At 49.8% G+C, this 70,482-nt stretch overlaps 1 protein-coding gene and 1 non-coding gene across 2 annotated transcripts; both read left to right on the top strand.

The window, feature by feature from the left end:
• Positions 1-1,958: 1,958 nt before the first annotated feature.
• Positions 1,959-55,435, top strand: RPH3A (rabphilin 3A). Its single transcript, XM_056859109.1, has 18 exons — positions 1,959-2,039; positions 12,417-12,560; positions 22,558-22,687; positions 24,919-25,005; positions 27,595-27,751; positions 28,385-28,429; positions 32,993-33,154; positions 37,650-37,742; positions 38,839-39,078; positions 41,045-41,124; positions 42,281-42,355; positions 44,388-44,497; positions 45,146-45,272; positions 46,485-46,541; positions 49,871-50,022; positions 50,230-50,311; positions 50,945-51,041; positions 55,248-55,435. The coding sequence occupies exons 1-18, from the start codon at positions 1,963-1,965 to the stop codon at positions 55,376-55,378; spliced, it is 2,046 nt and encodes a 681-aa protein (XP_056715087.1). The 5' UTR covers positions 1,959-1,962; the 3' UTR covers positions 55,379-55,435.
• TRNAV-CAC (transfer RNA valine (anticodon CAC)) lies at positions 45,462-45,530 on the top strand. Its single transcript has one exon. It is a non-coding gene; the product is annotated as a tRNA-Val (tRNA).
• Positions 55,436-70,482: the final 15,047 nt, after the last annotated feature.

Genomic DNA, 70,482 nt, shown 5'->3' on the forward strand with positions numbered 1-70,482 from the left:
CCTGCATCTGGGTGAAAGGCTCCGAGCGGGTTTCCCCTTTGCCCACCTTTTATAGAATCATAGAGTTGGAAGGGGCCGCCAGGGTCATTTAGTCCTGCAGGCTAAACATGCCTTTAGATTGGTTCTTGTAGGTTATCCGGGCTGTGTAACCGTGGTCTTGGAATTTTCTTTCCTGACGTTTCGCCAGCAACTGTGGCAGGCATCTTCAGAGGAGTAACACTGAAGGACAGTGTCTCTCAGTGTCAAGGGTGTAGGAAGAGTAATATATAGTCAGAAAGGGATTGGGTTTGAGCTGAGTATTGTCCTGCAAAAGTATTGTCCTGTAAGTATCAAGATAATGTGCTAATGAGGGTATGGTATGTTAATATGGAACCATTGTATCCTGAAGTGATCTGTTAATGTGTGTAATCCAAAGCTAATCTGTATGGCTATTGTTGAATGTTGTCTTTGTCTGGAGGTTTTTCAGGGCAGGAAGCCAAGCCTTATTCATTCTTAAACTCTCCTCTTTTCTGTTAAAGTTGTGCTGATGTTTATGAATTTCAATGGCTTCTCTGTGCAATCTGACAAAATAGTTGGTAGAATTGTCCAGTCTTTCAGTGTCTTGGAATAAGACCCTGTGTCCTGTTTGTGTCAGTCCATGTTCAGCCACTGCTGATTTCTCAGGTTGGCCAAGTCTGCAGTATCTTTCATGTTCTTTTATCCTTGTTTGTATGGATACAATGGTTCCATATTAACATACCATACCCTCATTAGCACATTATCTTGATACTTACAGGACAATACTTTTGCAGGACAATACTCAGCTCAAACCCAATCCCTTTCTGACTATATATTACTCTTCCTACACCCTTGACACTGAGAGACACTGTCCTTCAGTGTTACTACTCTGAAGATGCCTGCCACAGTTGCTGGCGAAACGTCAGGAAAGAAAATTCCAAGACCACGGTTACACAGCCCGGATAACCTACAAGAACCAATGAACTCTGACCGTGAAAGCCTTCGACAATATGCCTTTAGATTCTCCGTTGGGGCCAATTGCAACGAAGGCCACCCTTATGGATGCTGCTGCTGAACTCTTCCACCCTCAGACTGGACAGGTTGGGTGCCCTTGGACTTGCCCCCCTGACGCAGGGACACGGAGAGGGAGGGTGCTCAGGAATCCCTCTGCTCTCTGGCGTCGTGTGATTTCACTTCTCCCTTGTGCAAATGGAACCTGTGATTTTGTGCTCTGTTCTTTGCACGCAAATTTCCCCATCAAAGGCGCCAGTTGTTGAATGTGATTTGTCCACTGATAAACCAGCATTTATTACAGGTACCAAAGGTGTGTAAAATTCTACAACCAAGAATGCAAACAAATCTACTATAGCGGAAGACCACAACTCCAGGCCAAACAACAAACAGCTACCAAAGAAATAGAACGGGGGCAGCACTTTGCTCTCTCGTGATGGGCTACTACTGCCCAAGGGAGCTGGTTGCACAAAAATGGAAGCCGGGGCTTCATCCTGCACCATTTTGGTGCTTGGAGCTCCCCCTGCCCTGCGCTAGAGTGGAGAAGCCCGCAGAGGGGAGTCGCTCTTTGCAAAGTCACTTTCTGCAGTAGAAGGATAAGCTGTGAATTTGAACCCTCTTTGCCATGTATGTGTCAGGCTGCACAAATCAAGCCGGGTAAAGAGCAAGAGCCTACGGGGAATTAAGCGAGGTGGGGTGAGGGGTCACTGGAGCAAAAGATAGTGAGATAGAGTTGCCAATCTCCAGGTGGGGCCTGGATATCTCCCAGAATTATAAATGATCTCCGAATGATAGAGATCAGTTCTGGAGAACATGGCTACTTTGGAGTGTGAACCCCATGGCCTTATACTCTGCTGAACTCTCTCCCCTCCCCCAAACCCTACGTTCTCCTTATTTACCTGGTCACTAATGCTTTTGTCTGTTTTTCTCTCTAGGTAGCCACAGCGCTCAGACATGACTGACACGGTGGTTGGCAACAGCACTGGCCAGTGGAGGTATCAGAATGAGAGGCAGATGGCCCATCGAACTGGGTAAGCAGGACCCCGGGCTTTGGCTTATCTGCTGGGCTGGTTTGTATAATTGTACTGTATATGATTATATGAGTTGGTTCATATAATTGTCATGATACTGGGGTACAGAATACCCCAAGAATGTGGTGTTCATTGGGTATGGAATTCAGTTTTTGGAGAATCCCAGTTTCTGTTTGTAAAGAAATGACGTTTCTAGTCCTCAAGTTGTAAAGATGTGCCAGGAAACGCCTGGCTGCTGAAACCCTGGAAACCACAGCAGTGTGTGGGCTGGCGTTCTAGTGGTGGAGCGTCTCTATTTTGATTAGGCTTTGCCCCTTCCCAGGATGAGCTGAAGCAGACTAAAGCATGCAAAACCACACACAACTTTCTTAATTTGCATAATTTATGCAGGCCACAGAACTGAGCTTGTCTTGCAGCAATTTTCTTTTTAATGCAGGGCGTACTGCACCATTTATTCCAGCGGTAGGCTATATTTTGACCTAGGAAAATGGAGAAAAAAGCAGGAACCCATCGATTGGGAGGAGCTGGAGCCGAGGGAGAGAGAGCGCATAGAAGCTCCTAAGGCTGTTTGGCAGTGGGTGGGGTTGCCAACTTTGGCCTGGGAAATTCCTGGAGATTTGGGGGCGGTGTCTGTGGAAGGAGGACCATGGGCGGGAATTTCACCTACCATCTATGGAGGTATACCGCATAGCTTGCCCTCCAAAGATGCCACTTTCTCCGCTGCAACTGATCTCTGCACTCTGGAGATCATTTGTCATTCCAGGAGATCTCCAGCTGCCACCTTGAGGCTGGCAACCCTATCCCTTACCTTACCCCGTTCTCATAAATGTGAAAATGTGTTCTTTGGATGGCAAAAAAAATGTTGGTCATTGTGAAGGTGCTTTTGGAAGCAATACCTTACATTAGGTTGAAAGTACAAGTCTGCCCCATAGTAGCTGGTATCCAACCATCCATGCGCGGAAGTCAGAGTTTTCCCGCGTTTCTCCCTTCTGACCCTCCGAAAGGCAATTCCCAGGGTAGCGGGACCCACATGAAGAACAGCCATATGCATGTGTGTGAGAGAGAGAGTGAAGTGGTAAGGGGGGGAATCACTCCTCCCCTTAAGAACATAACGTAAGAACATAAGAAAAGCCCTGCTGGATCAGACCAGGCCCATCAAGTCTAGCAGTCTGTTCCCACAGTGGCCAGCCAGGTGCCTCCAGGAAGCCCACAAACAAGGCGACTGCAGCAGCACCGTCCTGCCTGTGTTCCACAGCACCCAAGATAATATGCTCCTCTGATCCTGGAGAGAACAGGGATGCATCATGACTAGTATCCATTTTGACTGTTAGCCATGGATAGCCCTCTCCTCCAGGAACATGTCCACTCCCCTCTTAAAGCATTCCAAGTTGGCAGCCACCACCACATCCTGGGGCAGGGAGTTCCACAATTTAACTATGCGTCGTGTGAAGAAATACTTCTTTTCATCTGTTTGGGATCTCTCACCCTCCAGCTTCAGCAGATGACCCCACGTTCTAGTATTATGAGAGAGGAAGAAAAGCTTCTCCCTGTCCACTCTCTTCAAACCCTTCCCCCTCAGTTCTGTTGCAGATTCATCCCCTTGTCTCTCCCTGTTCCAGCCCCCTAAGCTGCCTGGCTGTTTCTCTGCATGGGCCTCATGAGTCAGCGCAGAATGGACCCATGTGAGGGTCCAGAATCGTCCTGGGCACGGGAGGATGTGTGGCACTAGAGGGCCAAGCTGGTGCCTGATGTAAGAACTCCCCGGAGGGTGGCACCCCCTCAGTCTGAGCCACTCATCGGAGAGGCCTCGAGCAACCTGTCTGCCGGTGACTCTGCCAGGCTGTGCCTCTGGAGAGCTGCCTAGCAATTAGCCCTGAGTGCGTGGTGGTGGTGGGGGGGCTGTGGTTTCCAGGAGGTGGGAGATTTGCTGTGGAGCCGTGGCCTCCTCAGCTCCTCTGCACATTCCCTTCCCCAGCAGATAGTGACTGGCAGGTGTGACTAGTATTTCCGCGTGCCCAGCCTTCCTCGGCCCCAACTGAGTGGCTCCTGCTAATTCTCATCCTTAAGGCTGCGTCGGTTGCGAGTCAATTCTCAGTTGGGTGGCGGAATGAAATTCAAATAGTTTAAATAACGTGCATGTTTATTTCCCTACCGGGAAGTGCTTTTGCTTCTTATCAGACCAATGCCCAGATGCCCGGATCCGCTAATGGGCTATACAGAGCCCATTAGATACTTAATAGTTTGTAGGCTGCCATCGGAGGGCATGGAATGGGAGAGTTTTCATTCCTTAGGCGATCGCTGTGGGTTTGTGGATGTCGCTAAGGGACCGCAGGCGGCGTCGGATTGACGCTGATTTAATAGGGGAAGTGCTGTGGCCAGGATCCACGAAAGGCAGCCGGTGGCAGGAGTGGACATTTGCTTGTGGCTTCCCCCTTCTGCACCTCTCTGTGCACGTTGACTGTGGTTCCCTCTCCCTGGAGAGATTTCCATCAAAACAGCTTGCTTATTGAGAAAAGTTCTATTTTGGGAAAAGGTACCGAACGGTGGCTGGCAGGCTCTGTCTTAGAAGGGACTCTTTCATGCATGAATGACATTTTTGGTGGAATTTTTTTGCCTGTTTCGACATGGGCATGCATGACTATGCTGTGCAGGCAGGGCTTCCGATGCTGCCTTGCCCACTGGCTACGAACAGCATTGGAGGGCTTCCTAGAGGCCCCTGGTTGGCCACTGTGTGAGCAGACTGCTGGACTTGATGGGCCTGGGTCTGATCCAGCAGGGCCTTTCTTATGTTCTTATGAGGAGCAACTCTGTGGCCATTTTTGCAGGGTCTGATTCAGTATAAGGCAGCTTCCTGTGTTCATGTGACATCAAACCAACTCAAGAGGCTCAGCACAGCCAATCAGATACCAAGCAGTTTTATGACTGACATTTTACGGGGAGTGATGCGTATAACTGAGAGTGACCCTTTAGCTCACCTGGAAAGTCCAAGGAGTGCCCCTGGCCTGGAGGGCTACTGGTGGCTAGGACCAAACTGCCCTGAACCCCAGTTGGGCTGCAGGGGCTGCTTGGTGCTGGCCCCTCTGATTGGCTTGGTATGCTCCTGGGCGTTTTACTGTCTCAGCTTGCCCCTGAAGAAAAGAGACGTTCCCTCCGGGGCACAAGAGAGGAGCTAAGAGGATACCTGTCAGCCCTGTGTGAGCTGCAGGTGGCCGCTGTGTGGAAAGAGCCCCCCCTTCCTCTATGCCACCCCGTGAGATTCCCTTCATTCTTCCACTGTGACTGCGTCCTTTGCCATATGCCCATTAACGAATCCATTAAGATCCTTAAATTAACCACCTCCTCTGGAGGCAGCCCTGGGGCAGGCAGAATCGAAAGGGAGTGAGTTGCAAAAAACCCACCGTCATCTAGCAATCCAATTGGTGTGTTGGTCCCACTAATGAGTCTAATAGTTGGTCCCACTTATTTTCTAACAGAGTGGTTCCTCAGTGGGACAGGCTTCCTTGGGAGGTGGTGAGCTCTTTTTCCCTGGAGGTTTTTTAAGCAGAGGCTAGACGGCCATCTGTCAGCAATGTTGATTCTATGACCGTAGGCAGTTCATGAGAGGGAGGGCGTCTTGGGCATCTTTTGGGCATGGAGTAGGGGTCACTGGGGGTGTGGGGGGGAGGTAGTTGTGAATTTCCTGCATTGTGCAGGGGGTTGGACTAGATGACCCTGGTGGTCCCTTCCAAATCTATGATTCTAGTGCGCAGGGCTCAAAATATCACGGAAGCTTTTAGGTACCTTTCCTTCCTGCTGAAACGTGAAAGCTTGCCTATTTCTATGCTGACCTAACCTGGCTCTATAAAATATGAAATTTCTAAATGGTTTGTGTTTAGCCTGAATATACACTGGTGTGTGTGTGTGTGGGGGGGGCACGATAACGTGTGTACCAATGGCAGGAGACAGGCAGCTTCTAACATCCCTTCATCTGATTTCCTCCTCCCCTTTGTTTTGCATGCCGCTCTGCAGTGGAAAAGAACAGTAAGTACCTTTTCATCCTGCTGTGAATTGCATTTGTGAGTAAAGCCTTTAAAAACGACTCGTGGGAGATGAAACGTTCTTTTAAAAGTGGACTCTGCAGCGTTTGGCTGCTTGTGGATTGGTTGCTGCGGCCGGATTTGGGAAGGGGGTGGAATCTTAGCTGGGCTCCTGTTAGGGTGCAAATTGGGGTATTAAAACAGCACAAGAATACACGCGAGCTGCTGTTTAGGGTTGCAGGTCTCCAGGCGGGGTTGCCAATCTTCTGGTGGGGCCTGGAGTTCTCCAGGCCCCACCTGGAAGAATTACAACCGATGTCCAGACAACAGAGATCAGTTCCTTGGGAGGAAACGGCAGCTTTAGAGGGCAAACTCGGTGGCATTATAAACCACTGAGGTTCCTCCCCTCCCCAGACTCCCCCCTCTACAACTTTCACCCCCAAGTCCCCAGGAATTTCCCAACCCAGAGTTGGCAGCCCTAGATGTGGGCAGCCCTACCGGGTAGCTTGGCTCAAACCCAGCTGATGGCAGTCAGCAACTATGGGCAAAGCTAACCATCCGTGGCACAGGCTGGTTTGGAGCCAGCGTGGTGTCGTGGTTAAGAGCGGTGGTTTGGAGCGGTGGACTCTGATCTGGAGAACTGGGTTTTATTCCCCTCTCCTCCACATGAGTGGCGGAGGCTAATCTGGTGAACCGGGTTGGTTTCCCCACTCCACACATGAAGCCAGCTGGGTGACCTTGGGCTAGTTACACTCTCTCAGCCCCACCTACCTCACAGGGTGTCTGTTGTGGGGAGGGGAAGGGAAGGGGATTGTAGGCTGGTTTGATTCTTCTTTAAGTGGTTGAGAAAGTTGGCATATAAAAACCAACTCTTCTCCTCCTCCCCCCCATGTCCAGGTGCTTCAGGTTTGGGGCTTTGTGGAGGCATAACCCTTCCCCCCCCCCCCATGATTCAAACAGAAAGTTCAGCCAATACTGCAAGGGCTTCAACTCCCCTCCACAATCTCTTTGTACAGGGAGGGCAAATTCACCTCAGCCGAGACTACCTTTCAGGGTTATTGTGAGGCTAAAATAGAGCCGTGGAGAGCATACTTGCTGCCCTGATTTTTTTTTTTGGGTGGGGGGAGAGCTTAAAATGAATAGTTTTTTCTTTGTTGGTAATGCCAGGGGTTGCCATAGGTTAGATGTGACTTGATGGCAAAAACAAAACAAAACACCCCTTGGCCTTGGCTCCTCAACACCACCCCGGCCATTGGTGCTTGGCTCTGGCGCTGCAGCTGCCGTGCTTTTCTTTTGTGGAGCAGCCCACCTGCCTGGGCGGTGTGTGCCTGGCAAACCCCTACTGCGAGGCGGCCCCTGTCAGGATTGTTCAGCAGAGGCTGGGATTGGTGGGTGACGAACGAGGAGAGGAGATCTCTGAGAAGCCCACCCCGACTCGGCGATCTGAGCAGCGGGGAGAACAATCGGCGCTATTTTTACGTGCCCTAGTTAGCTCCCCCCACCGCGCCGGCGGCTTTGTTCCTTCCTCCAGCTGCAGATTTCTGCTTGTTCCCAACAGAATAGAGATGCCCGTGGCAATTTTCCTTTCTGCAAGGAGCCTGCTGCCCCCATAAGATGTGCTCAGTGAGATGGGCATCGATCTGAGCGGCCCTGACTGGGGTGGGCCAGGCTAGCCAGATCTTATCAGATCTCGGAAGCTAAGCAGGGTCAGCCCCGGTCAGTATTAAGCTGGGAGACCACCAAGGAAGTCCAGGGTTGCTACGCAGAGGCAGGCAATGGCAAACCACCTCTGTTGGTCTCTGCCCTGACCTGGATGGCCCAGGTTAGCCTGATTTCAGGGTTGGATCTGGTTAGTCCTGGGACAGGAGACCACCCAGGAATCCCAGGGTTGCTATGCAGAGGCAGGCAATAGCTCACCACCTCTGCTCATCTCTACCCTGACCTGGATGGCCCAGGCTAGCCCGATCGCATCAGATCTCAGAAGTTAAGCAGGATGAACGGCATGTGCAGCCCAGAAACCGGAGAACCGCCTTCTTTCCTGAGTGGGGATAATTGCAGGGTGGTCTTTGACAGCCAGTGAGCTGGATGATGCCGTTGGATGCTGGTGTGTCAAGTCATGTGGGCCAATACAGGCTTGGCTACTTGAGGATGTTACAGAAGGAAATAGAAGGCAATTGATACTGGTGGGGAAATCTTTTTGCAGGAACTGTGGGAGATCGTTGCACGAGGGAAGGAGTTTTTGGGCACTGGTGAAAAGGTTCACCAAACAGTATAAGATGTCTAGGTTCAGCCCTGGGGAAGATGAGCCTTGCTAGGCCTGAGCTGCAAGACTGCTGAGATTTACTTCGCAGGTAGACTCTGGGTATTGAGCTAGCAGGCTAGTGAGTACAGGGGTCCCCAATATTTTTGAGCCTGTGGGTACCGTTGGGATTCTGACATTGTGTGGTGGTCACAGCCACGAAATGGCTGCCGCAGGAGTTGGAGCCAGCCACAGAACGGCTGCCAAAGCCATTCACGCAGTGGAGATGCCTTTGCTGTGGTGGCAGCTGCCGCCAAAGCAACATACTTAAAAATCTGCACACCCAATCAGATCTCCAGTGGGCAATCAGAAGCCTTGCTGGGCAAAAGCCTCATCTGTCCCTGCTAGGGTTGCCAGGTCCCTCTTCGCCACTGGCGGGAGGTTTTGGGGACGGAGCCGGAAGAGGGCGAGGTTTGGGGAGGGGAGGGACTTCAGTGCCATAGAGTCCAACTACCAAGGTGACCATTTTCTCCAGGTGATTTGATCTCTGTCGGCTGGAGATCAGTTGTAATAGCAGGAGATCTCCAGCTGGTACCTGGAGGTTGGTCAAATGAGACAGTAATAGGCAAAAATGAACAAGCAATAGACAAGGATAGCAGTTAATATAGATAGCAAGGCTATCACTGTATTATAATGATTGCAACAAAATTGAACAAACAAGGCTAAGCAACCCAGGTTACAAAGCGAAAATAGCAAAAACAATGTGGCAGAAGCTGATAATAAATATACAAAAGTTCATGTAAAGCATGAAGTTGTATTCTAGTCAATTTCAAATTCTTCAGGCAACGGAGATATAGGTGGTAACGCGGCTCCGGAAGTACTCCAGCGTTTTCGCTACAAAAAGTAGCTTCATCAGCCACAAGGGCTTAATTGTACAATTCCTATGATAAGTTTGGAGCTCCCAAAACGGGCTGCTATCAGAAAAGTTCATACGTACCTGGAGGTTGGCAACCCTAAGCCCTGCCTACTTTCTAAAAACACTTGGTGGGTGCCAGGAAATGAATGGGTGGATGCCATGGTGCCCACGGACACCATGTTGGGGACCCCTGAGTTAGGAGTTTCTTCCGCTTTATAAAGACCTGGATCTGACAGGTGATGACAGGAATTGCCTCCCTGCAGGCCAGAAATTCACGGTTCTGCTGCTGGCCCACCTTCCTTATTCTGACACACTTCAATGGCAACAAAACCCCTTTCTTTGCCTGTATTTCCTAGACGTAGGAGAGGCTGCACCACTGAGTTAATTCACGTTATATTTAGCAAAACATAGGTTGCCATCAGAAGGAAAACAAGTTGGTGCCTTTGTCTTTCCAGTGCTGGCAGAAAAAGTGTTGCTAATTTTCCAAGAGGTTGAATGGATTATTAAAAGGAGCCAGGCGCGTGGCAATAATAGTAATTTTGCATTTTACTGTTAGGAGAGAACTCCCCCCCCCTTGTCTGGCCACACATCAAGAACAGAGCGAAGGCGGAAAAGGCTAATACAAGCGGGAAGGAAGGGCTCAACCCTGGGGATCTCCGCACGCCTTGCATGTGCTGTGCCGTTCCGTCCTCCAGAAAGCACATTAATTTTGCTAGGGGTGTGTGTGTGTGTGTGTGGGGGGAAACTCTTTGAACCTTAATAACAACTAGAAATGGCTTAGCTAAATGTGATATGAGAACCATCTTCAAGTACTTGAAGGGCTGTCATATAGAGGAGGGTGCTGAGATGTTTTCTGTTGCCCCAGAAGGTCGGACCAGAACCAACGGGTTGAAATTAAATCAAAAGAGTTTCCGTCTAGACATTAGGAAGAACTTTTTAACAGTTAGAGCGGTTCCTCAGTGGAACAGGCTTCCTCGGGAGGTGGTGAGCTCCCCTTTCTTGAGACGTCTCTTTATGCAAGCTTGTCTAAATTTTCTCCCCACGGCCTGGACCACGGGCAGATATGCCAGAGTCCCCTATGAGAAAAGGCTGCGTTCTTGTGCCTCTGGACAGGTTGAAACCGTGGCCCATGTACTACTACATTGCAAGCATGGCTCACTTTTAAGGGAACAGGTCATCGAACCCCTACTGACAGGTTGCCCTGGAGGCACTGATAAGGAGCTAGTTCGATTTCTTTTAAGTGATATTTATCCCCAGGTTACTGCAGGGGTTGCTAGCTTCCTGGGATTTATATTAAAGTTTTAACTTTTAATGTTGTAAGGAAGATCTTCGTCAAAAGTTTATAAATCTCCTTTAACCTTATTATGTACCTTTTAAAATGCCAAATAAAGGTGTGATTTGAAAGGTGGTGAGCTCTCCTTCCCTGGAGGTTTTGAACAGAGGCCAGATGGCCATCTGTCAGCAATGTTGATTCTGTGACCTTAGGCAGATGATGAGAGGGAGGGCATCTTGGCCATCTTTTGGACATGGAGTAGGGGTCACTGGGGCTGGGGAAGTAGTTGTGAATTTCCTGCATAGTGCAGGGGGTTGGACTAGATGACCCATGTGGTCCCTTCCAACTCTATGATTCTAACTGGAGCTCCAGAGACAAGGAGAGGGTCCCGGCTGCTGTGGGCCCCCTGAGCTGGGCAGGAGCCCGGGACCTCACCACCCTCCTCTTTCCCCCTTTGCCTCCCAAAAGGGTCCATCGTTGCCCTCCCCAACCGCCTTCTTCCCTTCAATTGGCCGTCGTTGTCCGTATTTGCTCAGCTCCTGCAGCCGCTGTCCATCTCCACGCGGCCCTGGTGACGGAGGGAGGGAGGGAGACGGCTGCTGCCACAAACGACTTAATACAGAAAGAGACAGGAGCGATGCTGCTTGGCAGGGGAGGCAGGACGAAAGTGGCAGAATCTTGGAACCGGCCCCAGTGCTCCTGGCTCGTGGAGCCCACAGCGGGACAAGTTCAGAAGGCGGCTTCGCACATTACGAAGCAGCAGGCCCCGGTTTGCCTCTGTGCGTGCCAAGGCCAGTTATCTGCATGCAGCCTGTGCAGCAAACGTGGATTTATCTCAACCAGGTGCTCTGCATTTAGGCTAGCGTTGCCAGGTCCCTCTTCGCCACCTGCGGGAGGTTTGGGGGTGGAGCCTGAGGAGGGCGGGGTTTGGGGAGGGGAGGGACTTCAATGCCATAGAGCCCAATTGCCAAAGCAGCCATTTTCTCCAGGTGAACTGATCTCTATCGGCTGGAGATCAGTTGTAATAGCAGGAGATCTCCAGCTAGTACCTGGAGGTTGGCAACCCTATTAATAGTTAGTCATATTTTATGACTGTTGCCACCCTATATCAGCATGAGCGCTAGCAGAGAGAATAGGGTTGCCAGCTCTGGGTTAGGAAATACCTGGAGATTTTGGGGGCAGATGAGGGGAGGGACTTTATTGCCCTAGAGTCCAATTGCCAAAGGGGCCATTTTCTCCAGGTGAACTGGTCTCTATCGGCTGGAGATCAGTTGTAATAGCGGGATATCACCAGCTAGTACCTGGAGGTTGGCAACCCTAATTTAGGCCTATGTTCCCCAAATCTGAATTTTCTATAAAAATACACCGGGTTTGTTTCAGCCAGCTTTTTCGCCAGATCAGGCCCGTCTCTCCTCGCTGCTGCAACGATGTTTGCCCACTTCCAGGTGGGCTGGAGATCTCTCGGGATTACAACTGATCTCCAGGTGACAGAGATAATTTCCCATGGGGAAAGTGGCTGCTTTGGCAGGGGGGCTCTATGGCATTATGCCCTGCTGGTCCCTCCCCAAACCCCTCCCCTCCCCAGGCTCCTCCCCGAAGATCTCTGGGAATTTCCCAACCTGGAGCTCGCAATCCTAGCTACAAACTGTGTCTCATGTGGCTTTAGGGTTGCCAACCTCCAGGTACTAGCTGGAGATCTTCTGCTATAACAACTGTTCTCCAGCCAGTAGAGATCAGTTCACCTGGAGAAAAGGGCCGCTTGGGCAATTGGACTCCCTCCCCTCCCCAAACCCTGCCTCCTCAGGCTCTGCCCCAAAGACCTCCTGCTGGTGGTGAAGAGGGACTTGGCAACCCTTGTACAGACCCACAGGATCTAACCCCATGTCCGCCTTGTGGCTTCCATGCTCCCAACCAGTCTTTGTGTGCCTTGCAGGGCCTCTGGCAACTGGTCGGTCCACGGGAACCAGCCAGAGCGAGGGTGGAAGAACGACGAGCTGACTGACGAGGAGAAGGAGATCATCAACAATGTCATCGCTCGAGCTGAGAAGATGGAGGAATTGGAGCAGGAGCGCATAGGGTAAGAGGCTCCTTGAGACGTGGGAGATATGGGAGTGAGTGAGGACTCGGATGGGGGGTGTCTGCGAATCCCTCTTAAGGCCTTTCCCCCCACCCTGTCAAATCCCAGCCATGTCTAAGCGTTGAATAGACCGTGGGAAGATCCTTTATGGGCTCCTTCCAGGGTTTTTTAGGAGACTTATAGCTGTCATGTGGGAGCTCGACCACTGAGCCCCGGACCCTCCCATGGACTCTCTCCTGGAGAGTCTTTGCTGGTCAGAGTAGACCCTGATAGACCAATGGGGTGACTCAGAAGAAGGCAGCTTCACTTGGGCTCTCACCTTTGACCATCTGTGCATTCTGATGCCATCCTTCTAGGGAGGACTGTTCAGAGACTCTGGTTGCCCTGGAGGCCCAAGGAGGCTTTGCCATACCTGTGGGTTGGGTCTAAGGAGTGTGTGATGGACCCCAGAGAGAACATCTGTTGGGGCTCTAGGGGTTCAGCGTCCTCTCTTCTTCTGTTCGGCAGCAGCCCTTCCGCCTCTACTGGCACCTGTGAAGCAAGGCATGCTAGACCATAATACTGGCCTTAGAAAACATTTAATCACACACTATGGGTTGACTTTTGGGACAGATGCAGGCATTCTTCTGTGGATGTTGGTGGGGGCATAGAAGGGGATCCATGCCGTGGTAGTTTGTATTGACACGTGCACACAAGAGTTTCAGAGAAGAGCCCCCACATCTGGATAAAGCGGGGGTCATAAAGATTCCAGGGACAGGCACCGGAAAATAGGGGCTGTCCCACGGCAATGGAGCGCAGACCAACTTGGGCACTTGTTGTGGTCACCTCTTGTGTAGCAAAAGCTGGCAGAATGGATTGGTTGGCTGATCACTGGAAGCTGTTATTCTTGAGGCCACACATGAGTTGGTGAGGCTAAGGGGAAAGGGCCTGCTTGCCAAGATCTTTTTTTGGGCTCTTTTGGTTCCAGTGTGTCCCTCCTAGGCCTTCCTGCCTGGTCTGTTGTGAGTACCTCTGGTGTCCTTCAGTGCCTGCGGCTCAGCTTTTGGTACTATGCACTTCTGAGTTTAAATTCCATCCATTCATCTGGTAAAAGCCAGATTGATTATTTTATGGATGTTATTGGTTGGGCTTAGCTACTTGAAAAGCACTTCAAACAGGGTTTGATGCTCTTAAAAAGTGTGAAATCAACATCGTGGGATAGAGACGCTGTTCCAAGAAGAGCCGGCAGCCACAACCCTGTCAGCAGCCGAGGAGGGAAATTGATCCATAAAACGATGCAGTCAGCAGCTATGAAACACAGAAACCGGACAGTCAACCCCTTCCGAACAGAAACGTCTTCCCACTTAAAAATGTGGTAGAAAAGAGCAAGAGTCCAGTAGCACCTTAAAGACTAACAGGGCCTGAGCTTCAGATACAACTCGAATGTGATTCCATCTGATGGGCTCTCATTCCAGCTGTATTCTAGAGAGAGCCAGAGTGGTGTAGTGGTGAAGAGCGGTGGTTTGGAGCGGTGGGGGTCTGATCTGGAGAACCGGGTCTGATTCCCCACTCCTCCACATGAAGCCAGCTGAGTGACCTTGGGTTAGTCACACTCAGCCTCACCTACCTCCCAGGGTGTCTGTTGTGGGGAGGGGATCGTAAGCCGGTTTGATTCTGCCTTAAGTAGTAGAGAAAGTCGGCATATAAAAACCAACTCTTTGTCGTCGTCTTGTTCCCTTCCCCCCACAACATGCACCTTGTGAGATAGGTGAGGCTGAGAGAGTCCTGAGAGAACTGTGACTAGCCCAAGGTCACCCAGCAGGCTGCATGTGGAGGAGTGGGGAAACCAACCTGGTTCTCCAGATTAGAGTCTGCTGCTCTTAACCACTACACCATGCTGGGCCAAAGAGGACCTTATTGGACCATTGTGTCACCTGATCTGTGCTGAGCTGGAAACTGCCATGCCACCCTCTGCCCACCCACGGTGGCATCAGTGAAGAGCAGGCTAAGTCGCAAGGGCCATGTGGAGAATGAGCAGCCTTGGTTCTTCTACTCGAGTTTTAGGCCCCCTGGTACCTTGCAGGCTAGGGCAGAGAGAGTGTGTCATGGCAGCCTCTGGGACTGGTGTAGGGTTGTCTCCTGCTATTACAACTGATTTCCAGCCGATAGAGGTCAGTTCACCTGGAGAAAAGGGCAGCTTGGGCAATTGGACTCTATGGCATTGAAGTCCCTCCCCTCTCCAAGCCCCACCCTCCTCAGGCTCCACCCCAAAAACCTCCTGCCGGTGGCGAAGAGGGACCTGGCAACCCTAGACCTGTAGTATCCTGGTTCTCTCTCTATAAGTACCTGAAGGCTCAATGGGCAGGTGCCCAGAACACGTGGGACCCTCGGGGCTGGGGATTGTGGCTGTCTAGCTGTCTGTCCCTATCAAGGGAGTTAGCGAGAATGCAGCCTGCATGGCCTTCTGAAGCCTTCGGTCCAACGGAGGGAGGGTGTTCCCTGCTGCCGTTTCCTTGTCCAAAGCCGGCTGTGGTGTGCGTGCCTGCAGTGTGTGTTGCAGGTGCTGAGGTTGTGCTTGCGTGCGTGCCTTTTTCCAAAGGCCCCTCGAGATGTGTTCCCTCCTCCTCCTCACTCCCCTGCTCAGTTCGGAGGGAGGAGAGAGCCGCTTCGCTTGACTTATTTCCCAGCCATCGGCTGCTGCACTGCACCATTTCGTACCAGGAGAAGCCAGTGAGAAGCGGCTTCTTGTGAGGAGACTGGGGTTAGTTGCTTTGCAGTCGCGCTCCCGCATTTTGCACCCGTCTTTTGATGTGGAACCTGCAGCGTTTGTCTCTGGGGCGCATTTGATTTTCAGCTGCCTCTTTCCATCCTGAGTGAACGGCATTTGTGTCTTCCGTGTTCCAGGCTAAAACGTGTTCTTTGCACACAAGAGAATTTCCTGCATGGGAAGGAAACGCCAGGGAGGTAGCCGTATTAGTCTCTGGCTGCAAAACAAGCAAGAGTCATGTGGCACCTTCCCAGAAAGGCTGTGCCCACATTCCCAGGTGGTGCGCAAAAGGCGCTGTTCTCCACTGTTGGTACTCGTCTGGAGGCTTTCAGTGGGCCTGCGTGGTGTCGGTCCAATATGCCGTCTCCCGTGCGCTTTCAGCCTTAGGGCTCTTGCTCTTGAAGACTGGTGGCTTAGGGTTGCCAACCTCCAGGTGGGGCCTGGAGATCTCCATGAATTACATTTGAGCTCCAGAATATAGGGGTCAGTTCCCCTGGAGAAATGGCTACTTTGAAGGGGAAACTATGCCCTCCTCAGGCTCCACTCCCAAATCTCCAGGAATTTCCCAACCTAGAGTTGGCAACCCAAGACTGTTTTCTCTTTTTCTGCTCAGAAGAGGCAGCTGGCTGGTCCCCTCTGGCTGGGGTGGCCTCTCTTCAGACACCCCTTCCTCTGAATGAATCTCCTATTCTGGAGCTATGGGATGGAGACTGATTAATTCCTAAAATGACTAGTGCTGCGGCTTGGCTTGGAACCGTGAAGAGCTCAGATCCAGGGCTGGCAGGTCCAGCAGATGGCCAGGAGCATCGTCTCTTGCAGTTCGTAGAATGCCACCTGTGTGCCCAGCGGGCACAAAATTCAGTGCACGAGTTGGAAAGTTGGGGGGGAGGGGGGGACGTGGCCTTGCTTTTCTAGCAGTGGATTCAAAAGCCGCGCCAAAAACCCAGGCTTGGAAAGAAGGTGGTTAAGGGGAGACATGATAGAGGTCTATAAAATTATGCATGGTATGGAGAGAGTGGGCAGGGAGAAGCTTTTCTCCCTCTCTCATAATGCCAGAACACATCGTCATCTGCTGAAGCTGAAGGGGGAGAGATTCAAAACAGATACAAGGAAGTATTTCTTCACATAACACATAGTTAAATGGTGGAACTCCCTGCCCCAGGATGTGGTGATGGCTGCCAACTTGGAAGGCTTTAAGAGGGGAGTGGACATGTTCATGGAGGAGAGGGATATTCATGGCTTCTAGTCATAATGGCTACTAGTCATGAGGCATCCCTATTCTCTCCAGGATCAGAGGAGCATTCCTATTCTATTAGGTGCTGTGGAACACAGGCAGGATGGTGCTGCTGCAGTCGTCTTGTTTGTGGGCTTCCTGGAGGCACCTGGTTGGCCACTGTGTGAACAGACTGCTGGACTTGATGGGCCTGGGTCTGATCCAGCATGGCCTTTCTTATGTTCACAAGTTCACAAGGTTGGAAGAGACCACAAGGGCCAACCAGTCCAACCCCCTGCCATGCAGGATCCCACAATCAAAGCACTCCCGACAGATGGCCATCCAGCCTCTGCTTAAAGACCTCCAAAGACGGGACTCCACCACTCTCTGAGGCAGTGCAATCCACCGTCAAATGCACTGCCTCGGGGGGTGTTGTTGCTCAGTGTTCCTTTGCCATCTTTTTTCTGGCTGGTTGGCAAGCCCAGGAGGTGGTCAGGCTGGCGACCACTCTTGACGACTCCCACTTGGGATCCTTTGTAGCAGGCAGTGGCCTAGGATTGGCGCTCTGGGGTCACCTGATGGTCAGGAGGGTTCTGGGCTCTGCTGCTAGTGCCCCGCGTCTTCCGACTTCCTGGTGGTCAAGAGCCGAGTGACCCTTCCAACTGCTCGGGACGATTCCCGATGGGCCCCCCTGCCTGAGAGCTGCTGATGGCCAGGAGAAAGCTGGACTGAATATTCCCCTTGAGAAATCCATCAGTGTTCTTTGGTGCTGGGCCAAAATTTGTCCCATGAAAATGGATCTGCAAATTCTTCTCAGAAGGCACAATACATTTAGTGCTTTTAGGTTATGCTGCCGTTATTTCATTTTCTTCACCCCCCCCCCCATTTTTCTTTGCCTTTCTTCCTACCAGGCACTCGAAGCAGCAATAATTTAATTGTTTCATTAAGTATGATGAGAAGAAGGGACAGCAGTTCTGTCCCTGCCTTGGGCAGATCGGATTCTGCCTAAATCCGCCTCCTCCCCACCCAGCTCCTGAGACTACATCAGGTGCTTTTGAGCAACAATTTCTGGCTTTTTTTAATGCTGGCTGATATTATTCTGGGCCAGAGGAGATCATTTCTGATTCTATTGACTACCAAGCCAAAAGGCTAAGCATTAAAAGGAAAGGGCTGTTGAAGCATCCGCTGTCTTCAGTCCAAATTGTTTTCTGAAGGAGTGGCGTGACCTTGCAGAGCAAAAAAAACCGAACGTTGGCTGGATGGCCCCATCCTCCCCGAACAGAAAGAGCGACATGGCAAAATTCAATTGAAGGCAAACAGAGGCTCCCCGAATGGCCTCAGCCGCTAACAGAACTTGTCTGCTTTCCCACTGCAGCAATAAAATTGAATCTTGCATTTAAGAGGGAAGAATCTAATTTACTCTCCTGTTCCAAATGCTGATGAAAAGGGAGAGATGCTTTTTCTCTCCAGGTGCCGAGTCGCTGGCGAAATCTTTCCACGTTAGGGTTGCCGTCTCCCAGAATTACAACTGGTCTCCAAGCTGCAGAGATAATTTTCCCTGGAGAAAATGGCAGCTCCAGCGGTTGGACTCCGTGGCATTGCATTGCTGCTGAGCTCCCTCCCATCTCCAAGCTGCGCTCTCCCCAGGCCCGCCTCCAAATCACCAGGAATTACCCAGTCTGGAGTTGGCAACCGTAGTCCACATTTCTCATTTATTTAATTAATTTATATTCTGCCTTTCCCCCCCATGGGGACCCAAAGCAGCTTACACAATTCTCCTCTCCATTTTATCCTCACAACAATCCTGTAAGGTAGGTTAGGCTGAGAGTGTATGACTGGCACAGGGTCACCCAGCAAGCTTTTATGGCATAAATGGGGATTCAGAATTGAGCCTTCCAGATACTAGTCTGGAGTCGTTTATGCATGGGTACTTTCACTCACATTTGCCTCCAATCTGACTCGGTTGTTCCTTGGAGTTCTGCATGAGTTTTCCGTCCATTAGAAATGACCTCGCTGCCAGCCCTCACAATGTCCGGGTCTTCCCATTCCTCTGTTAACCTGACTCTTCCCTCTCCCCTGAGCTCAGCCCAGGTGAAATCCCCATGCATAAGGTAAAGTGCGGGACCCAGAAGCTTGGTTTCTCTCATAGCCAATTACAAAGCATCATGTCTAGAGGCGGGCATTCAAGTACTTCCTGCTTCCTTGGAGCTATTTCTGAGCAGAAGAAAAGCTTTTAAAACTGAGGCTTGGATTCCTCCCCCCCCCCTTTCAGATTGCTCCATTTTTGTTCTTGTTGTTCTTAAAATGTTTTTTATGTGGCAGTTGGGTTTGGAGGGGAATTTTCTCTCACAGTAAGCACTACAAGCAAGCTAATTACAAAGCAGCATTTAAAGGGGTGGGGACTTGATTTGAGCTTGGAGAGTGCTGGTGCAGAGATTCCCAACAGGAAAGTGTGAGTCCAGCCAGCAACGAATCTCAGGTAAAACTCTCATGCATAAACAGCCTGATACTCTTAACCACCACACCACACTGGCTCTGAATGACCATTGCTTACAGATGGCACCGCCTGCCCCCACCCTGGCTATGGGTGTCTGTTTAGGACCCTCTCCTGCTCCGTTGCTGTTGGCCAGATGCTGCATGGAATGCACATTCTGTGCTCTGCTTTTAGCCTGTTCTGCCAGGTCTTTCGTCTTTGGGCAGCAGTGATAAATATTTAACCATGGAAAAAACACTTGCAGGAGAAAGGTTCGGTGGGCAGCTCTTCCTGGAGACGGAGCAGCAGCCTGCGTGTAGGGAAGGGTGACTTGGCGTTCCTAGCGGGGACTCTTGGCTTCCTGGCATTGGAGTCTTGAGGGAGTTGGTTCTGGCTAATGTGCTTTGGCCATGTATGTGAATGCGTGCTAAATGCTCACAGCTGTATTTGCCCATGGACTCGTCTTGGCCCATCAATTTAGGAAGCGCTGGTGCGGACCAGCGAGATGCTTGCTAGCCAGTCCAATGGCTTCTCTCTTGGGAGAGGAGGGGCTGTGGCTCAGTGGTTGAGCATCTGCTTGGCATGCAGAAGGGTCCAGGTTCAATCTCCGCCATCTCCAGTTAAAGGGACTAGGCAGGTAGGTGATGTGAAAGACCCCTGCCTGAGACCCTGGACAGCCGCTGCCGGTCATACAATATTGACTTTGATGGACCAAGGGGGGTCTGATTCAGTATAAGGGCAGCTACATGTGTGTGGGGCAGCGAAAGCCTAGCTCCACCCACTCACTGAAGCTCCATCTACCCACTCACTAGGATTGCCAGCTCTGGGTTGGGAAAAGCCCTGGAGTTTTGGGGGTGGAGCCTGGGGAGGGCAGGGTTTGGGGAGGGGAGGGACCTCAGCAGGGCATAATGCCATAGACTGGAGACCAGGTCCTATGAGGAAAGGTTGAAGGAGCTGGGTATGTTTAGCCTGAAGAGGAGAAGACTGAGAGGGGACATGATAACCATCTTCAAGTACTTGAAGGGCTGTCATATAGAGGAGGGGGGCTTCCTGGAACCCAGCCTGTAAAGACCACTGTGTGTGCATGTGTGTAGTTTGCATCTCTGCATTCTGCACACATGCTCAAAGATGTTTGCCAGCCACATGAACACATGAAGCTGTCTTATACTGAATCAGACCCTTGGCCCATCAAAGTCATTGTCTACTTTGGCTGGCAGCGGCTCCCCAGGGTCTCAGGTAGAGGTCTTTCACATCACCTACTTGCCTGGTCCCTTTAATTGGAGATGCCGGGGATTGAACCTGGGACCTTCTGCATGCCAAGCGGATGCTCTACCAATGAGCCACGGCTATACCACTGAGCCACTGCCCACTCTCACAAGCCCTTATACTTGTGAGGAGTGAGTCTTGATAGAGGAAAGAGGTTTTGGGCCTGGGCTGAGGGCTACAAGAATCTGGCTCTTTCTGAAAACCCCAGCAGGCATCGGGTTTCATCCCTCATTACATGCATGCGCTGTTTTAGCATCTTTGTCAGATTTGGGTCACGCATGACAGGCGGGTCTGAAATTTCCTGCAGGCTTGAAGCTCTGAAAAAATATCTCCCACAGCCCTCCCACCCCCTTTCCTTAGAACAGAATAAAGGGTTTTTTCCCCATGGTGTGCACTTTTTATATTTCCTTGGATGCTAAGTGCTGCCCCCCGCCCCCCCCGCTGTGCTGTGTGGAAGCCTTCCTGCTTGGCACAGAGAGCTGCTGGGGGCGTGGTTACCAACTCTGGGTAGGGAAAGCCCTGGAGATTTGGGAGGTGGAGCCCGGAGAGGGCAGGGTTTGGGGAGGGGTGGGACCTCAGAGGGGTATAATGCCTTAGACTCCACCTTCCAAAGCAGGCATTTTCTCCAGGGGAACTGTTCTCTGCAGTGTGGAGATCTCCAGTCCTGACCTGGAAGTTGGGAATTCTAGCTGGGAGGAAGGTGTCTCAGGCTGCTCTCCAACCCACCTGCCTTAGGAGGATTCTTATTCATTGATAACGTCTCCACAACAATAGGTTGCCCTCCAGAGAAGGGCAACAAAGATGGTGAGGGGTCTGGACACCAAGTCTTATGAGGAAAGGTTGAAGGAGCTGGGTATGTTTAGCCTAAAGAGGAGAAGACTGAGAGGGGATATGATAACCATCTTCAAGTACTTGAGGGGCTGTCATACTGAGGATGGTGCCGAGTTGTTTTCTGTTGCCCAAGAAGGTCGGACCAGAACAAACGGGTTGAAATTAAATCAAAAGAGTTTCCGTCTAGAGACATTAGGAAGAATTTTCTAACAGAGCGGTTCCTCAGTGGAACAGGCTTCCTCGGGAGGTGGTGAGCTCTCCTTCCCTGGAGGTTTTTAAGAAGAGGTTAGATGGCCATCTGTCAGCAATGCTGATTCTGTGTCCTTAGGCAGATGATGAGAGGGAGGGCATCTTGGCCATCTTCTGGTCACTAGGGGTGTGTGGGGGGGAGGTAGTTGTGAATTTCCTGCATTGTGCAGGGGGTTGGACTTGATGACCTTGGTGGTCCCTTCCAACTCTATAATTCTAGGTAGAGGGGCCTGCATTGTCTCCTGGGGTCTGAATGATTTTGAAATGGCGAGAGGCAGGCTCTGGAGAAGCACTCCCTCTTACTTCAAGATGTGTGGAGGTTGGCCGTGAATACTCAGGCAAGGGACAGACTCTTAGTACTTGTTCTGAAGAACCCTGCATGTTCCTGTTCACAGGACTGGATGGTCAGTCTGTGTGGTCGTTGCCCTTGCTGTATTTGAGACTGAGTACACTTATTTTCTAGATTTGGATACATGCACTCATACACTTACACACAATTAGCAACGTGCCAAAATCACAAAGCCCTTTTCTCAGGAAAACATAAGTATGGCAGGGGTTTACTGGCCAGTGTCAATGGCCTGGTGCTGTTCTCGTGAGCTATAAAACCATGTTTTCCCTGCCACTGAATCCTTATTGGATTCCAGCCTTTGAACTTTGCTGTTAATTTTGCTCTCTCTTGTTTTCCTCTCAGCCTCGCTATTCACAGTAACGTCTCTGGGCCTTCGGCAAGCTACTTTTCTCGCAACTCCTAACCCTACTCAACCCCCTCCCCAATCTGCAATGTGGAAATAATAATACTGGCCTACCATACAAGGTGGTTGTATGGATTGCTGAGCTAATGTATGCAAACAAGCCCTGCCAATGTGCCCTAGAGCTGTGCTGACGTACTGACCCCTCCTCTCTTTGTATGGGTTCAGGCAGCAGTTCATGGTGTGCAGGAGCCAGCTGGCCATGGGGCCCGGTCATGTGGCGAGACATGCAGGGCTGTGTTCCTGCAGCCCCATTTAATTCCAGGGCCACGGGTATGCATACTGGCAGCTCAGCCTCCGGCCCCCCTCTTGCCACCCACAATGCTGATGCCCAGGTGCCTCTCCCATGTCCCATGAGAGGACTGTACCACATCAGCAAGGACTCTCAGGAAAGTCCTCCTGATATTCAGCCTGATTAACTGGCGCCCACTCATTAACCCTTGGGGGCGCTGTGTCCCGTCTCTGTTTAGGCGACTCATGAACCGCCTGGAAGACATGCGCAAGAATGTGGCGGGCGACGGAGTGAACCGCTGCATCCTGTGCGGGGAGCAGTTGGGCCACCCGGGGTCTGCCTGCGTGGTGTGTGAAGACTGCAAAAAGGTAAGGAGCCCCTTTCCACCAATTGCCTACACACCCCTCTCCAGGCTGGGCCCGAAAAGCAGAGTTGCAATAACTAGGGTTGCCAGGTCCCTCTTCGTCAGCGGCGGGAGGCTTTTGGGGCGGAGCCTGAGCAGGGCAGGGTTTGGGGAGGGGCGGGGCTTTGATGCATAGAGTCCAATTGCCAAATCGGCCATTTTCTCCAGGTGAACCGATCTCTGTCGGCTGGAGATCAGTTGTAATAGCGGGAGATCTCCAGCTAGTACCTGGAGGTTATGCAACAAAAATAAATCAGCACTAAATTAAACGTCTCAACTTGTATTGTATAACTTCAATTATAATCTAACGTACAAACCATAAACATATACTATACACATAAATAGACCCACTCTTACAGCAATACAAAACTGAAGAAATAAGTCCATACAAACCCTCTGGTTCCATAAACTTGAAAGACTTGCATTTCATCAAGGTCACAATGGTAACAAATCAGTTCTTTTGCTGACAAAGTAGCAGCCCGACTCCCTATCAGTTGTAATAGCAGGAGATCTCCAGCTAGTACCTGGAGGTTGGCAACCCTAGCAATGACTGGGCCCGCTCGACTGAGCAAACGGACCTCAAATTATGTCCTGACAGATGCCCAGCAGCTCCCAGCTGGAGAAGGGCACATAGGCCCCTTGGGATGTTGTTAGGGTTGGGAAATTCCTGGAGCCTTTCCCAAGGTTGTCAGCAAATTCTCCGCACCTACTCCAGAGCAGGGCAACGCCCAAAAGGTGAGCTGGGAGACCTACCAGCAGAAGTCCTTTCTTCAGCCCAAGATGCTGCTTCATGCTGTCTTAAGAGATAAGCTCCCAGGATCTCTTGCTGTGGCAAATAAACTACAGAATGCAGAAAACGTAACAAAAAAAAGAGGGTAGTTTCCTGACTACCTAAAACTTACAAGGCTTCAGATATCTCCCTCCTTGGAGATGCATCACGTTTCCCATAGCAGGCATTGGGCCTGGAAGAAGACTGCACGGTTGCCAGCTCCTGGTTGGGAAATACCTGAAGATTTGGGGGGTGGATCCTGGGGAAGATGGAGTTTGGTGAGGGGAAGGACCTCATTCTGGGGTATAACACCAAAGCCGCCATTTTCTCCAGGGGGACAGGTCTCTGTTGCCTGGAGATGAGTTGTCCTCCCAGGCGATCTCCAGGCTCCACCTGGAGGTTGGCAGCCCTAGATGGTAGGAACCTAGGCAGGGGCCTCGTCTGTGATGCCTCACTTAAACAATAATAATATCAGATGTGAGCAAATTGTTCCCAGCTTGTTTCTTTTTAGATTCATTGACATTCGTGGCACCGGTTTTTGTTCTCTGCGTCCCACTGTCGGATTTGTAGATTTGTTTCGCATTTGCATGCTGTGCAGTTTGGGTCCCGTTTTTTATTCATTCCACAAACGTCATTATGTTCCTATAATACAATGGTGATCGATTTATAAGAAATAATGCATGCGGTTTTTTGGAGGGGGGGGGGAATTTGTCGTGAGGAAATGATGAAAATAAGGTGTCACAGGAGAAGCCAAGCAGAATTGGGGATTTTGGAGCTGGCATGATAAAGTGCGTGTGTGAGTTACGAATCCCTTTGCTTTAAATTGAACCCCTTCCCATCCCTAGGTGGGTGTCTGCCAACCACTATGGCGTGGTGGCATCAGCACCTGCCTCCTGCCAAAATTGGCATATTCAACGTGCTTTAGCAGTCAGTTCTCCCCGCTCCACTTTTAATGTTTTGGGGAGAGGCATGCCTCCTCTCTCACTTAAGCATCTCTCCCTGCCCTTCTGCAAAGCCCCCTTTCCCTCGCCAAGGCTGTCCTTCACCCGCCAGAGAGCTCTGCTTCCTTGCCGTCCTGAAAGCGAATGGCACCTTGCCAAGTGCTTGGCGCAAGGATGATTTTCTTAATTAATCTAGAAGCCGCTTCCCTGGTGAGTATGACTGTGGGCACCTGGGTTGTGCGGCACAGATGGCGTGGTGAAAAGCTGCCCCCCGTCAGCCGGCAGCCAGAGGGGCTTCGCACCCTTTCCTTTGGCCGCCTGCATTTCTGCTCTGGTTGCTGCTCAGAGCCCCGTGGTCAGAGTTTCTCCTGACGTGGCTTTTGGGGATAAGCACGGGATGGATCTCTGCCAAGCCCCGCAGGGGCCGGCTTCTGTTCTGGGAGCTGCGCTTGCTCACCGTGCTGTTTTGTCTCTTTTTGGACGCAGAACGTCTGCACCAACTGCGGCATCCAGACGACCAACAATCGCCCCCATTCCATCTGGCTGTGCAAGATTTGCAGCGAACAGAGAGAGGTCAGTTGGGGACTGGCCGGGGAGGCGTCCATGTGTCTCTGCACGAGTCCTCATGAAAAGGCTTGTGCCAGGAGTCTTTCGCTAACCAAGGTCCGCCAAAGGGTGGGTGGTGGTGGTGGTGGGAAAGCAGGAATAGTTGGCTGAGGCTGGGGACCACACGCCTGGTAATTCCTGCAAAATCAAACTGGTTCCCATATCACATGAACACATGAAGCTGCCTTATACTGAATCAGACCCTTGGCCCATCAAAGTCAGTATTGTCTACTTAGACCGGCAGCGGCTCTCCAGGGTCTCAGGCAGAGGTCTTTCACATCACCTACTTGCCTAGTCCCTTAACTGGAGATGGTGGGGATTGAACCTGGGACCTTCTGCACGCCAAGCAGATGCTCTACCACTGAGCCATGGCCCCTCCCCACTGAGTGAAGTCTCTGCCCTCTTTCTGCTGCAGTCCCCCAGTGATGAACAAACATGTCTAAATATTGTCGAAGGCTTTCACGGTCACAGTTCATTGGTTCTTGTCGGTTATCTGAAGGCTTTCACGGTCAGAGTTCATTGGTTCTTGTAGGTTATCCGGGCTGTGTGACCGTGGTCTTGGTATTTTCTTTCCTGACGTTTCGCCAGCAGCTGTGGCAGGCATCTTCAGAGGAGTAACACTGAGTATCAGTCACTGAGTAACCACGGTCACACAGCCCGGATAACCTACAAGAACCAAACATGTCTGAATTCATACATATGCCTTTTGACAAGTCAGACCATTGGTCCATCTAGTTTAGTATTGTCTACTCTGATTGGCTTCAGCTTGCGTAGAAACATATATTTCCAGTACCTGGAGATTCCAGAAACTGAACCCAGGACCTGCATGAACATATGAAGCAGCCTTTTACTGAATTGGACCTTTGGTCCATCCAAGTCAGTATTGTCTACTCAGACAGGCAGTGGCTCTCCAGGATCTGAAACAGAGGTCTTTCACATCACCTATGACCTGGCCCTTTCACCGGGAGATGCTGGGGGTTAAACCAGGGACTTTCTGCATGCCAGGCAGATGCTCTGCCGCTGAGCCACAGCCCCTCCAAAAGATGGAAAGCCAGGGCTCTTCTGTGAAGGTTTCCCTGTGCAAAAAGAGGAAGCTGCCAGAGCCTTGGTCCATCCTCCCCTTGTCAGTGGCTGTCGAAGGTTTCTCCTGGGACCAGAGATGCTCTAACTTGCAATGCCCCGTAGGGACTGAAACTGGAGCCCCTACCTGCAAAACGGCAGCTTCATCCCCTGGAAAGTCAGACAGCAGCGAGTTCTGCAACTAGATGTACACAGACTGGTGGGGCGATGCTTCTGTCTTGGTTTGATATCTGCGGGAAAGCCGGCCTCCCCTGCAGCCCAGTAACTGATCCACGCAGCTGCCTGTTAGGGACCCTGCTGAGGGGTTGCTGCCTTCCTTTGAGATGCAGCTGAGGAAGACAGGAACACAGGCTCTTTCTTTCTTTCCCCCTCGGTGGCACTGAAGACAAGCGGCAGAGCAGGAGGTCCCTGCAGCTCTGACAGTTGGGTGGTTTTGTGTTCCTGCTCCGGGGTGTGGGGTGTGTTTCTGCATTGGGGAGAACCACACTTGGAAGAGGGCCCAGGGGCCAAACTGCTGTCCCGAAATTGGGAACATAGGCTCTCCTTCACCAGCAGCCTCCCAGAAACCAACCCGCCCTATCTGGAAACCTACAGGAAACCACAAGCTGACCACTTGTGAGACACCCTGTGAGGCAGTGTGGTGTTGTGGTTAGAGTGTCGGACAAGGATCTGGGAAACTGAGGTTCGAATTCCCACTCTGCCGTGGAAGCTCACTGGGTGACCTTGGGCCAGTCACACACTCTTAGCCTAGCCTACCTCACAGGGTTGTTGTGAGGATAAAATGGAGGAAAGGAGAGTGATGTAAGCTGCTTTGGGTCCCCTAGGGGAAGAGAGGAGCAGAAGAAGAGTTGGTGTTTATTTGCCAATATTCTCTGCCTTTTAAGGAGAATCAAACCGGCTTACAATCTCCTTCCCTTCCTCTCCCCACAACAGACACCTTGTGAGGTAGGTGGGGCTGAGAGAGTTCAGAGAGAACTGTGACTAGCCCAAGGTCACCCAGCTGGCTTCGTGTGTAGGAGAGGGGAATCAAACCCGGTTCTCCAGATTAGAGTCCACCGCTCCTAACCACTACACCGTGTTGTGTGGTATAAGAGAATAATACATTATGGGGAAACCTTGTAGCCTAGCCATGTCCCTCATGTGCTCATTTTCTGTGTGTGGGGAGGAGTTTCTAAAAGGGGGCTGTGGCAGCTCCAAGATATTTGGGGCTCTCGGTCCTGGCGCTCTCTGTGTCTCGCCTGACCCTGATCTCGGGTTGTGCAATCTGCGAATCCCCTCCTGCTGCCTCTGGGGAATACAGGAAAGGCAGCTTTGTTGGGGCTGTGGCCCATTTGCCCCCCTCTGGAGCTGGCCCTCGATGTGTGTGTGTGTGTGTGGGAAGAGATCGCCCTCTGATTCCTCTGGGGGCTGGAGGTGGGTTTGACCCTGTGATACTTCTGAGCAAGCACCGCAACTTCCTGTGATCTCTGTTCCCAGGTGTGGAAACGCTCCGGGGCCTGGTTCTTCAAAGGCCTGCCGAAGCAAATGCTCCCGGAACCGATGGCCATCAGCAAGAGCAAGCCGGAAACTGTGCCCAGCGAGTCAGCCCCAGCTGCTCCAGATCCGAAGCCGTACTCACGCCGGCAGACACCCGGTAGGCAAACAGGGTGCATCTGGTAGGCAAACAGGGTGGATCGGTCTGTTGTCGGTGGTGGTGGACGATGCCATCTAGTCCCAGAAAGAGGTGTGAGCCATGTGGCTTCTGGGTGGCTCCCCATCCAAGTCCCGGCCAGGCGCAAGGGCCCTGTTTAACTGCAGGTGGTACTTTTGTGAATGGGGCTACCCACTTCCCTTGGTTGGCATGTCCTCCCTTGGTGCCTGGCTGCTTTAATGGTTGCACAATCCAAGAGGGCAGAGCACAGGGCACCCTGCCTACTGCTGACTTTGGTAACTCCTGGTCAGGACAGCGTGGTGTAGTGGTTAAGAGCGGTGGTTTGGAGCGGTGGACCCTGATCTGGAGAACTGGGTTTGACTCCCCACTCCTCCACATGAAGCCAGCTGGGTGACCTTGGGATAGTCACAGTTCTCTCCGAGCTCTCTCAGCCCCACCTACCTCACAGGGTGCCTGTTGTGGGGAGGGGAATGGAAGGTGATTGTAAGCTGGTCTGATTCTTCCTTTAGTGGAAGAGAAAGTCGGCATATAAAAACCAATTCTTCTTCCTCTTCCTCCTCCTCCTCTTCCTCTTCTCTTTCTGCTCTGTGAATCGTTCTTTGTTTTGTTCCCTAGTCCAAGGTGCAGTTCCTCCTCCTCCCGTCGTGCAGGAATCTCACGGTGAGAAGCAGCGTCTCTTCCTTCAGCATGGAATTATGTTATTGCTCTGTCAACTAGAAAAGTGTCCGGCCCCTGTGATGGAAGGACCCCAGGGGAGCTGCACTCAGATCAGGGAGGGATCTTGATGGATCTTGAGGGACTCCCTAGGAACCCAGACAAATAGAAATGCACTTTCACACAATGCTACTTATTCTGGGATGGAGCCTTTCTTCTTTTTTTTTCCATGTGGGTGTCAGAGTGAGGCAGTTTCAGAAACTGAACCAAACTGAAGGGCACACTGGCTCCCCCGCCTCTCTTTTTGGGTCCTTCTAGACCAGAGAAACTTCAGATGGAGTAACTGAGTTGGTGGTATCTGAATATCTGGCAGCCCAAAGTCAGTGGCTTGCATCCTAGCCCTTGAGTCAGCCAAGTTTGAAGCCTTCTTCCAGCCCAAGGATCTTTCCTCTGACACAAGAGCCCCTCTGCTGAGCAGGCTGCTGATATTTTCTTTTAAACTCGGAGGCTCCTATCTAGCTAAAGTTAATGATAACTACGGATGGAACTTCAGAACACGTTTTTTTTTTAAATCTCCTTGGAAGTAGAAGTGTAGTACTGCAAGGCGTATGCTGGGCTAGACCCTTTCTCCCTGTTGTGCTTGTTTTCTTCTTGCAGAGAGGAAAGTTCTAGCCCTACCCACTCTTCTTTTTTATTTTATTTGCAAAAACTGTATGCCGTCTTTTGCCCTTACAAGGGCTACTAAAGCGGCTAACAAACTTGATCATACTTGATAAGATCATATTGTAAAACCATTAAAATCAACCCACCTCCAAAACACACATCATTAAAGCAATTTTAAAAAACAGGTAAAATAGATACAAAAGATAAAACCAGCAATTAAAACATTGGTTAGGAAGGAGGGATCATTCAGGGATCAATGCCCAATGAAAACAAAAGTCTTTACCGGCTGGCGGGAGATGGCAACAATTGAAGTAGTAAAAAATGGCTTCCCCCCCCCTCGATGGACTGCCCATTGTAATGTTCTCAACAGTAGGCTGGGGTACATCCAGCAGTGCATCCCTCTAAGTTTGCAAAATTTTTGTCTGATTGTCCTTTTTAAAAATTTCAAGGGAATTTTGGGCTTAATTTGATTGATTCCGTTCCTAGATTGATTTGATTGATTCCTTTACAGTTTTCTTTCCAGGGTTAGATAATAGTTCCAAAGGCACATCTAAGCATGTGTGCTGGGTATCGAGACACATTTTAAAATGCAGGTATCACCTCAGCCAGTAATTCTTAAAAAATAATGTAATGCAAAATGTTAGGGATAATTCCCCTGCCATCAAGGGAATCTTCTTGACTCTGCATACCAGAAACTCAGGGAGCTGGAGTCCTGGGCCCAAGGCTGATTTCCCAGCTGGTTTGAGCCCCATTATCTCCTCCAAATTGGTCCTTGAGGTCTGAATCCTGGAGAGCCGCTCCCCCGTTCTCCCTACTGCTGGTTGGCCATGAGAGCTGGATCTTCCGCTGTAATTCTGAGCTTCTGTCAGCTCCTCATCAGGAGGTGCTAATGTGGAGTGATTGCCCCATTATTTAAATCTGGCTCCGTCTGTAAATCCTACCGAATTGCCTGACACCCCTGGGAGAGCCAGGCGTTGGCTTTTTGATTGATGCTGTCAGAACAGTCATTAGCTTGCTCGTTATTGCTGCAGATGATCCAGGCAGGCGCTGACAGGCCGAGGTTTTGTCCTGGATTTCAGCTGTCACTAAGAGCGTGCCAAGCTCCTTTCTCTGGAGACAAAAAAAAAAAATTCCCCTCTTCCTTCTAATGCAAAATATCCATTCATCTGGTCACCTGGGGTGAGTTGAGAATCGCCTCAAGGTGACCAGGTAACAAAGTTTTTGTAAACCAGGCAGGAGGTTCTTTGTGTTGTTTTACCTCTACCAAGAATGACTAGTCGAGATTAGAAATATGCAAGTAGAGGACAGGTGGAGACAAAGAAGCACACCTGTGGGGCAGCAGGTCCTCTTCACCCCACCAGCTCCTCAGACAGAGGGAAAAAAAGACCTTGTTTTGCAATTTCCTCTCGGTTTACCTGTCTGTTCCCAAATCAAGCAGCAGGCTGTCTTTATATGACTGCACCGCCCTCCATAAGAACATAAGAAAGGCCCTGTTGGATCAGACCAAGGCCCATCAAGTCCAGCAGTCTGTTCACACAGTGGCCAACCAGGTGCCTCCAGAAAGCCCACAAGCAAGACGACTGCATCATCATTGTCCTGTCTTTTTTCCACAGGACCTAATATAATAGGCATGCTCCTCTGATCCTGGAGAGAATAGGTATGCATCAGGACTAGTATCCATTTTGACTGTTAGCCATGGATAGCCCTCTCCTCCAGGAACATGTCCATTCCCCTCTTAAAGCCTTCCAAGTTGGCAGCCATCACCACATCCTGGGGCAGGGAGTTCCACAATTTAACTATGCATTGTGTGAAAAAATACTTCCTTTTATCTGTTTTGAATCTCTCGCCCTCCAGCTTTAGCAGATGACCCCGTGTTCTAGTATTATGGGAGAGGGAGAAAACCTTCTCCCTGTCCACTCTCTCCAAACCATGCATAATTTTATAGACCTCTATCATGTCTCCCCTCAGCCGCCTTCTTTCCAAGCTAAACAGCCCTAAGCGTCTTAACCGCTCCCCATAGGACAGTTGCTCTAGTCCCCTAATCATTTTGGTTGCTCTTTTCTGCACCTTCTCAAGCTCTGTAATATCCTTTTTTAGGTGTGGGGACCAGAACTGTACACAGTATTCCAAGTGTGGTCTCACCATACAAGGGCAGTATGATATCAGCAGTTTTATTTTCTATTCCTTGTCTAATTATGGCCAGCATAGAATTTGCCTTTTTTACAGCAGCCGCACACTGGGTTGACATCTTCATTGAGCTATCCACAACTCCCCAAGATCCCTTTCTTGGTCTGTCGCTGCCAGCACAGATCCCATCAGTGTATATGTGAAGTTGGGATTTTTTGCCCCAATATGCATCACTTTACACTTACTCACATTGAATCTCATTTGCCATTTTAATGCCCATTCTTCCAGTATGCAGAGATCCTTCTGGAGCTCTTCACAGTCCGATTTTGTTTTAGCCACCCTAAATAATTTGGTGTCTTCTGCAAACTTGGCTACTTCACTGTTTAACCCCAACTCCAGGTCGTTGATGAACAGGTGGAAAAGCACCAGTCCCAACACAGATCATTGAGGCACCCCACTGCTCACATCTCGCCATTGTGAGAACTGACCATTGATTCCTACTCTCTGCTTCCTATTTTTCAGCCAGCTCTCAATCCATAAGAGGACTTGTCCTCTTATGGATTGAGAGCTGGCTGAAAAATAGGAAGCAGAGAGTAGGAATCAATGGTCAGTCCTCATAAGAGGACTTGTCCCCTTATCCCATGACTATGAAGTTTGCTTAGCAGTCTTTGGTGGGGGACTTTGTCAAAAGCTTTTTGGAAATCCAAATACACAATATCTACAGGCTCATTCCTGTCCACATGCTTATTGACGCTTTCAAAAAACGCTAATAGGTTAGTGAGACAGGACCTACCCTTACAGAAGCCATGTTGGGTTTTTCCCAGCAGACCTTGCCCTTCTATATGCTTGACAATTCTATCTTTAATAATGCTTTCAACCAATTTACCCGGTACAGATATTAAGTTAACTGGCCTGAAATTTCCTGGGTCCCCCCAAGAACCTTTTTTATAAATGGGTGTTACATTGGCCATTCTCCAGTCCTCTGGTACAGAGGCTGATCGAAGGGACATATTACATATCTTTGTTAGAAGTTCAGCAATTTCCCATTTGAGTTCTTGAAGAACTCTAGGATGAATACCGTCTGGTCCCTGTGACTTGTTAGTTTGCAGTTTGTCTAGACGTTCTAGGACTTCCAGCCTTGTTACCACTATTTGCCTCAGTTCCTCATTTTCCCCTCTCCAAAATCTCCAAAATCATTTTCCCCTCTCCAAAATCCCTTCAACTGGGAAGAAGATCACCAAGCTCTGAACAAGAGGTCTCCCTGGAAACCGTCTCCTGACAATTACCGTAGCTCCCATTTGGTACACATTGATAGCCATCCAGGAGCAAGATGGTCCCTTTGTCATGGTCCCCAGTGCTAAGAAGAAGAATGTGGTGCTGCTGAGCACCCCCATCCACGTGGGGGTGCTCATGGCACCCCCATCCACGTGGTTTTCTAGGCAACAGACGAGGAGAGGTGGTTTGCCATTGCCATTGCCTTCCTTCAGATGGCAACCTCAGTCTTTGTTGGTGGTCTCCCATCCAAGTGCTGACCGTGGGTGACCCTGCTTAGCTCCCAAGTTCCCTCCCTGTGCCAGGATGCCTGTGAGGGTGAGCCTGCAGACAGTTTTCCCACCACGGCCAATCCTCAGCCTTTCCAGGCTTCACAACTTTCTAGGATTTCTTTGTGTTTGCAAACTTAACTGCTGGAAATGCAATTTGTTTGCATTTGCTGTGACAACAGGGAAGTAACTTCATCATTGTTGGCCTTTTTTGAATGTGCGTGTGCTGCACTTCCAGGCAATGAGCCAACAGCAGCTGCATCCAGTCGGGGAAATTATCCACAAGTTAACCGCAAACCTTCCCAGGCTAGAATGGCACCTAGTGGCAGCGAATACACCGGCGAGGGGGCCGAAAGCCGAGGCTACTCTGGAGAGACCGAAGCCACCAGAAGCCCTGGAGGTGAGCCAATCCGCTGGGGAGCCATTTGTGGAAACTGTTGTTTTGCAGTCTTTTCTAGAGTCTTATGAATCTACTCTGTGAGAGTCTTGTTTTGTGTAAGGGCAAACCAATGTGCCGCAAGAAAGGAATAATAAGAATTTTGACCTTTAGTGATCCTAAAATATCCTTCTGTGGAGGAAGCTGCCTGCTGCATCCCTGTACGAGCCATCTCTCTGGCCTTGCACCCCCCTAATCAGCTCCCATTGAAGCGGTGGGCCTCATCAGGTGTGACTGGATCACCCCTGATGGGGGAAACAGCAGAAGTAGCCATTCTGTGGAGGATGCCTGTTGAGTCTCTGCGAGAGACTTCACCTCCTTCCAATTAGAAGGCCTGCTCAGAGCAGTGACGCATCCAGAAATAGGAGGTAGGCTCCTCTGAGGGAGAGTAATCCGTACCTGCTAATGGAGTTGTAATTTTCCTAACTTACAAGTCTCAGTCGCATTGCGAGTGAAGTTGCTCCCACCTTCCCAAATTTTCACCCAATTAGTAGCATAAGCCAAGATACATTACCAGCGTGGGCGCCTCTGTTTGCCCTTGTGTGGTTCAGTTTTGTCATTTAATCTGACACCGGAAGCTGATAGCTACTGTTGGTGCAGTGCTGAAAAGCGGAGCGTGGGAACCCTCTAATCAGTCTTGTTGCAACTGCCCGGGGTGGCAGAACCGACCATCGCTTTTAAAAAACAGGAATGCGATTCCCAAATCAGCACCATGCGCAAAACCGTGCCACCATCAGTATCCTTACACATTCTGTGAGTAAACCGAGTGGGATGGAAGAGTTATTCGCAGCTCCAATATGATTTTATCAAGTGGGCCTCAGTACTGGAAGTTTTGAAAATGCGGTTGGGAAGAAGGCTGAGACTGGAGACAGCAGCAGGAGGTTCTGAGGCGCTGAGCTAGTTTTCTTGTCTGCATTAATTTCTGTGGGGAAGCACATCTGTACGCATGTTTTTTCGATGCCTGCCAGGGACAGGAATGAGGCGCCGTGTGAGCAGCAGAGCACAGAAGGGGCTTTGGGTTGGGGTGACCTGGTGTTGCACGGAGAAATCAGGCAAGTTTGGAGCCACCAACAGAGACCGGGCGAGGAAAGTCAGACCAGTCTGGCCTCTACCGCTTCCAGCACTTGAGACGTGGCTCCCATCGAAAGCGCCTTGTCCCTCCGGGGTTAAGAGCGGCGGAGTCTGATCTGGAGAACCGGGTTTGATTTCCCAATCCTCCACACGAAGCCAGCTGGGTGACCTTGGGCAAGTCACAGCTCTCTTAGTGCTCTCTCAGCCCCACCTACCTCACAGGGGGTCCATTGTGAGGAGGGGAAGGGAAGGTGATTGTAAGCTGGTTTGATTCTTAAGTGGTAGAGAAAGTTGGCATACAAAAATAAACTCCTCCTTCTTCTCCTCCTCCTTCTCCTTTTTCTCCTCCTTCGACAGTCACCCCCCCCAGGGGGGAACAGCAGGTCAGTGGGGTCTTAGCAGTGGGGCTGTGCCAGTGGACTTTGTGTGCAAGCGAAAGGCAAGCTGGACACGATCCAAGATGCGTTGACTGCGCAGGGAATGCTGAACAGCACACTGCAGGGATATGCGGATCACATCATCCTCTCTTGCCTTCTGCCATTTGGAGACTTTGCTCTCTGCTTTGGCAGGGGCTGGGTGGTGGGGTGACCTTTGTAGGACGAGAGGGCGGGTAGCAAAGGGGCCAAAGGGTGAGTTTGGCCTCTTCAGTGTGAATTTGGCCACAATGACCCTCGGGCAAGTCCCTGATCTCTTGATCCCATCTGTAATATGGAGATGGAGAGTAGCAATCTCCTTTCCGGCATGGTTGTAAGGTGGATCGTCCGGTAGCCTAGACAAAGAAACAGTCGCCTGGAAAACTGTTCCAGAATTAAGCTGCTGTTGATCAACAAAGGAAATTCAAAGGGAGACTCTGTTAAGAAGTGGCTGAAGGGTTTGACAGGCCCCTTTGAACAAAGACGATGCATTTCTCAACCCACTACATGGCTTAAATTAGCTTAGCAAAATCAGGCAGATTGATTGGCCACTGTGTGAACAGACTTTTGGACTTGATGGGCCTTGGTCTGATCCAGCAGGGCCTTTCTTATGTTCTTATGATAGCTGGTGGTCACTAAGGTCTTTTATATATGGCTGTTTCCCTCGCTGTCACCCCTTCGACGATGGCCATCTGTCAGCAATGCTGATTCTATGACCTTAGGCGGATCATGAGAGGGAGGGCACCTTGGCCATCTTCTGGGCATGGAGTAGGGGTCACTGGGGGTGTGGGGGGGAGGTAGTTGTGAATTTCCTGCATTGTGCAGGGGGTTGGACTAGATGACCCTGGTGGTCCCTTCCAACTCTATGATTCTATGACTTTGGGTCTTTGTGTCGATTATGCCTGCCGTTTCTGACCGTCAGAGGTTTCCTCGCTCTCCCCCTGCATTTTGCCCACATTTTCAGAGACCTGTTTTATCTCAAATTTGAAAACGCAGGGAAAGGGAAGGGGAGAGCGAGGCGACGTCTGACGGTTGGAAAAGGAATGCGTAATCCAAACAAAGACCCAAAGTCATCGGAGGGGTGACCGTGAGGGAAACAGCCATGCAGAAAAGACCTAAGCTTGCCTTATACACAAGCTTTGGCTGGATGTGTGAAAAGCATCCCCACCAGGAGCTGCGCAAATTCCCCCCCCCCCCAACCCTGGCAAGAATGAATTTTGAAGCAGGAGAAACCTCATGTCTCTGGGCCTCAGCTTGTGGGAGGGGGGAGTCAGGTGCGTTGCCTGTTGTGGTACAGCCACATGTGGACAGGGAGGGGGGGCACCTCACCTGCATCTAATGTCAGTCAGAGATGGGGCTGGGACTGTCAGAGCGGTGGGGGGCGGGCTTGTTATTCAAACCAAACAGGAAAACACTTGTGTGAAGTTTCCTCTCCTTCTCTTTCGGGCTGCTTCCCTCTGTGTCCTGGTTTCCCACTGAACAGCCACATTAGTATTCCTTTCATCCTATATATACCTGACCTAGATACATTATTTAATGGGGGGTGGGAAAAGATGGTTTTTGTGCTGCCTCTGAGTCTGTTGGGATTAAAACTGGCCCATTGCAGCTGGGTTCTAAGGCCCGAGGCTTAATTTGGTGCCCCGGAGCTTGGCTTTGAATACCCTGGGATATGCAAAGCAAGGGCAGCCCTGGGCATGCCCCTGACCATCTGCAGAGTGTTTTATCTTCATGTGACTGCAACCAGGCACCAGGCTGGTGGATTGAGGGTTTCTCTGCTGGAGGGTATGACAAAGGTCTCTGCTTGTCTCCCAAATGACCCCCTCTGACCCCCTCTGGCTTTCCCCTTCAGCCCCAAAGGAGAAGTCTCCTTCCTTTCTAATGCTTTTCTTAGCCCCTGTGCCAGGGCTCAGGGTGCCCGGTGCCTGCTTTCAGTGCCAAGGCCAAACCATGAGACATGTGAAGGAAGAGTAGCTCAGAGTTCCCCTGAGCAGGTGCAAAGTGCAATCCTGGATGCACTTTTTGGAACTGGCTTGCAGAATACCTGCCAGGGGCTGGTTGTCTCGCAGCCTTCCAATTCTGCCTTCTCCATGAACCTTTTTGAGTTCCTCCCCCTTTTTGAAATGAAGCCCAAACCATCTGTGAGGAGAGGGAAAGCCATTTTTTGCCTGGTTTATTCCCCACTCCCTTGGTTGTCTTCAAATAGTTCCTGGGGCTTCTAGGACTCTGGAAGTGATTGTTTTTTTTCTTTTTCTTTTTTTTTCTTGCATCTTAAGGGGTACAGAAAAGGAAGAAGGGAAAGGGATAGCTGTTAACATTATAAAAACAATACAGTATTGTAAGATGATTTCTAAATAAAATTAAGTTACAGAATGACTTTAGTTTGAAATTCTTGCTTCATAATATCTCTTATATTTTAAAAATTCTTATTCTTGTTTAACAGTTATTTGAGGTAAAAAGTATACAACATTGTAATATTTTAGCATAGATTGTTCATGTTAGTTGCATTTCATATATGTATAAAAAGAAGCCCACTTTTCCTGAAATTGCTCGATAGATTCACTGAGTTTAGGATTTAGTTCATCAGTCATTTTAGCCATTGCTGCATATGGAAGTGATTGATGAAGTGCCAGGGACATGTGATTGACATGTGATTGACAAGTGCCAGGGACATGGAGAGATTGCCTTCCTCACTCCCTCAAGCATTGGGAAGCCCCCAAAATCACCTGTGTGTCAAGGAACGTGGCGAAGAATTTCAAGAGCAGGAGAGTTTCTAGCTAGACTTCAACTTCCTGCATCTGTTTTTCTGATTATGAAGCGCGGGGTGCTCTCCTTCCACCCCACTGCCCAGTTTGCCCCAGCTATGCTGGGAGGGCTCCCAGAATGCCCCCAGTTGCTCCTTTGCAATGGAATTTGCTCCCTCTGGGGAATAGTCAGCATGGCCTTCCCTGATCCTCTTTGCCTTCTCTCTTATTTAGGTGTAAAACGGGCCAATGTTGTCCAAGCTGCCGGTGCCAGGCTGCCGCCTCCAGCTTCGAATCAGAGTGGATCTGCCCAGCTGGCAGACCAAGGTGGGTTTGTAGCCAGCCTCCTAGTGTGGGTAGGATGACTCTGGTGCCCTTTGGCTTTTATCTCCCCCCAATTTGAGGAAGGCTTTTGGAGGAAGAGACTAATTGATCTGTAGATTCCAAGACCTGATCTTCTTGTCTCCGCTTTGCCCTTGGGGCTGGACAAGGGGTGGAGGGGTTTTGGAGGCACTGCAAGACACACCTTGTATGTTTCACATGCAGTTATTTAATGTATTTACTTAAAATATTTGCTGGCTTCCTCTCTTCCCTTCAGAGCCCAAGATAACTTACAACATAGATAAGATACATAAAATGGAACACATTAAAAAATGATAAAAACTAAAATTTAAAATTACAACTCAGGACTGCTAGTAAACTTAAACAAATGTGGTCCTAAATGCAGCCATCTTCAACGGGGGTAGTGGAGAGCCAGTGTGGTGGTGTGGTTAAGAGCAGAGATTTGGAACAGTGGACTCTGATCTGGAGAACTGGGTTCAGTTCCCCACTCCTCCACATGAGAGCCGGAGGCTAACCTGGTGAACCGGGTTGATTTCCCTACTCCTCCACATGAAGCCAGCTGGGTGACCTTGGGCTAGTCACAGCTCTCTCAGCCTCACCTCCCTCACAGGTTGTCTGTTGTGGGAAGGGGAAGGGACGGTGATTGTAAGCCGGTTTGATTCTTCCTTAAGTGGTACAGAACGTCGGCATATAAAAACCAATGCTGCTGCTAATTCTTCAACTGCCTCCTAAAGATTGAAAGTGAGGGGGCCTGGGGAATATGGTTGCCAGGTCCCTCTTTGCCACTGTTGGAAGTGGCCCGTTTCTCCAGGTGAACTGATCTCTATCGGCTGGAGATCAATTGTAATAGTGGGAGATCTCCAGCTAGAACTTGGAGGTTGGCAACCCTACTGGGGAGTAGGGCTCCCTGGGGGCTCCCAGCGGAGCTTGATCCATGCTCATGGGGCTGCTCCTAAAAATCACATGGCTGAATTTTTTGGGATGGGGGGGAATCCTCCCTAGCACATAGGAAACTAGCAGTTCAGGAGAGAAGCTAGCCTAGATGCCTTCTCCATGATGAATGCCTTCTTTGTTTCCACAGGCGGTCTCTCAATGGCTTCACCCCAAGTCGATCCCGCCTACGCCCCTTCCGGAGCCTCCTGGGATGACAGAGCAAGTCCTGGGTATTCCGCCCCCGCAGCCAGAGAGGAGAGGCCCATGAGGCAGGCGCCCCCCTACAGCCAAGCCGCCATGCCACCTGCTGCCCCAGCACCCTCCCGACAGCCTCCTCAAGAGGAGGAGGAGGAAGACGAGGCCAACAGCTATGACTCCGATGAAGCAAGTAGGTAGTCTCACGTCACCCTGGCAAAGGCAGCCAGCACTGCCTCCTTCTCATCCTTGGGCTGTCTGGGAAAAACATTCTCCTTGATATTGGAGATGAAAATGGTACTGATTGTTGAATCATAGCGTTGGAAGGGGCCATCTAGTCCGACCCCCTGCTTAATGCAGGATCAGCCTACTACAGCAGTCTAATCTGGAGAACCGGGTTTGATTCCCCACTCCTCCACATGAGCGGCGGAGGCTAATCTGGTGAACTGGATTGGTTTCCCCGCTCCTATGCGTGGAGCCAACTGGGTGACCTTGGGCTAGTCACACTCTCTCAGCCCCACCTACCTCACAGGGTGTCTGTTGTGAGGAGGGGAAGGGAAGGTAATTGTGAGCTGGTTTGTTTCTTCCTTAAGTGGTAGAGAAAGTCAGCATATAAAAACCTCCTCCTCCTCCTCCTAATTCCTCTTCTTTTTCTTCTTGTCATCATGGGGCACTTTTCACGAGAGAAATTAGTCAGGGAGCACTAATTTTCACTTAGCACCTATATAGTAAACCGAATGACAGTAGTATTTTTCTTTCCAGTCTCTTCACAGAGCACTAGGAGATGGACCCATGGACTGATTCAGTATAAGGCAGCTTCATGTGTTCATGTGTGTTCAACCCAGGACTTGCTTTTTTTTACTCTCTTCCTCTTTTGGACAGCTCCTGACTGCATTCAGATTCTATTATCCTTCTAAAATGTTTTAGCTTTCCCTGGCACTGTAGCCCTTTTCTAACAAGCTGGTATCTGGGCTCCTTGGGGGCTGGCGGCTTCTTCCTGAGGACCCACTAAGTGCTTTTAATGGCTGGTAAATAAGTAATTGGGGAGGAAACGATTTCGTGAGCCCGTTTCTTTCTTTCTCGTGGAAAAACAACAAGCTGCCCCCCACACCCCAAAACTCCACACTGGCGGGTTTGCATTATTCATGGCAGATGGAAGAGCCGGGAGGCACCCTTGTGCAGCTAGACTTCTGCACACTTGGAAGGGAGGTGTGGGGGGTGAACCGCAAAAATTGGAATCCGAAAGCAGAAGTATCTTCCAGGCTTCTGTTGCATCACAATGACTGACATAACCAGTAGGCAAACCTGCTTGGAGTCGGTCTGTGCCCCTCCGGGCCCCACGGCACACAAAGCTTTCTGTGGAGTCAGACCCATGGGTGGGGTTGCCAACCTCCAAGGTACTAGCTGGAGATTCCTGCTCTTACAACTGATCTCCAGCCAACAGAGATCAGTTCCCCCATGCCGCCAGGGAATTCCCAGAAGGGAAAGCCCATGCTGGCGTGGGGGCAGCGTTCCCGGGGCATTCCAAGGGGTGAAGCTGACATTAGAGCCAGCTTGGTGTAGTGGTTAAGAGCTGTGGTTTGGAGCGGTGGAGTCTGATCTAGAGAACCGGGTTTGATTCCCCACTCCTCCACATGAGCAGCGGAGGCTAATCTGGTGGACTGGATTTGTTTCCCCACTCCTCCACATGAAGCCAGCTGGGTGACCTTGGGCCAGTCACAGCTCTGATAGAGCTCTCTCAGCCCCACCTACCTCACAGGGTGTCTGTTGAGGGGAAGGGAAAGGGAAGGTGATTCTAAGCCAGATTGAGTCTCCCTTAAGTGGCAGAGAAAGTCGGCATATAAAAACCTCCTCCTCTGCTTCTTCTCCTTCTCCTCCTCTTTTGACCCAGGAACTCTTCCTCAAGCTGCGGCGTTGCTATGCCACTTTTTTCGCTGGTGTAGCCTTGCTTTGCTGTATGGGGGCATTTTCGCTTTTTTATTTTAAAATTTTTTTTTTCTGGGAAGCTTCTGAGGAGGCGGCGCAGCTGTGCCTCTCCCAGTCGCCGTGGATCTATCCCCTCTTCAGGAATGTGCTGCGGGTGCGGCTTTAAGATCTGCTGCTGAGCCTCTCTCTTTCTCTTTTTCTCTCTTTCGTTCTTCCTCCCTGTCTCTCGGCAGCCACTTTGGGATCTTTGGAATTCAGCCTCTTGTACAGCCCGGAGAACAGCTCTTTGCACTGCACCATCATCAAGGCGAAAGTAAGTTTGGCTCTTCCAGGTGTGGCCAGCTCCGGAAAGAGGAGATCTCTCGCGGGATGGAAACATCCTCTGGCCCTCAGCCATGATCCAAGAGGGTTCTTCTCACCTGATTTTTCTTGGGCTGCCTTATTTTTGCTGGTGCTGGTGATTCTGTTTTATGCCATTTTTGCTGGTGCTGGTGATTCTGTTTTATGCCATTTTTGCTGGTGCTGGTGATTCTGTTTTATGCCATGTTTTTAATGCACAAAGAACACTGGAAAATGTATTCCTCCTCAGCCTGACTCAGCCTCATATGGAGTTCCTTCTGATTTTAAAGAGCCAGTGTGGTGTAGCGGTTAGAGTGTCGGACTACGATCTGGGAGTCCCGGGTTCGAATCCCCACTCTGCCATAGAAGTTTGCTAGGTGACCTTGGGCCGGTGACACACTCTCAGCCTAGCCTACCTCATGGGGTTGTTGAGAGGATAAAATGGAGGAGAGGAGAACGATGTAAGCAGCTTTGGGTCCCCACTGGGGAGAAAGGCATAAATGAAGTCAAAACAAAACATGCAGTTCAATTCTGCAGTTTGGCTGATGTATTTTTTGGATGTATTTTGCTGCAGTTCTTCTTATTTTTCCCTGCTCATTTTATGTTTGGTAAATTTACATTTTTGTGGTTTTAATTTTAATTCGTTCTGTTTGCTGCTAGCTGCTGCAGGAAACAGTTTCTTGGGTGGGGTGGGATGGGGGAGGTAAGACAGCAGTGTTTAAAATCCATCCATGGACACCTGGGAACGGGCACAAATCCAAGTGTGGAAAAGAAGGCCTGGCCTTGCAGTTGAAGGAGAAAGCGGGATATGTTTTAGGGGTATTCTCCAGGCGAACAGGTTTGAACAGGGCCCCTGGGGGCACCTAATGTGCCCCCCATAGAGTACTTCCCAGTATCCTTTGCAACATGCAAGCATTTCCTGGGCTTCTCAGTGGAGATGTCCATGTAGAAAAGGGTTTTTCAGGACAGCTGAATTTTGAAAGGTACTGCTGTGAAATCTTCAAAAAATGTTGAAAAATCAATTTTTGGAACGTGTCCTGAGTCAGCCATCGCCAGGATGGTTAAATTCTACCTCTCCTGCCCTTTTCTTTGAGGAATGACTGACGTGTTCTGATTTTATTCCTGCCCAGGGACTGAAGCCGATGGACTCTAACGGGCTGGCTGATCCTTACGTCAAGCTGCATCTTTTGCCGGGCGCCAGCAAGGTAACGGGGACGGTTCAGTGTCTTTGGCTGGGCGCTGTTAATGCCCCCCTCCCCCGGTCTTTCCACTCTCACTCAGGTCTCCAGACCCCTCACCATCTTTGTTGCCCTCCTCTGGACACGTTCCAGCTTACCTACATCTTTCTTAAATTGTGGTGCCCCAAACTGAACATAATACTCTAGGTGAGGTCTAACTAGAGCAGCGTAAAGCAGGTTGAGCTTCCCCGCCCCACCCTTTTCCAACCCCCTCCTCAAAACAGCATGCAGGGGGAAACAAAAGATTGGCTTCTCTCACAGCCAATCACAAAGCAGTGTGTAAAGAGGAGGGGATTCAAGTGCTTCCTGCTACCTCGGAGCTCTTTCTGAGCAAAAGAAAGGCTTTTTAAAAACGAGGCTTGGATTTCTCCCCCCCCCCCTTTCCTTTTAGATGGCTCCATTTTTTTTTTTTTGGTTCTTAAAATGCTTTTTTATGCGGCAGTTGGGTCTGGGGGGAAGGAAATCTTCTCTCACGTGGAGCACTGCGAAGTTAGCCAATGACAGAGCAGCATTTAAAGAGGTGGGACTTGATCTGCGCTTGGGAGACTGCTTGGTGGTGTTGTGGTTAAGAGCGGTGGTTTGGAGCGGAGGAGACTGATCTGGAGAGCCTGGTTTGATTCCCCACTCCTCCACATGAGCAGCGGAGGCTAATCTGGTGAACTGGGTTGGATTCCCCGCTCCTATACATGAAGCCAGCTGGGTACCCTTGGGCTAGTCACACTCTCTCAGCCCCACCTCCCTCACAGGATGTCTGTTGTGGGGAGGGGAAGGCGATTGTAAGCCAGTTTGAGTCTCCCTTAAGTGGTAGAGAAAGTCGGCGTATAAAAACCAACTCTTCTTCTTCTTTTCTATATTCATGGTTTGATTAGCACACAGTTTCGTCCCTGATCATTCAAGCCAATGCATACAGTTTCCCCCAATCCGGGTTACTTTAATGTGCGATGAACCCAGGTCCAAGCAGGGAGAACCAGCCCGTGCATAAAAGACCTCTATGTTCAGAAAAAGTATCTCTGAATACTAGTGCTGGAGGGGGCAACCTCTTTTGGCTTCTTTGCCCCCTCCCTCCCTGTAGTTTTTCGGGGGACATCGGGTTGGTGACTGTTGGAAGCAGAATGCTGGACTAGATGGACCTTTGCTCTGATCCAGAAAGGCTTTTCTCTGTTCTCCAGCAACAGGAGATGGGCTTTGACTTTTTGCCTTGGAGTGGGAGCTCCTGAACGCTTCTCGCTGGCCACTTTGCCAGACAGAGCGCTGGACTAGATGGGTCTTAGGGTGGGCCGTCTGCAGCTGTCAGGGACCCGTGGCTTTTCACCAGGGAGGGGGGCAAAGGAAGGCTGCGGGTGCGAAAACTAACAGCTGCATTTTGGACCTGTGGGCATTTAGGTTGAAGTTGCAAAGAAAGTCAACTGAAAACTTAAAAAAAAAAATTAAAAGCATTAGCAGTGACTAAATGGGGAATGTCCTGACCTGCATGGCCCAGGCTAGCCCAGTTCCATCAGATCTCAAAAGCTAAGCAGGGTCAGCCCTGGCTAGTATTTGGATGGGAGACCAGCAAGGAAGTCCGTGGTCACTACTTAGAGGCAGGCAATGGCAAAGCCACCTCCGAACTGTCTCTTGCCTTGGAAACCCTACAGGGTTGCCATAACTTTGCTGTGACTTGACAGCACTTAGCACCACCTTCCAAATGGGGAATTGGCCCCCTAGAGCAAGCATGGCAGAAACGTTCTTCCCTGGGTTCAAGATAAAACCCTGAAGGTTATCTTGTGATTTTCTGAAGCCCAGGAACTCACAGTCAACCAGCCAAATGAACCAACCATGCTGCATCCTTGAAGCAAGTTAAACGACCTCAAACTGGTTTAACGTCAGCTGTCAAATCGTATCCCCAACAAAGCAGCTTGATGGCTTGAAAGCTTCTTTTGCCAAGATCTTTTCAGATCCTTGCAGGAGGTGTGCGAATGTACTTTTCTCTCTGTTTTAACGGCTCTGTTTCCATTGGCAGTCCAACAAACTGAGGACCAAGACCCTGAGGAACACCCGGAACCCCGTATGGAACGAGACGCTAGTGTATCACGGCATCACAGAGGAAGACATGCAACGGAAAACACTAAGGCATGCAAAGGGTTTGGTGGAAGGAATGGTGGGGTGGGGGTACGTGATGGGTTCTTCTTTGGTTTGAGTCCAGGAGCACCTACAAGATTTTCGAGGTATGAGCTTTCAAGAGTCAAAGCCGATAATACTCATAATACTAGAACATGGGGTCATCTGCTGAAGCTGGAGGGTGAATGATTCCAAACAGATAAAAGGAAGTATTTCTTCACACAACGCATGGTGAAATGGTGGAACTCCCTGCCCCGGAATGTGGTGATGGCTGCCAACTTGGAAGGCTTTAAGAGGGGAATGGGCCTGTTCATGGAGGAGAGGGGTATTCATGGCTACTGGTCAAAATGGGTACTAGTCCTGATGCATACATATTATCTCCAGTATCAGAGGAGTATGCCAAATATATTAGGTGCTGTGGAACACAGGCAGGACAATGCTGCTGCAGCCGTCTTGTTTGTGGGCTTCCTAGAGGCACCTGGTTGGCCCCTGTGTGAACAGACTGCTGGACTTGATGGGCTTGGGTCTGATCCAGCATGGCCTTTCTTATGTGCTTATGTTCTAAAGATTTTCCACTGCAGAGCCTGTGAAACCAGCTAGCCTCTGACTCAGGGTCCTTTTTTTTGTTTTTGCGATGTCTGATTTCCTTGTTCCTCACAGGATTTCAGTGTGTGACGAGGACAAATTTGGCCACAATGAATTCATCGGTGAGTCAAGGCTGGCTCTGAAGAAGGTGAAGCCCAACCAGAAGAAGAACCTCAGCATCTGTCTGGAAAGAGTCATACCGGTACATGTTCTTCTTTGCCATTATTGCACTGTCGAGACAAGTGTATGGGGGCTGGATCCCATGGGCCAAGGGTGAAGCATCCCCACAGCACAAGGGATGCCTCTTCCAGATGGCATAAACCCATAGGGTCACATCCTGAAGGTGCTTTGCAGCAGATTCAGAATTGGAAGAATTTCTCTGAGGGGACAAGCTGTGGCTCAGTGGTAGAGCATCTGCTTCACATGCAGAAGGTCCCAGGTTCAATCCCCAGCATCTCCAGTTAAATGTCATGCATGCCAGAAAAGTTGGGTCCTCCTGGGTAGGAATGCTGGGCAGGAAAATACAGCCTAAGGATGGTCATGCTTTTACACACACACAAATACACGCCTTTACTGGCCTATAAAAAGAGGAACATACATTTAGATAAATCTGAGTACAAATAAATAAAATTGGATAAAACAATCCCAAATCAGCCATAAAGGAATACTACATACCATTCACGATATCTGATTGCTAACTGCAAAAACCTTGTAACTGATTCAATTATTTTTGTGTTTTGTGTGATCATAAGATAGGATGTCCTGATTTCATCAGAAAGCCACTCCCTGTTCATAAACAGTGGGTCAGTGAATTGGGATTGGCTACAAGCATAGAAGGAACAATTAAAAAGGACATGCATCATGTTTTATACAAATATCTTCAGGTATTTCTTATGGCTGAAATTAATTAATTGGTTAGGTTAATTGATGCCAAAAAAGGAAAAGAGTTAGAATTTGACAGCGTTATTCTTGAGAAATTAATTGCAGTGGAAAGGTTCAGAACACAGGGAACTCTCTAATCTCCCTAATGAAGCTTTTACAGCAAAACGCATAAGGGCTTTGTAAAATAATAAAGCTGTCACCTAGCATCGCTGTTCCTTTTCCTGCTTGCTGGCAGGTTGCTTGGTGTAGCTCTGCCAGTCAGAGTAGACAATACTGACCTTGATAGACCAATGGTCCGATTGAGTATAAGGCAGCTTCATGTGTGGTCATGCATGCATTTTTGCACAATAGAAATATTTGGGCCTTTTGAAATGCATGCAGTTTTTTAAGGAGGTGGGTAATAGAGAAAGCCGTGGGAGAAAGGGCACAGGGTCCCTTTGGACCAGGCTCGCCAGACTTCTTAAGTTGCCTTCTGCACATGATTAAAGGTAGCTTTTTTTATTCTCCCTTCCAATCTAATTCTAACCTCCAGATGAAGCGTGCAGGGACGACTGGCTCCTCACGAGGAATGGCCTTGTATGAAGATGAGGTAAGATGTTGTGTCTTCATTGCAGAAGGATGTTGCTGGGCTGCCCAGGCCAGGAGTTGAAGCAAAGTAAATTGGAGTCAAGGTTTAGTGCTTTGCACGAATTGATGTTTTAGGTTCATGATATGTAGCAGATTGTTGCCCACCCCTGGCATTGGCCTGGACCTGCCTGGAAGTGGGCATGCATAAACCTGGCCTCCAAACCTTCTGAGATTGCCTAGAGCCCCTTGACTTCCTCTCTTTGGCCCCTCCTTATTCCTGGCCAATACCTCTTTTCTACTCCTCCTTGGGTGTCTTGGCCTACTGCCTCAGGCACCCCTTTTCCCTAGGCCTTGCTTCCTTCCCCAGCCCTTTGGTGACATCACAGCAGTTCAGCCAATCACTGCTCGAGTCATCATTGACTCACTGTGTAATCCATCTTTAGTCCCAGTGAGAAAGGCAGACTATAATAATAATAATAAATATGTAATTACAAGGTGGTTTATAGTGCTATAAAGAGAAGGAGAAGAAGAGTTGGTTTTTATATGCCGACTTTCTCTACCTCTTAAGGAAGAATCAAACTGGCATACAATCTCCTTCCCTTCCCCACAACAGACACCCTGTGAGGTAGGTGGGGCTGAGAGAGCTCTAAGAGAACTGTGACTAGCCCAAAGTCACCCAGCAGGCTTCATGTGGAGGAGTGGGGAATTGAACCTGGTTCTCCAGATTAGAGTTCACCGCTCCAAACCACTGCTCTTAACCACTGCGCCATGCTGGCTCTCCTGTGATTCCTTCCTGTGATTCCTTCACACGCTCTGAAGAGCAGGTTAAAATCAAAGAATTGCACTTTCTAAATCAGGGTAGTGATGAGCCCAAGTCACTGTTCCTCATCTTAGAGGACTGAGGGGACCAAAGCAGGGCAAAGTCCTCCCCAACTCAGATGATCTGGTGGAAGGATTAAGCCTCCCCATCAGGTCCACACGTGCCTGAGATGTTATTTTTAAAGATGCTGGAAAGATCCAGTCTAGGCTCTCTTCTCCTCTCCTTTAGCCCTAAGGACTTTGCAGCAGCACAGTTTACAGAGAAATCTACAGTTCATTGAATTGTGGTGGGAATGGAAGCTCACTGGATGCAGAGAGGATTGAGGATGACCGGAGGGATCTTGCGGTGCAAATCTCTCTCTCCCCTCCCCTGCAGTTGTTTTCTTGTGCAGGCCACCCTCCAGCGGTCAGATTTCTACTCCATCACCTTTTTGGACAGCTTTCCCCAAACACCAGTCAGAACCTGCAGGGAAAAGTCATAACTTGCACATGTATGAAGCGGCCGCTGCCGTTCAGCCACCAAGAATGGAGCATGCCCACTGTTCCCGGCAGGATGCTGTTTGAGGGATTTGTGTGTGTGAGGGAGGTTCCATTGCAAATCACCAGGTCACGCCATGACTCAAGCCATGATGGGATTTGCACAAGGGAAGCAGACCCTAGCGGCTTCAGAACGAGGAGAGGGAAAATGAATCAGGCCACAAGGATACCTTTTCCAAAGACCCTTCAGTAAAGAGAGAAACACGAGGGAGGCTTATGAAACCATGAATGGTATGGTGGATAGAGAGAATTTTCCCTGCCTTGCTTGTAACCCATAGTCAGTAAGTGCAACACATCAGTATATCTAAATTTGGAACTCACTGCCACAGGTTATGGTGATAGTCACTGTCTTTAAAGGGGGATTACACAAATTCATAGGAGCCCCGTGGCGCAGAGTGGTAAGCTGCACTACTGCAGTCTGAGCTCTGCTCACAGCCTGAGTTCGATCCCGACAGAAGTCGGTTTCAGGTAGCCGGCTCAAGGTTGACTCAGCCTTCTGGCCTTCCGAGGTCAGTAAAATGAGTACCCAGCTTGCTGGGGGTAAAGTGTAGACTACTGGGGAAGGCACTGGCAAACCACCCCGTAAACAAAGTCTGCGTAGGAAACGCCGAGATGTGACGTCACCCCATGGGTCAGGAATGACTCGGTGCTTGCACAGGGGACTTTTACCTTTACTTTTTACACAAATTCATGGCAGTTGGGTGTACTGGCTATTATTAGTGAAGGCAGCAAAATTGAGCTACCTCAGTGCCAGATATGTGGGGGGTGGGGGTGGGGAAATAGCAGGGGCAGACTGTTGCTTTCCTGCTGTTCTTGTGAGCATACTGGAAACATTTATTTTATCCACTTTATTCATACTCGACCTTTCTCTCTGGGACGCAATCTGGTTGGCCACTGTGGGAAAGGGTGCTGGACTCGACAGTGTCTGGCTCTGATCCAGCAGCGTTTATATCCCTGAACAGAATTTGAATCGTGTGCATGTTTGTATGTTTAAAGTAACTTTGGGCACTGACGGACTGGCAGAGGACCAGCTCTGTGTGCCAGGCCCACCATGTTTGGCAGGGATTAGGACTGCACTCTCCTGCCCAATCCAGTGTTTACCTAATTCTGAAGAAGACCCATCAGAACGCATGGCCGAGTTGGATTGGCCCATTAACTTGCCGGGATCGGGAACATGCTGAGCTGATCCTGCAGAGGTCACTCAGATCAGCTTCTTCCAAGGAGCAGAGCAGCCTAGAAGAAGAAGAGTTGGTTTTTATATGCCGACTTTCTCTACCACTTAAGGAAGAGAGGGTATTCATGGCTATTAGTCAAAATAGATACTAGTCATGATGCATACCTATTCTCTCCAGGATTAGAGGAGCATGCCGAATATATTAGGTGCTGTGGAACACAGGCAGGATAATGCTGCTGCAGTCGTGTTGTTTGGGGGTTCCTAGAGGCACCTGGTTGGCCACTGTGTGAACAGACTGCTGGACTTGATGGGCCTGGGTCTGATCCAGCAGGGCTTTTCTTACGTTCTTATGAAGAATCAAACCAGCTTACAATCACCTTCCCTTCCCCTCCCCACAACAGACACCCTGTGAGGTGGGTGAGTCTGAGAGAGCTGTGACTAGCCCAAGGTCACCCAGCTGGCTTCGTGTGGAGTGGGGAAACCAACCCAGTTCACCAGATTAGCCTCCGCCGCTCATGTGGAGGATTGGGGAATCAAACCCGGTTCTCCAGAATAGAGTCCACCACTCCTAACCACTGCTCTTAACCACTACACCACACTGGCCTGTGCCTGCCGGTGCTGCTGCTGGTAGAGTCCAAGTCAAGAGGTTTCCTCTGCAGGGCTGCCAGCCCTGCTGGGGCTCAGCTCAGCATGCTCCCGGGCCATTTGAAGATCCCCATCGCATAGATGCTCAGCAGTCGTGTCATTGCTGAATGTGGCTTCAGTGACCTTGGAAAGCAGAGGCTTTTTCTTTCTCCTCCCCACCTTTCTACTCCCTGCAGATGGATCCGGGGAACAACGTGGAGGAGCGGGGGAAGATCTTGGTGTCCCTCATGTACAGTACCCAGAAAGGAGGGCTCATTGTGGGCATTGTGCGCTGTGTCCACTTAGCAGCTATGGATGCCAATGGCTACTCAGACCCGTTTGTTAAAATGTAAGCTGTGCTTTCATCTCTTGGGCTACCAAGTGATGGGGGGGGGAACCCATCTGGTTAAAGCTGGAATTATCCCTCGAGGGTCCAGAAATTCTCTAGGTTTGCACATTGGCTATGAAGTACCTACACACACACACACCCAATCACTCTTTCCCCAAATGTTTCTGAACAAGGAAAAGGGTTGAAATTGCATCCTGTCATTCTCAGTTTCTTGAAGCCCGACATGGGGAAGAAAGCCAAGCAGAAGACGCAGATCAAGAAGAAGACTTTGAACCCCGAGTTTAATGAGGTGAGGCTGGGCAGGGTGGGGGCCTTTCTCTCCTCATCAGATTTTCTTAGACCCAGTTACTAATAGACCCCAACTGAAGAGAAAAACCAAACAACTGACTGGGATGGTGCAGCCCACCATTATTCCCTCACCCCCCAAAAAATGTTGCTTTTCTAAAAGCAAAACTCTGGAATGCAGCCTCTTTGTTTGCATGTTCCTGTGAGGCAGGCAAATCCTCTGGAGCTGACATTTTTTGCATTTTCAATTTGGTTACCTTTCCTTTGTGAATATCCCTTTGTTTCAAGAGTATGAACCAAACATCTTGAAAGAAACCTGGAACCTTCCTCTTCTGAACGAGCAGAAGGAAGTCATAGCTAAGTCCCACTGTAACCAACGCCTTCTGAGCAGGGCCTTCTTGGCTGGTGCCCTGCTATGGTGCAATACCGTCCCCCAGAAGGCCTCTTTGGCTCTGATAACTTTTCTTTAAGTTCTGCCAAGCTGTGCCTGTCGCCTTTGCCCCCAGAATTTGGGTGCTTGAGGTGGTCATTGGTTAATGCGAGGGGTTGTTCATTTGCTTTTGACTTGCTTGTTAATTTTGCATGCTCATTTAAAAAGCCAATTAGTGAGTTAATGAGCAAATGTTGTGTTTCACAGGAGTTTTTCTATGATATCAAGCACAGCGACCTCGCCAAGAAACAGCTCGATATCTCGGTTTGGGATTATGACATTGGCAAGTCCAACGATTACATTGGTAAGGATTGAAAACCGTTAGTGGCAGGAATGACTGCCAAGGTGGAACGTAAAGCCCAGGCCTGCCTGCCTTGGTGATCAGGGGGAAGGGATGTGGCTCAGTGGTAGAGCATCTGCTTGGCACACAGAAGGTCCCAGGTTCAATCCCCGGCATCTCCAGTTAAAGGGACTAGGCAAGTAGGTGATGTGAAAGACCCCTGCCTGAGACCCTGGAGAGCCGCTGCCGGTCTGAGTAGGCAATACTGACTTTGATGGACCAAGGGTCTGATTCAGTAGCAGGCAGCTTCACGTGTTCATATGAGGTGACATTTCGGGGAGGGGCTGTGGCTCAGTGGTAGAGCATCTGCTTGGCATGCAGAAGGCCCCAGGTTCAATCCCCGGCATCTCCAGTTAAAGAGACTAAGCAAGTAGGTGATGTGAAAGATCCCTGCCTGAGACCCTGGAGAACTGCTGCCGGTCTGAGTAGACAATACTCAGTATAAGACAGCTTCATGTGTTCATGTGAACTGAAGTTTTGTCTCTAGGAAAATCAAAATCCAACAGATGCCCTCCCTTAGCGCAAGGAGCTGTCCTCTGTTGCAAGAGCTGCTTTCCCCCCCTTCCTTATACTCCACCTGTCTCCCCAGTGGGGAACACAAAGCAGTTTACATCATTCTCTTTTCCATTTTGTCCTCACAACAACCCTGTGCAGTAGGTTAGACTGAGACTGTGTGACTGGCCCAGTGTCATCCAGCAAGGGGTGTAGTGGTTAGAGCATTGGACTAGGACATGGGATGACTGGGTTCGAATCTCTTGTTTGACTATGAAAGCCTTCCAGGAGACCTTGGGCCTGTCACAATCTCTCAGCCTAACCTACCCTCCTCACAAGGTTGTTGTTGTGAGAATTAAGTGGAGGAAGGGGGGCAATGCAAAAGCCGTTTTGAGTTCCCAATCGGGGAGAAAAGCAGGATTCAAATAAAAAACAAGCATAAAATACAGCAGTTTCCATGCCAGAGCAGGGATTCAAACCTGGTCTCACATGAACACATGAAGCTGCCTTATACTGAATCAAACCCTTGGTCCATCAAAGACAGTATTGTCTGCTCAGACCAGCAGCGGCTCTCCAGGGTGTCAGGCAGGGGTCTTTCACATCACCTACTTGCCTAGTCCTTTTAACTGGAGATGCCAGGGATTGAACCTGGGACCTTCTGCATGCTGAGCAGAGGCTTTACCACTGAGCCACAGCCCCTCTCCCAGATCTCATCTGACACTCTAACCCAGGGGTGTCAAACCCATTTGTTACGAGGGCCGGATATGACATAAATATCACTTGGTGGGGCCCTGCCATGTGAACCAGAAAATGTAATTCCAGGTACTGGAGAAAAAAACTTTATAGAAGACACAGGCAAAGCCAATTAATGATATTATTTTTTACTTTATTTTTTACTTAAAATGCAAACATGCTTAAAACAATAACACTCTTACAGTGTTTTCTTTTATTTAACAGTCTTTGATCATTGACCCCTCAGGACTGGGAGGGTGGCTGCCTCAAAGGCTGGATAAGAGCTCCGGCCCCCAGGCTGCATGTTTGACACCTTCTACAAACTTAGATACGTTATTTTCTCTAATCAAAGCAGTCAGTTTGGCCATGTTCGCTAATTCTAGCATCTTGACAAGCCCTTCTTCTACTCTAGGTATATATGGATCTTTCCATTTTTGTGGCTAGTAAAATCATTTTGGAGGATCCCCCCCATTGTCAAAATATGTGCCCTATTCTCAGGTCTCTTTCCCAGGAGATGATTAAATTGCTTCTGAAACTCCCCGTCCTGGTGTGAGGATGTTATGAATGTGCTGATATCAGCTGCTCTTGTTTCTTTTTCATATGTTGTAGTCCTCATTGGTTTCTGGGCCGTTATTGACCATTCTTTTGTTTGTTTCGGCCTGTTTTTGTATGGTTTCAGTATCAGTTTGACATTCTCATCATTTGATGCAGTCTGCACACCGTTTCTCTATGTTACACAGTTTGCATGCAACTGACCCAAAAATAGCGTTGGAAAGTGGGGAAAATTTGGGAGAGAGAAACCAAGAAATAACGACTCTCAGGTTCTTTTCTCACAAGGGAGAAACAAAATTAAAACGGGGATATTAAACTGACCCAGATGAGCTGTAGCTCAGTGGCAGAGCATCTGTTTGGCATGCGGAAGGTCCCAGGTTCAATCCCCGGCATCTCCAGTTAAAGGGACCGGGCAAGTAGGTGATGTGAAAGACCCCTGCCTGAAGTTAAGCAGGGTCTCAGAAGCTAAGCAGGGTCGGCCCTGTTTAGTACTTGGATGGGAGACCACTGAGGAAGTCCAGGGCCCCACAATTTAAGAAAGATGTAGACAAGCTGATACGTGTCCAGAGGAGGGCAACAAAGATGGTGAGGGGTCTGGAGACCAGGTCCTATGAGGAGAGGTTGAAGGAGCTGGGTATGTTTACTCTGAAGAGGAGAAGACTGAGAGGGGATATGATAACCATCTTCAAGTACTTGAAGGGCTGTCTTATAGAGGATGGTGCCAGGTTGTTTTCTGTTGCCCCAGAAGGTCGGACCAGAACCAACGGGTTGAAATTAAATCAAACGTGTTTCCCTCTAGACATTAGGAAGAATTTTCTAATAGTCAGAGCGGTTCCTCAGTGGAATGAGGCTCCCTGGGGAGGTGGTAAGCTCTCCTTCCCTGGAGGTTTTTAAGCAGAGGTTAGATGGCCATCTGTCAGCAATGCTGATTCTGTGACCTTAGGCAGATTATGAGAGGGAGGGCATCTTGCCCATCTTCTGGGCATGTAGGGGTCACTGGGGGTGTGAGGGGGAGGTAGTTGTGAGTTTCCTGCATTGTGCAGGGGGTTGGACTAGATGACCCTGGTGGTCCCTTCCAACTCTATGATTCTATGCTATGCAGAGGCAGGCAATGGCAAACCACCTCTGAACTTCTCTTGCCTTGAAAAGGTATGGGGGTCACCCTAAGTCATCTGAAACTTGACGAAAAGGACTATGAGGTATTTTGGGGGTTGAATAATTTTATGATTTATGCAAAATATGCTCAAAGACTGGTGCGTAGCCTTGCTTGTCACTCCCAAAGTTAGGCTGGGATGCTGAAAAAACTCAGTGGGATCCAATATGTTGGTGGATGTCATAAGGAGTGGAGGTTGTGCAGCGGCCAGAAAGAGGTGTGTGTGAAGCCAGCAAAGAAATGAGATTTGTACTGGTGGAGGACGTGTGATCAGGTGGGTGTGTGCAGTATCCAGTTTTGGAGGAGGCACTACAGGGCAGATGGTCAGGATGACTCATAGAGTGTCGGAGGACTGCGTGCTGGTTTAGCTGCTGCAAACAAACACAACATGCTGTGTACAGTTCTGGTCACCACACCTAAAAAAGGATATTGCAGAGCCTGAGAAGGTGCAGAAAAGAGCAACCAAAACGATCAGGGGACTAGAGCAACTGTCCTATGAGGTGTGGTTGAAACGCTTAGGGCTGTTTAGCTTGGAAAGAAGGCGGTTAAGGGGAGACATGATAGAGGTCTATAAAATGATGCATGGTATGGAGAGAGTGGACAGGGAGAAGCTTTTCTCCCTCTTTCATAATACTAGAACGCGGGGTCATCTACTGATGCTGGAGGGTGAGAGATTCAAAACAGAGAAAAGGAAGCATTTATTCACACAAGGCTTAGTTAAATTGTGGAACTCCCTGCCCCAGGATGTGGAAGGCTTTAAGAGGGGAGTGGACATGTTCGTGAAGGAGAGGGCTATCTATGGTTACTAGTCAAAATGGATACTGGTCATGATGCATACCTATTCTCTCCAGGATCAGAGGAGCATCCCTATCATATTTGGCGCTTTGGAACACAGGCAGGATGGTGCTGCTGCCGTCGTCTTGTTTGTGGGCTTCCTAGAGGCACCTGGTTGGCCACTGTGTGAACAGACTGCTGGACCTTGGTCTGATCTAGCATGGCCTTTCTTATGTTCTTAACAAACCTTCTGGATTGCTCCCCCCCACTTCTCTGTATCTGAGTGCCAGGAGGCAGCATCAGGAGAAGTCCTCACTTGGAACCTGTGTTGAACCTCCAGAGAAACTGGTTGGCCGCTGTGTGAGACAGAACGCTGGACTAGGTGAACCACTGGTCTTATCCAGCAGGGCTCTTCTTTTGTGCTTATGTTCTCTGTCTCTCTCTCTCTCTCTTTCTCTCTCTCTCAGGCGGGTGCCAGCTGGGCATCACAGCCAAAGGCGAACGCTTGAAACACTGGTATGAGTGTCTGAAGAACAAGGATAAGAAAATAGAGCGCTGGCACGCCTTACAGAACGAGAACCACGTATCCAGCGATTAGAAGGCTCCCCTCGCACCCACCCTCCTCCGCCAACCCCACAGTAGATTTCCGACATCTCGTCTTCCAACACGTTTGTGTTCTTTTCACTCTTGGGGAAAGAGACCCCCGTGATCTCCTTCCCGGAGGTGGCCTCTCTCCTTCACCGTTCTCATGCCAAGGATAACCCTGGTTCTATTTTCCTTTGTATGGTGATCCATTTTTACTGCCCCGCTCCCCCCAGGTGCGTTGATGTACAGATTTTCAAGCAATAGCCCAGCACTGACCGTTTTTACTTTGGCCTCTCTGCTTTTTTTGGCAGCTAAACGCCAGTCCCTGTCCTGCTTTCCCCCCCTTTAAATGACCTCGAACCCGCCTTTCTCTTTCCTCCCGTTTCGATTTCTGCATGTGGAACATTTTCTTGCTCCACTCATTCCCTCCTCCCTTGCCCCCCCTGTATAAAACGAAATACTTTTAGCATTGCTATTGGGAAATGCACGGCTACAGTCCTTTAATCTGGCTGCTTTGAGCATGGAGGCAGCAGCGAAAACCCAGCAAGCGCGGGACAGCTCGAGCTTCTCCAGGCTCAAGCTTTCACAAGAGAGCAGCTCTGCCTGGGTGCTGATCCGTAACCCAGCGTAGCACCTGCCTTTTTAATAGTGCATTTTCACCTGTGGCCTGATGCCCATGCCATAGATGCCAGGGTTCACCTCTGAGCGGTGCATTTACTGCCACTCCTAACACTTGTCACTATGATGTTTCAAGCGGGAAGGACCAGAGCTGCTTTCTCTGGCTGGCAACTAGATCGGTCAAAAGGCCATTCCAAAACCAAGCTTCCCTCTAACCCTGTGCTATGGTGTGAACCCTATTCATTCCAATGGTGCTTGTTTAGGAGACATTTCCACTGGATCTTACCCGCTTGAGTTTTTATTTCACATCAGGGACAGCCCATCTATCAGGTGCACCCGGGCAGTTGCCGAGGGCACCCCAGGTGGAAGGGCAGCAACCAGCCCTGTTGCCCCTAGGGCATGCCAAAGCCCTGTTTCAGATCAAGGACAGGAGAGTTGACATGCTCTTGAAACCCAGGGTGGCCTTGGATGACCAAAGCTATCAGGGAGAGGAAGCACGGAGAGGCGATGCTTCCTCTTCCATCGCTTGCATACGGAGTGTGAACTGACCGGAGCTTGTGGCCCCTGCCCCCTGTTGCTCAGGCCAAAGAGCATAGATGCTTTTAGGTCAGGCAGGACCAGGTGACGCCTCCTGGCCAGGGGCTCTTCAAGAGGCTTCCTAGCTGGGCAGGTGGAATCCCCCACAGTTCTCTCCTTCAGCTAGAACTTGGGATGGGACCCAAGACAAGCCTCAGTCCAACGCTCTCAATGCGTTGGCCTGGCTGTGGCTCAAAGCCCAACAGGTATCTTACCTTTTTTGATGTTCTTCTTGTTGGAATATGCCCTTCGTGTGAAACCCAAAACCTTGGCAAAGCCGCCTGCATTTATGTCGTCCCAAGAAGATTCCTGACGCCCCTCCCTCACGGTGGGTGGAGCAAGCCACACCGGGGCTCCTTCGTCTGATGGACAAGAGTCGTCTGGTGTGGGGATCCCCAGGCGAGGGGTGGCCGAGGGTTGTCCCGTTACTAGGAAAGCAGCCGTGGGCCACTGTGGACTTTGCTGGCCAGTTAAAGGGCCAGTCCACCCCCGGCAGTGGCCAATCCCTTTGTGGGCGAGGCCCCTTCCTGTAGAGCAAGGCAGCCACAGGAAGCAACTCCATGCCTACATGCCTCAGCCCTAACATGCTGGCTCTGGGCATATCAGTACCCTTGTGTGGCTTGTTCCAAGCGGAGCCACGATCAGCTGCCTGACTGTTCTCGTGATGGTGACCGTAGAGCCGTCCCGGCCCTCTTTGTAGAATCTAACTGTGCCAGTCGTTTGAGGAGGGCCCCTTTTATGAACAGACGACCTGGACTTTTTGTCTGTCCTGTGTGGAAGTGTCAACAGAGTGTTTGTCTTGTCCGTGATGAGCCGTGAAGTCTTGTCCTCCCAGGAGAAAAGAAAAGAGTCGAATGCTTCTCCCACCCACCCCTCCCGCTTCATCCAAGATGGCCTTCTTTTTAACACCCCCCCCCCCCCGTTGAGAAGTCGGCCAAGTGCGTTGCTCAACTGAATGACCTCGGTCAATAATTTCATTGCCAAACCTGATGGATCTAGTGTGTGACACATATGGATTGTTTTTGTGACTTCTGGGTGGTTCCTTTTCTTATTTTCCCCAAACTTTCTTCTTCTTCTTTAAAAGGTAGCGTTCAAAAATCTATTGGAAATATTTGTTTCTTTAGTAGACTGAATGTCTGTTGGATATAGCATAGACCAGCAACTACTTTCATTCTCTTTCTCAAAAGTGGGTCTGAGGTTTTGGGAAATCGTATACTCCGGGGGTCCCCAACCTTTTTTGAGCTTGCGGACCCCTTTGTAATTCTGACGCAATGTGGTGGGTGCAGCTACAAAATGGCTGCCACAAAATGGCTGCTGCAGGAGGTGGACACAGTCACAAAATGGCTGCCGCAGGTCACCTTTAGTCACACGATGGAAATCCTTATGTGGTGGGGGCAGCTGCTGCCGAAGCAACACTTTTAAAAATCTGCACAGCCAATTAAATCCCAAGTGGCCATTTAGAAGTCTGCCTGGACAAAACCCCTGCCCGTCCCTGCCCACTTCCTAAAGACACTTGGCGGGCACCAGGAAAAGTATTGGCGGGTGCCGTGGCCTGCTTGGGGACCCCAGTATAGTCCCAACAATTCTTATCTCTAATGTGCAGTCAGGCAGGGCCATGTAGTGGAGGGGAGTTTCACTGGTCTCTCACACACTACTGTCCTGACCTGAAATGGCTCCATGGAGTGACAATTGTCTCCCTTTGAGTGGAAACATACAGGCAACACGAGGGTGCTTATATGCCGCTTCAACCAGGACAGGTTGGTGGAGATACCAGATGCAACTAAAGAGACCTGCATTGTCAATGTTGTTTATGTATGGACTGCAGCTCTATACTCCCCATCCTGCTTTGACCAAGCTGACAATACCTCCCAAAATGGAGGGTATGGAAAAGGATGAATCTTTAGCCTCCTTTATTCCCTGTTTCAGCCAGGATTCACCGGTTGTCTGGGGAGGGGCTCCATGGAGTGACCATTGTCTCCCTGTGAGTGGAAACATACAGGCAACACGAGGGTGCTTATATGATTCCCATCATGGGGCAAATAGTGACTCTCTGGGGCCGTTTCATGTTGGGGCAGCGGTGTGGCGTGGAAAGCTCTCGTGTCCAATTGAAGGCCTTCGTGTGGCTGCCCAAAAAGCGCTTGGAAGTGGCGCCCAGGGAGTTCCCCGTATCGTGTCCAGTTGTGCCCGAACTTTGGCTGTCATGGCTTTTGCAGCAGAACTCTGGGAAAGGGGAGCTTTGGGGAAGGCTGGTGCACCCCGCTGCAGGAGTCGCGCGGCACACCCCTCTCCGCTTAGCGTAGAGGGTCTCTTTCCGTCTTTGCTAGTCCCGTCGATCCATTTCCAAAAATCCGTCAAGGAGAGTGAAGACTGTTCCAAGTCTCCTCGTAGGCTGATGCCCACCGTTTTAACGCCCTCTTCTCCGATGTCCCTCACGCCGTATGAAGAGATTCTCTCTGGGCTTCTGTTGTCTCAGAAGACAGCCGCGTTCTGGCCCTTTCTGAAATCTGACAGTTCCCGCAACGGTAGGCACATTTCCTCCGCCGTTTTTTCTTTTTTGCCCCCCTCTTGGCAGTTTGTGACTGTTTGGAATACCGACTTCCTCTCTTCTTCCTTTGTGAACAAAGCATGCACATATGGATTGAGAATGGTGCAAAACCTCCCCCCCCCCGGCTCTGGCCGCACCCCCCCCTTTGACAATCGCATTCTGTCCAGCATGCAGTGACTTTCACAGGGAAAGGAAATGAAATGTCAGTTTACAGCTATTTTAACAGCCAACGTACCACCGAAACTAGAACAACCCACCTGATCTTCCACTGCATGCGGGTGTAAACAAAGAAACAACCCTTCTTTCTTCATGTCATACCTAATAAACTGAGAATAATGGGGGGGAAACCTCGCTCTGCCTGTCTTGTCTTAATTCATCGATATATTGAGAACACACACACAATTGGGTGGGGACATGACCGATCTCTCTAAGTATCTGAAGGGCAGGGAGTATCTGTCTCTTGGAGGAGGGCAGGGAGCTGTTCTTGTTGGCAGAAAAGGAGAGGACTCGCAATAATGGGTTTAAATTGAGGGCGGAAAGCTATCAGCTGGATATTAGGAAAAAATATGAGTTGTTTGCCAGGGGAGTCAGCTCCCTAGAGAGGTGGTGGGCTCCCCCTCACTGGCAGCCTTTAAGCAGAGGCTGGACAAACACTTGTCAGGGATGCTCTAGGCCAGCGGTTCCCAGATCTTTTGAGTCATGGAGCACTTTTCAGGCGAGAAATTTGTCACGGAGCGCTAATTTTCACCTAGCACCTATAAACTAAACCGGATGACAGTAGTATTTTTCTTTCCAATCTTGTCATGGAGCACTAGGAGATGTTTCTTGGAGCAGCAAGTGGTCTATGGAGCACAGTTTGGGAACTGATGCTCTAGGCTGATCCTGCATTAAGCTGGGGTTGGACTAGATGGCCTGTATGGCCCCTTCCCAATCTATGATTTTATAAAAGCAGGAAAGAAGGGGTGGTCTTGAGGAACAGATTTGATAGCTCAGGATTGGACATAGCAATGGCTTGCCAACTCTGGGTTGGCAAATACCTGGAGATTTTGGGAGTGGAGCCCGGGGAGGGACCTCAGCAGGGTACAGGGCCATAGAGTCCACCCTCCAAAGCAGCCATTTTCTCCAGGGTAACTGATCTTGGTCGTCTGGAGATCAGTTGTAATAGCAGGAGACATATATCAGTGGAAGAGTCCCCGCTTTGCAGGTTCCAGGCTCAATCTCAGGTGTTCCCAATTAACAGGGGAGGGGCTGTGGCTCAGTGGTAGGGCCTCTGTTTGGCATGCAGAAGGTCCCAGGTTCAATCCCCAGCATCTCCAGTTAAAGGGACCAGGCAAGTAGACACCCTCCTTCAGGAAAGTTGTCGAATTTCCAGAGGCCTAAACTCAGCTGTGGCTGACTTCTGATGCTTCTCGGGCTGGACGTTCTCGCTCCCTTTGATGCCAGTGAGTTTGGGGCTCCCGGCCTGTCGCCCCATCCCCAGTTTCTAATCAGTCTGACCGACAATCAGCCTATTTGTGACCATCCAGGGTTGAGGATGTGGTTTGCAAGCTTGTATAGTTAAACAGGGTGCTTCCCACTGGGAGAGCCAGAGTGGTGTACTGGTTAAGAGCGGTGGTTTGATGGAGTCTGATCTGGAGAACCAGGTTTGATTCCCCACTCCTGCACATGAGCAGCGGAGGCTAATCTGGTGAACTAAATTTGTTTCCCCACTCCTACACATGAAGCCAGCTGGGTGACCTTGGGCTAGTCACAGCTCTCTCAGCCCCACCTACCTCTCAGGGTGTCTGTTGGGAGGGGAGGGAAGGGGGTTGTAAGCTGGTTTGAGTCTCCCTTAAGCAGTAGAGAAAGTTAGTATATAAAACCAACTCTTCTTCATCTTCCTCCTAGAAGCCTAGCCTGGTGGAAGTCGAACGAGCCTGAAGAGTGTGGTTGGGCTGGATCTCTTTGTGGGAGGGGGCATGGCCCAGTGATAGCGCCTCTGCTTGGCAGTCAGAAGGTCCCAGGTTCAATCCCTAGCTTCTGCGGTTAAAGGGACTAGGCAGGTAGGTGATGGAAAGACCTCAGCCTGAGACCCTGGAGAGCTACTGCCAGTCTGAGTAGACAATATCAACCCTGGCGGATTGATGGTCTGATTCGACAGAAGGTGGCTTCATGCGTTCAAATCAGGACAAGTAAAACCAATCAAGCCCTGGCTGTAATTCTCCAACTATGCAGCAGATGGCAGGAAGACCCCAGATATGCCAAGCTGGCCTGGCAAACGTCCTGGGTTGACTAGTGAGCCAGCGATTGCTGGAGGAGAGGAGAGGAGAAGGAAGGGAAGGCGGTAGAGAGACTTTGCCTCTAGCAAGGGCAATCCTGCCACATCCTTCGCTGCACAGGGCCACATTCTCCCATGGGGCTTCCAGTTGTGCACAGCAAAGGGCAACCAGAGGCAGGCACACCGAGAAATTAATCTGTCCCAGGATGTCGCTGTTTGTTTCACAGCCTCACCCTACTCGTAGTTACGCAAGTGCAAGTCCCATTTATTCCAGGGACTATTTATTTCCTGCATTTCTTTCCCTACTCCTTCGCAAAGCCTGAGACCAAGATCCCAGGGAGCTGAGATTTGAAGACCACTTTGAGGCTTCAGAGATTCCATCATTTCCTAAGGGACATGCTGGCCCTGGAGGAGGGGGCTTCCTCCAACCCTGCAGAGCACCCCACGAGGCAAGACTTGATCTCCCCCCTTTGTCTCCCAGAGAGCGCCTCCTGCCCCTGTGAAGATGTGCCAAGTGCCTCCCCCCCACTGAATAATAGGGTTGCCAGATCCCCCTTCGCCACCGGTGGGAGGTTTCTGGGGTGGAGCCTGGGGAGGGTGGGGCTTGGGGAGGGTGGGGACTTCAACGCCATAGAGTCCAATTGCCAAAGCGGCCAATTTCTCCAGGGGAAGTGATCTCTATCGGCTGGAGATCAGTTGTAATAGCAGGAAATCTCCAGCTAGGACCTGGAGGTTAGCAACCCTACTGAGTAATCATAGCCCTGTTGCTCACAGTATGTTTTTTTTTTTGGAGGGGGGGGGAGCTTTCAAGATCACAGGCATTTGCCCCAGCAGTTCTTGCTTTATAAAATAACTCCTGCCCACCTGCCCCCTCCATTTCCTCCTTTCCATATCACCAGGTAATTTCATTTCCCAATTATAGGGATTATCAAGCATTTTTTAAAAACAACACCCACCCCCCTTACTGCTTCAACAGTTCCTTTGTTTGCTAATGAGATTTGGCCCTTTGGCCCGATCGATGGCATCTCATCTTGGAACCAGCCAAGCCGGTGGTCACGGCCAATAATTCATGGCTTTAGCTGCTCCAAAATCAATACAGATTTAGTCTTTGCTGAGAGGGTGTTTAAAAGGTCAGGGGGAGCCGTTTGAGCATGAAAGCTGATTTTGTGCAGGGTTTGGAGGTGAGGCAGAGCGACTGAAGGGGTGAACCCCACGAGGTATAATTTGGGACCTAAATCTTGGGAGGCAGATGCCACCTCTCTCCATGCACATAGAACCCCCCCACACACACCTCCAAAACAGATGATGACACACCTTTGCCCTATAGCTTCACCCTTTTGATATAGCCACAGGTAGAAAATCAGCAGGTGCTGCTTTCCATCACTGTTCTGCTCCTTATGAATGCACCTGTTGAATGGGACTTGATCTCGCCCCTTTGTCTCCCAGAGAGCACCTCCTGCCCCTATGAAGATATGCCAAGCGCCTCCCCGCCCCACTAAGTAATCATAGCCTTGTTGCTCACAGGGGAGGGGCTGTGGCTCAGTGGTAGAGCCTCTGCTTGGCATGCAGAAGGTCCCAGGTTCAATCCCCAGCGTCTCCAGTTAATGGGAACAGGCAACTAGGTGATGGGAAAGACCTCTGCCTGAGACTCTGGAGAGCTGCTGCTGGTCAGAGTAGACAATACTTACTTTGATGGACATTAGGAAGAATTTTCTAACAGAGTGGTTCCTCAGTGGAAAAGGCTTCCTTGGGAGGTGGTGAGCTCTCCTTCCCTGGAGGTTTTTAAGAAGAGGTTAGATAGCCATCTGTCAGCAATGCTGATTCTATGACCTTAAGCAGATCATGAGAGGGAGGGCATCTTGGCCATCTTCTGGGCATGGAGTAGGGGTCACTGAGTGTGTGTGTGTGTGTGTCATCCTGAGGATATTATTTTGTATGAAGTTTTCAGTTCTGAGCTATAGTGTCGTCGTCCCCCCCCCCCCGCCCAGCAGTCATCAGTTGGTGGCTGGAGCCTGCGAAATATACTGGCCGTTGCAGTTGGAAGACTCTGTGCACACAGGGTGTATGTGTGTGTGTGTGTGAAGTCTTTTGATTAACCATGTGCTGAATATTAACGGTGCATGATGTTGATTTTACTGGCAACGTATTCTGAAGAGAAGGCTCAACTTGAAGATCCGCTATAGATAATGTAAGTTGCAAAAATGCCAGCCGTTGCAATATTTGGGAGGCTGAACGTACTGTTGGTGGCAGGCGAGGAGCCTTTTTCAGGACTCCACAGGAAGAAAAGACCGAAACGCTCCTGGTGGTGATGGTGGGGGAAGCGATCGCACGATCGTTCTTGACAACCTGACCGCAGCAGGAGGAGGGGTTTTGTGTGCTGGTGAAGAAGGACCCTCTATTGGCCAAAAACCAGACCCGTTGCTCTTGCCTCCAGATGCTTATGAGTGTGGGGTGTGGTTGTGAGAACACTGCACTCTGCATATGCTCAAAGAAACTCTTGTTTGTTATTACACCAAACATGCCAGGAATGAGCTTTGGCAAAACAAGTTCTGCTAAAGTGAGTGAAACCCCCCCTGGGCTCCACATACAAAGGACAGCAGCGTTTGATCGGGAGCCTCTGTCAGATTTCTTTTCTTCCTATCACTCCTTCCTGTAGCAAACTGAATGCTTGCATGTCTGTCCTAGATCTGGGAGGGGGAGTAGGGTTGCCAGGTCCCTCTTCGCCACCAGTGGGAGGTTTTTGGGGCGGAGCCTGAGGAGGGTGGGGTATGGGGTGGGGAGAGACTTCGGTGTCATAGAGCAGGGGTGTCAAAGAGGACAAAATAGCCGCTTTGGCAATTGGACTCTATGGCATTGAAGTCCCTCCCCTCCCCAAACCCCGCCTTCCTCAGGCTCTGCCCCAAAAACCTCACACTGATGGCGAAGAGGGACCTGGCAACCCTACTTATGGTGCTGATTTTCAGGTAGGGTTGCCAGCTCCAGGTTAGGAAATACATTGAGGTTTTTGGGAATGAACCTTAATTCCCGTTATTTCTTTGCTTTGGTTGGATATATATATATATTGTATTTTGGTGCTTAACTTGAATGAAGGTCTCAGTACCGTATCTGTTTGAAGTGGTTTTTATTGTGATTGAGCCGCATGCTGCTGTTTCTGCACACCAAGTGTTTATCAGCATAAGGTTTTTTTTTGTTCTCCTAGACTACCTGGAGGTTGGCAACCCTATTTTCAGGTCTCAGTGGTGAAAGAGACCCCATGCCTCCCTTCTCTTGGTTTCAGCATCAAAGCTCAAGCATTGCCATAAAAGAGAGGCTTTGACAGGAGGGGGAAAAATCAGAGCTGGAGCCATGTTGGCCGGTGTCGCTTGTCGCAGCAGAATACGGCAGAAGAGGGGAAAGCTGCACTCGGCCGAAGCCCCTCTCCTCTCCTCTCCTCTCCTCCGTGCTGGTGAAAGGACGAGGTGTCCCAAGTCCTCCTCGGCATCTGGTGGTCCTGGGAGACGGAGGGGCAAGTTGTGAGTGGTTGCCAGGCAACCACCCAGGACCTCCCCTCCTGCTTCCAGCTTTCAACAAGGAAGGCTGTGTGTTTTCCTTTTCCTTCGTCTTTGAGGTTCAGCTGGCTTTGCATACTGTGCAGCATAATTTTGGGGAGGTGTGTGTGTGTTGGGGTTTTTCCCCCCCCAAACTTATTAACAGCTACTGACGTGAGCTCCAGCACCATGTTACAGACAATCTGAAGAAGAATCGGATGCCTTTTCCTTGTCCGCATCTTTACTGTCCACTAAATAATTCAGCCCCCAGCCTTCCAGCTCAGAAGGGGCAACGCAGACAGAGTCAATTTAGGTATTAATTTTTAAAGCCAAGTGGTTAAAAAAAGAATGGCACAATAAAAGGCAGGGACAGAAAATGATTGCCTCCGTCAGGTTTACAAAAGGGAGAAATGCGTTTATTTTTTCACGTTTGAAAAGGGTTTCATGCATGTGTGCTGGTTTTTTTTTTTTAATTACAGTTCTAATATTTGCAGCCCAAGTGTAAATCTGTTTACTCGGAAGTAAGCCATACTGCATTCAACAGGGCCTACGCACAGGTCTGCGTGCTCTGGGAGAGTCTCCTTGGCCTGATGCCAGAGGACAGCAGTCAGACTGTCCGGGATGCCAGCTTCTGCCAGGATGGGCGGACCCAGGGCTGCCAGGAACTACTACAGCTTCACCCCCATGCAAAGAGAATTCTCTCTGTCCCTAGGGATGCCAACTGCCTGGAGGAAAAACAGGCTGTTGGTGACTAGGTAAAGGTAAATGTCTCCTGTGCAAGCACCAGGTCATTCCTGACCCATGGGGTGACGTCACATCCCGGTGTTTCCAAGGCAGACTTTGTTTGCGGGGTGGTTTGCCAGTGCCTTCCCCAGTCATCTTCCCTTTACCCCCAGCAAGCTGGGTACTCATTTCACCGACCTCGGAAGGATGGAAGGCTGAGTCAACCTTGAGCCGGCTACCTGAAACCGACTTCCGTTGGGATCGAACTCAGGTTGTGAGCAGAGCTTTTGACTGCAGTACTGCAGCTTAACACTTTGCGCCACGGGGCTCCTTGTTGGTGACTAGGGGATGGTATTTACCTCTGTGCCAGGAAAACGTTTGCCTGACCGTTTCCACACATTAAGCCTCTTCTAAAGGGACAGGATTGTCTCATCATAGGGTTTTCAAGGTATAGGTTGGTCAGAAGTGGTGTACCAGTGCCGCCTTCTGCGCAGTACTAACCAGTACTAACCAGGGTTAGCGCAGTACTAACCAGGCAGTGTGGTGGCACTGCCGTTGTCTACGAAAGATCCTCCGCCAGTGTCACCTTCCACTACTGCGGCTGCCCAGTAGCTAGCCTTCAAGGATTCCTCTGCCCCCATCCCCATTGGAGCTGCCTGTTCTCTTCTGCGGATGTGGCTGTTTATCCCTTAAGGGGGTGGGTGCATCTTCGTCTGGTGTCTCAGCTGTGACCATTCTGTCCTGAGTGACTCTGCTAGGAGTTTAGTTTCTTGAGAAGAGTCTAGACCCCTTACGATATTGCTATCAGCTTCCCTGACACACACACAAACCCCCTCACCACATTAAGGTGTGCATCCAAAAGGGGGTACCAAAAGGGGGTACGGATACCGTGGACTGCCAAAAAAACAAATCAGTGGTTTATAGATCACATCAAGTCTGAAGTGACCCTAGAAGCTAAAATGACTCAACTGAGGCTATCATATTTTGGTCACATTATGAGAAGACAAGAGTCACTGGAAAAGACAGTCATGCTAGGAAAAGTTGAGGGCAGCAGGAAAAGAGGAAGACCCAACATGAGATGGATGGACTCTATAAAGGAAGCCACAGCCCTCAATTTGCAAGATCTGAGCAAGGCTGTAAAGATAGGACATTTTGGAGGACTTTGATTCATGGGGTCACCATGAGTCGGAAGCGACTTGACGACACTTAACACACACCAAGGGACAGGGCATTTCCCACCAAGATTATTTTGAAACCCTACAGTATAGGCAGGAAGGGAAGGTGGCATGGTATAGCCCAATCTCGTCAGATCTCAGAAGCTAAGTCGGGTTGGCACCTGGATGGGAGACCACCAAGTAAGACTCTGCACAGGAAGGCGATGGCAAACCACCTCTGCTTCTCGCTTTCCTTGAATGCCTCTTGCTGGGGTTACCATAACTTGGCCATGACATGACAGCACTTTACATTTCCATATACAGAATATAGCCAAATGAAGGAACCCAACGCTGTTGGTCTGTCCCCTGTGGTGCTTAAAGCAACCAAGGGATAACTTTTTCTATCAGACCAATGGTTACCTCCCCTCTCCTGCTGCCACAGTAATCTTGGGGGCTGCTTTTTTAAGGGCCCAAATGATGTGCCTGATGTTCTACTCGGGCTCTTTAACATCTGCATGGCACTCTGAAATTTCAGTGATTAAAGCTTTCCCTGCAGTGGTGGTGGGATCTTTACCTGACGAAGTTCTGCCTGTTGTGTGGCCGTGTGCCTATTAAAGCAACTAAAATAGCCAGTGTGGTGTAGTGGTTCGTGTTGGGCTAGGATCTGGGAGCTCCAGTTTCAAATCCCCACTATGCCATGAGAGATTGCCTGGGTGAATTTGGGCCAGTCACATAGTCTCAGCCTAACCTACCTCAGGGCTGTTGTGAAGATCAAAAGGAGGTGAGGAGAATGATGTAAGCTGCTGTGGGTCCCCATTGGGGGAGAAAGGTAGGATATAAATGAAGCAAATAATAAAGTAAATAAATCAATGCACAGGCCCCTGATGAGAAAAAAAGGTGGCTGTAACCGCAGGCAGTGTGGCAGTGCTCTGAACCAGACTTATACAAGAAGGCTAAATGAAACCTCCAGCATCAAAGGCAGTGTATCTGTGAATACCAAATTCTGGAGGCAGGCAACAAAGAGGCCTGCTACGATGCTCTTGGGAGCACTGGCTAATATTGGCAAGGGGGTGCGAATGAAATTAACCTTTGGTCTGATCCAATAAGGCTCTTCAGACTTCTCTTTTCTGAGCAGGTTACCCAGTGACCTACTGGTAGGGTTGTGCATATCAATTTACCTAAACCAAAAATAAACCCCAAATTAGCTGTTTCGGCAATATTCAGTTTTGGTTCTTGTAGGTTATCCGGGCTGTGTGACCGTGGTCTTGATTCAGCTCAACCCCCCCTTTCTATATATATTATATATATATAATATATTATATATATATTACTCTTCCTACACACTTATATTACTATATATTACTCTTCCTACACCCTTGACACTGAGAGACACTGTCCTTCAGTGTTACTACTCTGAAGATGCCTGCCACAGCTGCTGGCGAAACGTCAGGAAAGAAAATACCAAGACCACGGTCACACAGCCCGGATAACCTACAAGAACCAATGAACTCTGACCGTGAAAGCCTTCGACAATATTCAGTTTTGGGTTGACCAAATACCAAAACATGGGAATCTGCCTGAAGCCAAATAGGCAATTCCCGAAAAAGCCGAATAGAAACCCGAAAAGCCGAATAGATATTTGGCTTTTCGGGTTTTGGTTATTCGCCTTCTGTAGAGTCTCCATTTTGTGCCCCCTGTTGTGTTTAAAGGAGAGCTAGCTCCTTTCGTTCAATTCCTGCCCCCTGGCTGCTTTTAAGGACGGCAGGAGGGAGGGAGCAGGCATGTTGGAGTGGCCAATAGGAAGGCTCATTGAAGCTTCCCATGTGGGCAATGGCAGCAATGCATTTTGCATTGCTGCAAATCCAGCTGGTGCACTCTACCTGGATTGCAACAGAGGACAACCTAGAGAGGAGGAGGGAGGAGGGACAGGAATTCTCAGTGGCCAATAGGAACCCAGGTGAGGCAGAACAGTGTCCTTTCGCCAATCACAGAAGGTGGTTTTTGGCTGGAATTATTTTCAAACTTTTCTGTGCTTGGCCAGAGACTATAAAAGCAGGTCTGGTTCCCAGACCGGGCCGTTTGAGAGAGCCTGGTGGCATAGTTTGGCTTTAGCTCCTGATGCCTGATTCCTTCCTGCCTGCTGCCTGGAAGAGAAGATATCGAAGGGCTTGAGAAATAATTGTTTTCCTTTTAAACAAGTTGTATTTGGGGCTTATTTTCTAAATTTTGCTAGAAGCCAGCAGGCCTTGGCCTGTTGGTTGGTGGGGGGAGAGGTTGCTAGTTTGAGGGGGTGATTTGATTATTTTGGGTGGGAGGCCCCGCTTCCATTTCTCCACTGCTTGCTGTTTCAAAGTTGCATTGTTTTTATTTTGGGGTTTTCTCTGCTTCAGATCTTGCTGGCTTTCACCTGAAAGGAGGAGGTGATTTGATTGTTTTTTGGGGGGGCACTGCTTTGTTGTTGTCATCATCGTTCTCATTGTTTAATTTAGAGAGAGGAGTTTTTTTTGGCAGTTTTGTGTCTTCTTGTGTGAACTTTGCAATGTTTTCCTATGGGGAATGGGGGAACTGCTTTGGAACCCCATAAAATTGGACTCCCTGACCCAATCTTCACCAAACTTTGGGGTTCATGCAAGGAGAGTTCCTTCATGCTTCCCTGAAAATTTGGGAACTCTACCTCCAAAAACACCTCCACAAAAGCTTCAATTTTTTTTATAATGGGCCCAATTTTTTCTGGTAAACCTGGAAATAAACAGAATACCAATATTTACCAGTATGGGTATTCGGCTTATTTTGGGTTTACCAGGGAAAAAATCAGGCCCAATAAACCAGAAATTAACCCCATTTTTTTTTTTTTTTTGCACGACCCTACCTACTGGATCTTCTTTTTCTGGTGATTCCCTTCTCCCCTGCAGGCTTACCTCCTGCGGCTTCATTTCCTCTACCCCTCTTCCATTTGAATAGTTAAATGAGAGCTTCCTTCTAGTTTATGCAGGGTGGAATAGAGACTGGCTCCCTCAGCACGTCCTTGGTAAAGAAATAATCCCCGGCTTTAGCAATTACAGGCTCTTTAAGGCCAGCTGAACGGCTGATGGCTGTCTGGAGGAGAAGAGGACCAGGGAGAGCGGGGAGCGTTCTTGCAACTCTTCTGCTCCCATGGAAAAGAACAACCACTTTTGCCATCAAGGTGAGAACATTTTTCAAGCACTCATCTGGTTCCAGACAGGCTGGCCAGTGGCGAAAAGGGATCGTTCCAAAAGGGCATAACTCGAGGGTTGAAAAGGGAGATGCTGTCCAAATTTAAGTAAAATACAATTTAAACAGAAAATTAAGAAAAACAGAACAGATATTTGTTCATTTATAGTCTGTCTACACAGTGTAAGTCAACACAATCACTAGGATGAAGTATGTGATAACTAATGTAATAGGACTAGGTTTGCAGAAATCTGAAACAAGGCATAAAGAATAGACACGAAATGTTACACAAAGCAGCAAATGGTATTACGTAAGTAGAATGCAGGGGAGCAGGAAAATACACACAGCAGGCAATACATACTGATCTATGAGGAGAAACTGGGGAGGGTGGGATTTGGGGTGGGGAGGGACTTCAATGGTGACCTGCATTTCCCTGGGCATGTAAGAAAGGGCCACAAGAGCCGAGTACTGATGAAGCCCTTCCTGCCCTCCCTCTCACAATCTAAGTTCACAGCATCAGCACCT

Source organism: Euleptes europaea, chromosome 13, assembly GCF_029931775.1.
Source record: "Euleptes europaea isolate rEulEur1 chromosome 13, rEulEur1.hap1, whole genome shotgun sequence".
Lineage (NCBI taxonomy): Eukaryota > Metazoa > Chordata > Lepidosauria > Squamata > Sphaerodactylidae > Euleptes > Euleptes europaea.

What these genes read in the sequence shown, in the direction of transcription:
- RPH3A (XM_056859109.1), top strand. Translation starts at nt 1,963, where the DNA reads ATGACTGACACGGTGGTTGGCAACAGCACTGGCCAGTGGAGGTATCAG. An exon ending in GTCTGGAAAGAGTCATACCG is followed by an intron (nt 45,273 to 46,484) that starts GTACATGTTCTT and finishes TCTAACCTCCAG; the next exon opens with ATGAAGCGTGCAGGGACGAC. An exon ending in TGGCCTTGTATGAAGATGAG is followed by an intron (nt 46,542 to 49,870) that starts GTAAGATGTTGT and finishes TACTCCCTGCAG; the next exon opens with ATGGATCCGGGGAACAACGT.